General features: G+C 35.2%; 5 protein-coding genes, 1 long non-coding RNA gene and 1 other non-coding gene across 7 annotated transcripts; 2 read left to right on the top strand and 5 right to left on the bottom strand.

Moving 5' to 3' along the window:
- Positions 1-16,421: 16,421 nt before the first annotated feature.
- LOC113694436 (small nucleolar RNA R71) lies at positions 16,422-16,528 on the bottom strand. The gene has a single exon (XR_003449386.1). It is a non-coding gene; the product is annotated as a small nucleolar RNA R71 (small nucleolar RNA).
- Positions 16,529-25,541: 9,013 nt separating this feature from the next.
- LOC113693321 (actin-like) lies at positions 25,542-31,161 on the bottom strand. The gene is made up of 2 exons (XM_027211877.1): positions 30,653-31,161; positions 25,542-25,602 (listed from the first exon to the last, which is right to left on the bottom strand). The coding sequence occupies exons 1-2, from the start codon at positions 31,159-31,161 to the stop codon at positions 25,542-25,544; spliced, it is 570 nt and encodes a 189-aa protein (XP_027067678.1).
- Positions 31,162-44,540: 13,379 nt separating this feature from the next.
- On the top strand, positions 44,541-45,116 carry LOC140008818 (protein FAR1-RELATED SEQUENCE 5-like). The gene has a single exon (XM_072053707.1). The coding sequence runs from the start codon at positions 44,541-44,543 to the stop codon at positions 45,114-45,116; it is 576 nt and encodes a 191-aa protein (XP_071909808.1).
- A 12-nt stretch (positions 45,117-45,128) lies between these two features.
- Positions 45,129-48,046, top strand: LOC113693320 (protein FAR-RED IMPAIRED RESPONSE 1-like). Its single transcript, XM_027211876.1, has 3 exons — positions 45,129-46,796; positions 46,945-47,025; positions 47,990-48,046. Exons 1-3 carry the CDS (start codon positions 45,129-45,131, stop codon positions 48,044-48,046), a joined length of 1,806 nt encoding a protein of 601 aa, XP_027067677.1.
- A 323-nt stretch (positions 48,047-48,369) lies between these two features.
- On the bottom strand, positions 48,370-49,091 carry LOC140008129 (uncharacterized). Its single transcript, XR_011815531.1, has 2 exons — positions 49,007-49,091; positions 48,370-48,827 (listed from the first exon to the last, which is right to left on the bottom strand). It is a non-coding gene; the product is annotated as an uncharacterized lncRNA (long non-coding RNA).
- Positions 49,092-53,136: 4,045 nt separating this feature from the next.
- LOC140008816 (uncharacterized) lies at positions 53,137-56,436 on the bottom strand. Its single transcript, XM_072053706.1, has one exon. It carries the CDS (start codon positions 56,434-56,436, stop codon positions 53,137-53,139), a length of 3,300 nt encoding a protein of 1,099 aa, XP_071909807.1.
- A 38-nt stretch (positions 56,437-56,474) lies between these two features.
- On the bottom strand, positions 56,475-57,251 carry LOC113693319 (uncharacterized). The gene is made up of 2 exons (XM_027211874.1): positions 56,876-57,251; positions 56,475-56,812 (listed from the first exon to the last, which is right to left on the bottom strand). The coding sequence occupies exons 1-2, from the start codon at positions 57,249-57,251 to the stop codon at positions 56,475-56,477; spliced, it is 714 nt and encodes a 237-aa protein (XP_027067675.1).
- Positions 57,252-72,089: the final 14,838 nt, after the last annotated feature.

Raw genomic sequence — 72,089 nt, 5'->3', positions numbered from 1 at the left:
GCAATCAAGAAAGTAGACCTGGAGGAGGCATGCTTGAAAGGCTTTCGCATGCCTATCATCTAACTCTTTTTCTGAGGAAAATTTCAGGAGATTTGACCGATTTACGTTGAGAAAACTCGGCCTTCTCATCTCCTTGTCTCTTGAAGAAGCTTCCCAATTCTTCAAAGATACCAAAATTTGCAGTCACAAACTCAGCCATCCTTGCGAGGGCTTGTTCGTTTGTCTGTTGAAAAGTTCGCTGAGATTCATGGTTCTCTTGACTGCCCTCTTGATGGGCAGCAGAGCTTGGTTCAGCCCCAGTCGGGGGAACTCTCTTACTTCTAGAGCGCGTGGATTTCATATGGAAGAGTCTTATTGCTTCCCACAAACGGCGCCAATTGAAGATGTGATTTCGATCCAGTCGAACCAAGTCAACTTGAAGAGGTGACTTTCGGCTGAAATACTGGAGTCTAACGAATACACCTGTCAAATTTACAACGTACGGGACTTTGTCCACCAATCCTACTCCAGTGATCAAGTCTGTTCGGGTATTCAATCGTAAACTAAAAATGATTTAAGAACCTCAAGTGTGTGTGTACTTCTCTATATGCGTATCTTTCTCACGGATGGAAGGGTATTTTTAGGAGATAGGATCGTTAAAAAAATGATGAGTTCTATTTTTGATGGATATGACACTGACAAGGATAGTGTCAGGTTTAACGGATAGGACATAATAGTGATTATGTCATTCAATCACGTCAACGTTATGTCATTCCATATGCAGTGGTCAGTTTTTTCAGCGGGATGTTACGTGCCAGTGGGCAGAGATGGCTGGCGGAGCCAAAATGACACCACTATTGGAATATGGATCTAAACCACATAGACGAGGCAATGAGCCCAGGTAGAATAGGCTTAGAGAAGGCCTCCTCGGCCAATCATTAAACCGATTAGGTCCGAGATGACCGCTCTCAACTTGCTTCTAGTCTTGCTTTGTTCAGTGCTTCGACTACCCAACAAAAACAGAATAACAAGTTGTTTGCATTCCTAAAATGGTTCGTCCCTGAGCAAACAAAAATAAAAATAAAATGCAAAGGAACAGTAAAAGAATCAACTTTTCAAGACAATTACCTATTTGCGGTTGAGAAGTGAGGACGTTATCATGGAGAACAATAATTGTTTTCGTTGGAACAAGAACAGAAACTTCTTTTACCCTATCCATAGATTTGAGAATCCTCTCAGTCAAATTAACTTCTGTAGAATAACATATTCCCAACACCAACCAACCACTAATTGGTATTTACTTCTTTCTCATCGTGGCTTCCAACACCAGACCAGTTTGCTCTTTCATTAATTCCAAACTATTAAAGAAGAGCACCGCATGCAATGTCTTCCTTTTTCTCTCCAACCCCTTTGGTATGTCATCAGCAATCAAATGCATGCTCTCTTTCAAGAAGTTAAGTTTATCAGCTGTTTAACCTGTAAATTTCATTATGCCACCGAAATTTACTTCAAATGACTGGCTTAAAAGTTGATACGTCGACTCAAAATCACCAGCACCAACTCTACCATTTGAAATCTGTCTTGAAAGATCTAATGTTTGAAACTAAGCCTTGGAAATATCAGTATTCTTCCCAACTTTGTCAAATTTTTTCAAATTATTATAATACTTCATCTACAAGCGCCTCACCTTCTCATATACCCGACTTTTGAAATATCTAAATTAAAACACCTGTTCCACAAACTCATGAAAAGAAGCCGGATCAGCATCTGTATCAACCCGTTTCATAGTCTTAAACTCAATCATACACTGGAAAAATTTAATCACCTGCTCATCATTCCAAACCATGCATGTAGTAGCGGCTGAAACATATGAAAGTTTATCTTTATTCGATTCATCAGCAATAAATTTAGTCTCCTTTTCACTTCTCAAACCTTTTTTCGTCATTTTTATTGGCTGATGGGCATTTTGAGTTGGATTTTGAGTGTTTGAAAGTGGGAATCGTAGGACTATTTTTATGCTTGATTGTGCAGAATGATGCAGAAGGAGAATGTGGATAGTTTTCTGATTCGTCGTTCTCTTCTTCTTTCTCTTCATCCTATTTTTCTTCTTCTCCAGCATCTGAAAAGTATTTATGTGGAGGGACGATTGGTTTTTGAACATTGAACATTCTGTTGATTTGGAATTGCGGTTTAACATGAGGAACTTTTTGTTTCCTTTTTCCAACTTCAGATTCTTTGAAACCTTTTTCTTCGTCATGTGATTGTGGGGAAGGGGGAGGATGATCGGATATTAGGTTATAGGATGCCATAGTTTTGAGTTTTGAAAATAGGGAAACGGTAGATCAATGACCTTTTGTTGTTGGTTCAACAGTGGTTGTTTTAAACTAGTTCGAGAATAGTCTCTGATTAAAGCGAAGATGTTTCGGCATTTCCTGAAGATGTTGAGCATCTCACTCCGGAGAGTGGGGGATAAACTCGTGCCGATGCGGACAACCTGATTCGACCTCTGCAAATCTAGAACAACTTCCTCAACCTCATCCCCGATCTCAAGTTTTTCAGACTTTTCGGTCTGGCGATAATCTATGGAACATATAGACAAAATAGTTGGTCGTTTCCTCTCGATTCTTGGCTCGGTACTTGAGGCGGCTGCTGCCTGTAAGGTAGCGAGATAATATTCTCGAGTTGCATACACATCATTGCTCATCTCGGCTACATCAGCCGGGGTTGAAAACTTGAAAATTAGATTATAAGTTGAGCACACAACCCGTAAAACATTTAATGTTGGCCGATCTATCAGCAAATTGTAGGGAGAGTCGACTTTAACAATAGTGAAGTTAACGAGGACAATTTGGTAGTGCGGGTGGCGTTCGACAGTCATCAACATAATCATCCCTTTGGGGAAGACTGCGTGTCCCTTGAATCTTACTAAGGGGGTCTGTATTGGGACAAGTTGGTCACCTGTCAATTTCAAATTTTTTAGAGTCCAGTAATGCAAGACGTCCACCAAGATTTTTGGGTGGACATACACATTTTTTACGATATAATTGTTGATAAGGACCTCAATCACCAGGGTATCATGGTTGCTGGATGCATTCGAGACTGGATCATTCGGGCCATATGTGATGATCTCTATGAGACGAAAACTTGCCTTTGTATGATCTGGATTAACTTATATGTTCTCTTTCGAAAGTTTTGACTATCGCCCCCCATCAAACCACCAACAATGCTATCAATGATACTTACAATATTGGGCCCGTAATCAGGGGATCCATCTCGAGGAGCTGGAAGGGTCCCGGAGAACCCAACTATTGTTTCTTTGTTCTCGCCTATTCTCCCAATATTGAATCCAGCGATTATCCCGACAATCGTACCCTCCATCACCTCGAACGAATTGTTTCAAATGTCCTTACTTATTCAGATTTTTTATTTCTTTTTTTAAGTCGTTGTAGTTTTTGGTCTCATGGCCGATGTTCCGGTGGTATGCACAGCAGAGGTTAGCATTCCTTTTCTCTCTTTTTTCGTTCATCTTTGACGGAGATCTATCAAGGTAATGTTGTTCCATCACAGTAAAGATGTGTGATCGGTTTGTATTAAAGGAAGGTTAATTCAGAATCGAGAATGGGTCGTTTTCCCATGGTGATCCTGTCAAAGACGCTTCAACGGTCATAAGAGGAACTCTGTGCTTCTCAACCGTCTAGTTCTGATTCGCCTCGGCCATGATTCCTTCTTTTCCTAGGGTTTTGGCTAGTCCGAATCAACTGAGCTTCCTTCTTCATGCCATTAACATTCTCATTTTGGATGCCCTTATCGAGGTATTAGCCATACCTCCTGAAGCGTTTGGGGATACTCCCTATGTACTTCGGTACTAAATACTTCCGTCACTAATCCGTTTGTAAAGGCAGCGATGGTGACTTGTTCATTCACGTCAGGTATCTATACGTTTTCATCATGAAACTTTTTCACGTATTAGCGCAGAGATTCTCCACGGATTTCCTTTATATTCATCAAATATGTCAAGATTTTCGTCGTCAACGTAGATGAGACAAATCGATGGATAAATTTATCCATGAGATCGTTCAAAAAGAAAAAATGCTCCTAAGTTCCAAATTTCACAATCATTTTCGGGCAGTTTTTTCTTAGGAGCATTTTGGAACTTATCCTAAATTTATATGATTGTGAAACAAGGAGCTATAAACCAGAATATTGTTACAACTGTCATTTCAAGAACAATTGTTGTCTTAATAGCATGGAAGATGGAATAGCTATTTCTGTTTTCGTATTTAATTGACTCTTGATTGAACCTATATCTTCAATTTACACTGTATCTATCTTCTTCTTTTTTCCTTTTCCTGGATTACGTAGTTAAATTTATGATTTTTCAAATTGCTGTTGAAATGGCATCAAGCATATGAGCTAATTCATGTAACACATCAGCATTCTGCATATCACATTACCACTAAGAATGCTTTCTTACTGTGGAAATTTACCATATATTGGTTTATCCCTTAGATCATCTTTTATTACTGTTGAAATACATAACCGAAAGTATCTTTGAGGATCACTTCTTGTCACGTTATTTTATAGATTTTCTCTAATGAGTCCCCTCGGTAAATTACAAGTTTGCAACTAATAATTTACTCCCTCTGCCCCATTTTAAAAGTCTTAGTTTTTCTTTCATACAGTTTAAGAAAAAGTAGTTAACTTTGTTGGAAAAACAAATTAAGGTTGCTATTTTCATAAAATAACCTTACATTAATAGAGTACAACTTTATATTAATTATTCATGAAAAGTTGAATTGATGGTTTATGGGAACTTGAATTGACGGTCAAGAAAGAATCAATCCCCATTTTACATTATTTCACATTAAATCTAAATGTATTAAATGGGGTAGGTTAACAATCTATATTAAATAAGGTAATTTATACTAATAACAACCTACATTGAATTATGGTTTTCTAGAGAAATTAAAAGATAATTATATTTTTTAATTGGAAAGTGAACTATAATTTGGGATAGATGAAAAAGAAAAATAGGACTATCAAAATGTAACGGAGGGAGTAATACGTTTGAGGTATAGGTGTTTTCAGAAAAAGTTAAAAAAACTAATTTTAACAAAAAGGACCATGTTACCTTTATATGCCACAAAAACAAATTTTTGTGTAATTAAATAATTTTGATGTAATTAAATTTTTTTATGAAGATTAAATATTAGATGAGAAAAGAAGGGGCACATAGATGAATCTCTGAGTGGGATAAGAATTGAAAGAACATAAAAAGACCATAAAAAGTTATGTTGTTTAGTAATTATGTTGAAATTTGAAGGGTATTTTTGCCCATATGAAAAAAGAAAAAAAAAAAAAGAGAACCCAAAAGCACCTCAAGACCTGAAAATCTGATTTTCAACTTTTTGGGCCTAAAATCAGATTTTCAAAATTAGTTGAGAATACAATGAAATAGCTTTATGAAGATCAAAAGCTAAAATCAGGTTTTCAAAATCAATTGAAAACAAGGCCATTGTCCTCTACATTTAAATTTTTTTTCTCACATTAGTTTCAATCTTTCCAAAAATTAGCACATGCTAACATTTATTACTCCCTATATTTAGTTTTAATCTTGTAAAAAAAATTAACACTTTAATCAATTTTAAGAGTGTCAAAAAAATTGACACTTCAATCCTAAAACCCTTGTTCTATTATAGCGCCAATAGTATATGTTTCGAATTAGAGAATGTCAAAAAAGTCAAATTCTTAATTACTAAATGCCCTAGTATGAACAGACGTAGTAACATGGTTTCTACATATACGAAAAAGTGTATAGTGATTCATGAAAATTTTATGTCCTTAAATATGTTAACAGGTGATTCTATGTCCTTAACAAAATCATTAATGACCTATGTTCGAGCAGGAAACTGGCGGAGCAAAGCTGTCTTAGTCGAGTTTCTTGCCTGCAAACACAATGAAAAATAAAGGCACGGGTCGGGGCTTTATCCCGAGAATGATCCCGATACCTAAATAAAGCCCCGGGAATGATTCCGATACCTAAATTAGTGACTAGGAGTTCGAGAGTTTATCATTACTATATAAAAAGTATGAATGTTGGTATTGGGGAGTGCAAGTGTAAGCACTTTTTTATCTTAGTTTTTGTTATCCCTAAATTGCCCTCATGTCTTTTAATTAGAATTATTACATTTTAATGTGGCACTAATTAAAAGAAATAAAACACTCCAATTGATTACATTTTAATGGTATTGGTAATTATAATAAAAAATTTCTCATTAAAAACTATTTACCTACCCTTGGATTCCATCTCCAATTATTATACGTATCAAGATTTCTTAATTGAAGCATGAAATATTTCTCATTAGTTGTTAGTTAAGATTGTAAAAAAAAAAATAATCAATGTCAAAATACAGATACTCTCTAGAAAATGAAGAAACATACAAGACGAAGAGAACATTTATTCATCTGTATATTTTCATACAAATATCACGAGCAAATTTTACAATTATGCACTTTTACCAATATGAAGAATTTTTTATGTTACACCCAATGAAATTTCAATATACAAAAAATGATGACACCTTTATAACTGAAATAGCAATATTAAACTAGAAAAAAGAAATCTAAAATAGCACCATACAAACCACTATTATCATTAATAGTAACCGATCAAAACAAGAAAAACTAAAATAAAATTGAAAACTATTTATAAAATGACATAAAGTAAATAGCAAATGAATTAAAATGTTAGAATACAATTCAAGTAATACCAAAGACAACATCCAAATCACTGATATCCAGGGGAAGACAAACATTGTTATTGGCAATAATATAGTAATGCTTCATTTGTATTGGTTTGAGCAAACCAAATCCATCCATCAAGTCAGAAACCATCTCTAATGATAAAATAAGAATTATAATAAGAGTAAATATAAAATGAAGAATGATAAAATAAAAATGATATCCAAATTGTTTTTGGTGATATCCAAAATACTCTTATTTTTCTAATGATTACATATATTTATTATATTGCAATATTAGTCAATAATGGAAGCAGTTATGAAATGAAAAGCTTTAAAATTAAGTAAATTTCATTTATAGTGACAATTGTAATTAGACAGATTTAATGCATTCCAATAATTGATAATAATGATAGTGGTTATGGATTAAAAGTTGGCAATTAAAAACTAAATCACGGCAATATACAAAAAATTAATATTAAAATTATTAATTAGCCACAATTCTCTTTCCAATTTCATGATCATCAAAAAAACTAATATTAAAACAAAAAATATTGTGCTCATATGAAAAAAGTAGACTTGTTGTTGCTCTTGTTTCGCATTGGATTGTGCTAAAAACATGAATAAAGAAAAAGGAAATAGAAAAACTCCAACTATCTCTATCTATAAAATTTCAATTGTTAGAATGCACAAGCCAAAAAAACTTTACGTGGTGGATCATTTATACTCCATTATTGACAAAAATAGAATTAACATAATACAAAGAAATCAAATTACATTAATGTTTATTTTTTTAACTTAATTATATTCTTCGTTTATAAAAAATTGTGATGATTGTGGTTTATATGCAATAGAGTCATGAATATACAATAATTTTGGTAAAACATGATATTATCAATATTTGATATGTTGGAGTTCAAGCTATAAATCAAAAAGTATTTGGTTCATGATTTCAAATTCAATCCTAAGGGATATGTCAACTACATTTGAATGTTTTCTGCCTCTTTTCATTTCATAAAATTTTTAAAAGTAACTAGCTTAAAAAAATAAATAACATAAAAATACTATATCATGATGTTGAAGATCAAAATTTCATAAAAAAATTTTAGTATCTGAAAAATAATATATTTTAAGATATTATAATCACGTGCAAAGCACGTGAACTATTACTAGTGTGAGTAAAAAGGCAGATAAGCTGTGTTACCTTTGAGTGTTAGAATGGGAGGGTATTTATAATCCCAGATATTATTATGGATTTTGAGAAATCGGTGTGCATTAATAGCCATAGAGAATTTTTTTTTTGTCGTAACGATAACATTTGTATAATATACTCTAATTTAATTTAAGAAAAATGTGAGGTCTGACGAGAACCCCGTCGGAGAAGCCACTCGAAAGTGGCAGCCACAAGAAAATACTAGGTTGGCTTCTAAACGCATCCATTTGAATTGGGCTATTTTTCAAAAACAAGTTTTTTAAATACAATACTACAGTAACACACAAATAAAAACAATTCAAAAAACATTTTATCCATACAATATATCAAGTATTTCAAAAAAATTTATAATAAAAATTTTTCATATACACTATAAATAAAATATTTTAAAAACACTCCTAAAAGCAACTAATCCATACGGACATGTCACATCATGCGAAGTAATGCGTCAACTTGGTTGTACCGAGACCAATAACGATATGGGCTGACCACCTGGATATATATTCGTTAGTCGAGGCGGTGGCCAGGCCCCATACCCTAAACCCAACTAACTATTAGATTCTTAATTTGCGTCTATTATTGATCGACTATTTTTCTCTGAATTCCAAAGATGCACATTACATGCCTCCTTTTAGAGAAAGACATGGATTCATTTTACTTTACATCCTAAACCTAACTAACAGCAGAGTCTCCTCTGGAAAGGACAAGTGAAATTGTATTAGATTTAGAGGTAACTACTGGACAGTGCAGTCCCTTTTTTCTTTTCCTTTTTTTTCACTTTTGCATGGAATCCTAAGAAACCTAATGTAAAAATAACTAGGATATTGAGTATAACTACTTCAATGGGGCCTCACGTATTTTCGTGAGATTGGCCTATAAAATTTATAATGAACAAATATTTTTGGATGATACTATTTCAATACTTGCGTAATCATACTTTATCAGTGCTAGCTTCCATAGCATCGAAGCTTTAACAAAGAAGTAGGCATGATATTTGTTAGCTAACCATGCTATTAACATACATATTGGACTATGCTATTCAAAACTTGCATGTAAGATAAAAAGGGACAAAGTAGATATTGAAATGCTCATGATGATCTAGTTTCAATGAGCTGTAGGATGCTTTGAGTCCTTCCTACGGCTAGAAGAAAGATTTCTATTTGCTAGTATACTAAGTATTGTTGATAGTAGTAGGCTTTCTGCATCTGTATTTGGAAGTTGAACTGCTAGGCTCCTAGCAAAAGTTTCGAGTTTGACAAAAGCCTATTGCTTTCCCCAGTTAAGTCTGTTGGATCCTTAATCCAACATTAGACTTATATGTGAATAATTATGTATTGCAAGCTGTCAATTAAGGTTAAACCCAATTAAAGTGATCAAATATAGTTTGGGTTTAATGAATCTAATAGGGTGTGGACCTTTAATGTATAGAGACTTATGGGCTCCAATTTCTATGATGGGCTGAAATAGGGCTCCAAAAGGTAACAGGAATATTACCTATAAATAGGGTTATGGTCCCCAGGTCATAAGTATCATTCTAGTTGTTGTATTTCCTAATATCACAAAACAACTCTTCCCTGATATCCCATCGTCAGGAAAGATACCAGAGAGAAACTAAAGGTTTCTCTCAAAGGATCGGTAAATACGTGTTGACCTGGACGGCCACACCAATATCTTTGGAGATTCATATATCAATTTATTGATATGAATTCAGGTACGCTTCCACTATGTTTACTATTAATTTATTTTTTAATAATCGCCATATAGATTTTGGGTTTAATAGGTGATGGTTTTCACCAAAAGTTAATATGAATTGCCACCCTAACAAGTGGTATCAGAGCCCTTTATGGTTGATTATTAAGGAATAATTTGGACTTAATAATTTATGTTAATATATATATACACACACACATATATGTGCCTCTTGAATTCGGTTGTGGATATATGCTTATTTTTAATTTGTATTGAAACATGAATCGAAGCGGCACATAGATTCCAGTACTTTAGTTGTTTATGATGTCGGCAAAGTTTCTATTTGTTAATGTTTTATTTTTTAGTTCCGTGGGTCTGGCCAAGTCACAACATGATAGCATCCGTGATGAATTGTTTGTTTATAATTGATATGATACCTCTTATGACTTCGGGTCCCATGATAACTAAATCTTGGTTGTGTGGTATTATGTGGAGAATTTGACTTAGCATACTATCACCAGTTGGCACGTATTTCGGGATCTTAATTAATTGTGAAATAGTTGTCCTTTTCTTATCTCAAATAGAAAGCTGAAACAGAAAGCTGAAATATGCAAGAATATGACTTTGTAGTGGGCCATTGTCTTACTATGCTAAAAGCCGAAAGCCAAAATAGTTTCTTTTGCTTCTCTTTGGCTTTGGTCAAGTCCCACTAACCAAACTTTGGCTATTTGCAGTGATGTTTAGTTGACCAATTCGTTGTTTATTATCCAGATTGATATTCGATATGATCCCTTGTAACTATTTGTTTATAATTGGACTCTTTGGCCTGTTTCATTGTTTATAAATATGTTTGTATTTATGTTCAGGAAATTAGGATCCCTCTAATTTGAGTGAACCCTAATAAAGATAAATAACACATTTAAGCCCTACTAAAGTCCATATGTTTAGCCCACTAAATATATAGTTTTATAAGACATTATGGACTTCAAGAAAATTTTGGGCTTGTGTGATAAATTTGGGTCAAATTATGAATATGGACTTTTAGTCCAATAAGTCTTGATCCAATTGACTGGTTTGATCAGATTTGACTAGATTGACCAGGTTTGACCACGTTTTGATCAGAGTTGATCAAAGTTGACTTTGATCAAAATTTTTGGTTTAATTTGCATAATTTTAAATTTGAATATTGGTATGATTATATATATTTTAGAATAAATTAATTGAAATAATATGCCACCAAAGTGACATCTGTTATGGAAATTACTTTGTTCTAAAATATAACTAGTTGGGTACTTGCAATTTTATGAATATTGATCAGCCCAAAGGAAGGTCAATATTTAATAAAATTACATGTGCACTTGTAGTAATAAATACGTGATAATCATTTGGATTTTACATGTAATTTATAAATTGGCCCAAAGAAAAATTTATTTTTGATATGTTATTATTATCAGTAGTTATTACTGCACCAAGATATCACTTAGAAATTAATATTTTTGTCCAAAGACAAAATATTAATGGAACATATGTATCTTGAGATAGGGTTACGTTTATTTAAATTTATTATTATTTTGGTTTATGTAAGCATAGTCTTAATTATTTTATATTTTCTGTTCAGTTGCAAATGATCTTACAAATATTACTTCCAACATCAATAATATTCCTATGTTGAATGACACAAACTTCAAGTCCTGAAAAGAAAATCTCTTGATAGTACTTGGAGTAATGGATCTCGACCTTGCGTTAAAGATTGATTCTCCCCCTACCTCTTACAGATCAGAGTACCTTTGATGAAAAAAGAAATAATGAGAGGTAGGAGAGATCAAATCGCTTGTGTCTGATGATCATTAAAAAAGCCGTTACAGAAGCATTCAGGGGAACAATGTCAGAAAAGACTGTAACCGCTAAAGAGTTCCTTCAGAACATTAAAAAAAGATTTATCAAGAACGAAAAGGCTGAAGTTAGTATGCTCTTGACATGCCTAGTTTCAATGAAATATAGTGGTAAAGACAATATCAGAGAGTACATCATGGAAATGTCTCATCTTATTTCGAAATTAAATGCACTTAAGTTGAAACTCTCTGAAGAGTTACTGGTGCATTTGATTTTAATATCTATTCCTACACAATTTAGCCAGTTTAAGATGAGTTGCAACTATCAAAAGGAGACTTGGTCTCTAAATGAACTCATCTCACACTGTGTAGCGGAAGAGAAAAGGTTGAAGCAAGAGCAGACAGAAAGTGCCCATCTGGTGTCAACCACCAATAATAAAAGTAAGGGACTTAAAAGAAAGAAGAAAAAAGAAGCTACAGGTACAGCGCCACAAAAGAAACAACAAAAGAAATCAAATGATCAGGGAAAGAATAGTTATTTCTTCTGTGGAGCTGAAGGGCATCAAAAGAAGCATTGCACCAACTATCACGCTTGGCGTGCTAAGAAAGGTATGCTTATTAATTTGGTTTGTTATGAGGTTAATTTAACTTCGGTACCTAGACACACATGGTGATTAGATTCTGGTGCAACAACTCACATCAGTGTGTCTATGCAGGGTTGTCGGAATTGTTGAAAGCCTAATGATAATGAATGATATATCTACGTGGGCGATGGCAAAACAGTTCAAGTTGAGGCAATTGGAGTTTTTAGATTATTGTTAAAGATCAGATTTTATTTGGATCTCAATGACACATTTGTTGTACCGTCTTTTCGACGGAATTTAATTTCTATTTCTACTTTGGACAAATTTAGTTATTCTTGTTCATTTGGAAATGAAAAATTTGAATTGTTTCATGATTCAAAATTGGATGGTTCTGATTCTTTAATGCACTACAATAATCTATATTTAATTAATACAATTGGCTCATTTAATGAATCTCTGCATCTGAGTACTAGAGAAGTAAAGAGAAAATTAACCAATGAGAATTCAACCGCATTATGGCACAAGAGATTGGGACATATCTCCAAACGGAGAATGGAAAGACTTGTGTCAAATGAAATTCTCGACCCCTTAAATTTTACAGATTTTGATGATTGCATTAACTGTATAAAGGGGAAACAAATCAATAAAACGAGATTTGAAACCAATCGGTCTTCAGACGTCTTAGAACTTTAGAACTTATATATACGGATATTTGTGAACCATTTTTCACATCTGCTTGGAATGGTCAATAATATTTTATAACGTTCATAGACGATTTTTTAAGATATGGCTACATATATCTCATTTCTGAAAAGTCACAGTCACTGGACGTGTTCAAAAATTTTAAGGCTGAAGTTGAGAATCAACTCAACAAAAGAATTAAAAGCGTCAGATCTGACCGTGGTGGTGAGTACTATGGTAGATATGACGGTTCAGGTGAACAATGTCCAGGATCATTTGCTAAATATCTAGAGGAATGCGGTATCGTCCCACAGTACACTATGTCGGGTTCACCCACTATGAACAGTGTAGCTGAAAGACGAAATACAACGCTTAAAGACATGGTAAGGAGTATGATATGTCATTCTACCTTACTAGAGCCACTCTGGGGAGAAACACTTAAGACTGCAACATATATTCTTAACAGAATTCCAACTAAAGTAACTATCAAAACCCCTTATGAACTTTGGACTGGGAAAAAACCCAGTTTCTACATATTTAGGGATGTCCAGTGGAGGCAAGACCTTATAGGCCTAATGAAAAGAAACTGGACTCAAGAATGATTAGTTGTTATTTTATTGGATATTCTGAAAGATCCAGAGGTTACAAGTTTTATGATCCCACAGCTAATTCAATTTTTGAGATAGGAAATACTCGATTCTTTGAGGATGTCGAGTTTGGGGGAGAAAATACAGTAAGAGGCATTATTTTTAAAGAGAAATATATTAATATTCCCACAGGTGTCATTGCTCTTGTTCAGAACCCTATTTTTGAACTTAATCATAACATGACAAATCAAAACAATGTCAAAGAGCAAACTGTTACAGATGAACAAACTCTTCCTCTTCAAGAACCAATGCCATTAAGAAGATCCACTAGAGAAAGGAGAAGTGCAGTACCAGATGATTACATTGTTTTTCTTCAAGAACATGAGGATGACTCTGGATTGATGGAAGATGATCCAATCAACTTCCGTCAAGTCATGGAAAGTTCAAATTCTCAAGAGTGGATCGATGCCATGAATGAGGAGATTAAATTCATGAAGGACAATGATGTCTGGAATCTTGTCCCATTGCCAGAAGGTGCAAAACCCATTGGTTGTAAATGGATATTTAAAATCAAGAGGGATTCGAAAGGTAATGTGGAAAGATACAAAACTCATCTTGTCGCTAAGGGATTTACACAAAAAGAAGGTATCAACTATAAAGAAACCTTCTCTCCAGTCTCTTCAAATGACTCTTTTTAAATTATTATGGTATTAGTGGCACATTTCGATCTTGAGTTACATCAGATGGATGTAAAGACAGCGTTTTTCAATGGTAACATTGATGAGACAATTTATATAGTGCAACCAGAAAACTTTGTATCAGGAGATCCAAAAAATATGGTTTGCAAACTTAAAAAATCCATCTATGGACTCAAAGAAATGTCTCTACAATGGTATTTCAAATTTCATCAAGTGATTATCTCATTTGGTGATAGGGTGTTAATTGTTAGTAATTTTATTGTTAATTTTCCTTTTTATCCTTGCCAAATATTGCTTTAATTTGCTTTAATTGTCAATATATATTTATATTTGGTATTTGGATATAATTTCAGAAATTGGAGCAGAAACCTCTTGAGAAGATTATTGTGAAACTTTGCACAATTTTGGTGCAAACCAACGTAGAAGAATGGAATTGCATTTGGGAATTCAATTTGGCTAGACAACATGTCAAAGTTGGTGGGGACCGCAAATAAGTTGTATTGTCTAAAGTGTGCTTTTTTTGCACATTTGTGGTTTTGCTTTCTTGTTGGTGAACGTGTGCACTTGGTCAAAAAGAAAACCGACAATTGCTTTTGTTTTGAGTGGAATGGAAATGATTGTGTAGAGAAATGATGACCTCTTTGAAGGACGTGGGGTGATGTCTCCATTTTGGCTGGTTTTTTATATATGAAGAAATGGGACGAGCTTCAGAAGACATTAGACTAGTTTGAGTTTTCTCTCCAGAGAAGCTCCGGAGGAGAATAGAGGAGTTTTTAGTTTTCTCTCCGAGGGATGTTCCAGAGGAGAGAATAGGGAGTTGTTTTGGTTTGTTGAATTCTAGTGTGCAATTTTCTTATTCTCTTCCGAAAGCTTTATTATTCACTCTCTCAATTATCGAAGAAAGATGATGTCTTTAAATTCAATTGAATTGTGTGAAGATTTTCTTATGAGGCGTGGCTAATTTTCTCATCTAGTCAAGGATCAACGCGACGACGCAGTCCCATATATCTGTGAGATCTAATTAATTTTACGTGTTCCTTAATTTGTTAATATTTGCATGTTTTCTATTTTAATTTCCATGGGATTATTTTGTTAATTGGATATCAAGGGCCCGATGTGCAATTTGACTTATTAATCTCTTGTCAAATTAATCAATTAAATCCGTAATTATTTAGTTGGTTAATATTAGTGACAATTAGTATTTTCACATACTAGGGGAACATGCAATCTGATTTAAATAACCCTCGTAGCGTGTTATTAATTTGGGTTAGGCTTTTCTAGTTTTTAATGCAATTAGGAAATTAATTCCTACGGTCGTACCTAGGAGTATTTCCTTATTAGGGGTAATCAATGGTCGTACCTTGGTTATAAATAAATTAAGGAAAAACTGGTCGTTAGAGCTTATCGGCGACTATAACTAGCCTATTAATTAAATTAAGTGAACTTTCTTTGCATCAATGATCGGATGAATGGACTGTGTCTGCGTAGTTGTATCCTTGGCTAGAATTTATTTATCATTTATTTAATTGCTATTTACAATTGTATTAATTAATTATTTATTTTTTGGTTAATTATTTTTAGTTAAATTGTTTAATTATTTATTTTTAGTTTTATCTGATAAAAATCCCCCGTGTCTCGAATTTAAAAAGAATCAAATTTTTTCCAGTCCCTGTGGATTCGACCCTGATTACTACTATACACAGAAAATTTATTTTTCTTAAGCAGGTATTTATTATTGCACAGGCACGATACCTGTCAATTTTTGGTGCCGTTGCCCGGGACTGGCGTTAATTATTTGTTTCTTTTTAAGTTCATTTTTGTTCTAATTTTCTGGTATTTTTTTTCTAGTTTATGTCTCGCTCTTCTCGTACAGGCGAATTAATTTTCCACCCTGAAGTAGAGAAAACCGCGCGTAGAACGAGAAAAGAAACCAGGCGGCTCAGAGAAGAGCAATACGGTATTGCATCTCAGGGACTTGATCCAGAGGTTGAGCCGACAAATTTGTCTGGTGATAATTCGAGTGATTCAGACCAAGAGGAAGTCACTATGGCAAATACACGAACATTAAGGGAGTTGGCTGCTCCTGATTTAAATCAGCAGCCCTTGTGCATTACTTTTCCAAATTTAAATGATGACACTCCCTTTGAACTAAAATCTGGTTTAATTCATCTCTTGCCATCTTTCCATGGTCTACCAGGTGAGGAGCCCTACAAGCACTTGCAAGAGTTTGACGTCATTTGCAACAGTATGAAGCCTCCGGGAATTACAGAAGAGCAAATAAAGATGAGGGCTTTCCCCTTCTCTTTGAAGGACTCCGTGAAAGACTGGCTCTACTACCTACCGCCTGGTAGTATCACCACGTGGGACCAATTGAAGAAAAAATTTCTGGACAAGTACTTTCCGGCGTCTCGAGCTGCGAGCCTAAGGAAAGAGATATGTGGCATCAAACAACACCCAGGCGAGTCACTCTATGAGTACTGGGAGAGGTTTAAGAAACTATGCACCAAATGCCCTCAGCATCAGATAAGTGAGCAACTGCTCATTCAATATTTCTATGAGGGGTTGCTTTTCAGGGACAGAAGCATAATCGATGCTGCAAGTGGAGGGGCGTTGGTGAACAAAACTCCTCGAGGAGCATGGGAGTTGATTGAAGGGATGGCTGAGAACTCACAACAGTTTGTTTCAAGAGAGGACATCCCGACGCGCAGGGTGAATGAGGTGGAAACGTCCTCTATCCAACAGCAGATCTCCGAATTAACATCTTTTGTAAGACAATTAGCTGTGGGGAATGCTTCACAAGCCAAAGTGTGTGGGGTGTGCACTGCCGTGGGTCATCCTACGGAAATGTGTCCACTGGTTCAAGAAGAAACTGCAGAACAGGTGAACATGGCTGGCCACGCGCCCGCGCCAAGAAAGCAGTACGACCCGTACTCAAGCACCTACAATCCTGGTTGGAGGGATCACCCCAACCTTAGCTATGGAGGAAATAGGCAGTCTAACTTTGTGCCAAATAGACAATAAGGACACCAACAACAGTACCATCCTCGCCCACCACCACCACCACCCCCTTCAAACTCAAGTCCGTCCATGGAAGAGATGATGAAGCAATTACTTGCCAATCAACAAAAGACGGATTCAGACCTGCAAAGCATGAGAAATCAACTGGGACAGGTGCAATCATTGCAAAATCAAATGAATCAAATGGCTATAACAATCAACCGTCTGGAGTCCCAAGATCAAGGGAAGTTGCCATCTCAACCTGAGGCGAATCCAAAGAATGTAAGTGCAATGACCTTGAGGAGTGGCAAGGAAGTCCAAAGACCCGAACCGGTGATTCCTAAAGACAATGACGAGGAACGGATTGAGAAAGAATTGGAAGAGGAGGGCAGAGACAACAAAAATGTAAAGGTACCCTCGAACCCAATTCCTACAGCTAAAACTAATCCACCTCCCTTTCCTAGCAGGTTAGAGAAACCAAAGAAGCAAGACAAGGAAAAAGAGGTCTTGGAGATCTTTCGCAAGGTGGAAATCAACATACCCCTGCTAGATGCGATTAAACAAGTACCCAGGTACGCAAAATTTTTGAGGGACCTGTGTGCCAACCGCAAGCGGTTGAAGGGGGATGAACGAGTTATAGTTGGGGAGAATGTTTCAGCAATTCTACAAAGGAAACTTCCACAAAAATGCGGAGATCCAGGTATGTTTACTATTCCTTGTAGGATAGGTAATACTTTGATTGGCAAGGCCATGTTAGATCTAGGAGCATCGATTAATGTCATGCCGAAATCTATTTATGCTTCTTTGAACTTAGGCCCTTTGAAAGAAACTGGAATAATAATCCAACTAACTGACAGGACCAATGCATACCCTGACGGGTTGATTGAAGATGTTTTGGTAAAAATTAACGAATTGGTTTTTCCAGCTGATTTTTATGTGCTCGACATGGAGGATGAACACTCTCGTGATCCGTCACCTCTATTGTTAGGTAGACCCTTTTTGAGCACAGCCCGAACCAAAATTGATGTTAATAAGGGTACTTTGTCTATGGAATTTGATGGTGAGATTGTTCACTTTAACATCTTTGAGACCATGAAATATCCATCCGATTCAAATGTTGGCTCTGTTTTCTCGGTAAATGTTATTGACCCTGCTATACAGGAGGTTTTTGAAATTGAAGGCAGGGATGAGCTAGAGGTCGTTCTGACCAGGCACTTCGAGTCCGAAACGACCTCTGGAGTAGAGTTGAGTGAAGAGCTTAAATGCGTGATTGGATCGTTGCAAACGTTACCAACCATGAAGACAAGGTATGACCTCGCACCCATTTTTATACCTGAACCTCACAAAAGGCTACTTCCATCTGTGGTGCAGGCACCTGTCTTGGAACTAAAACCACTGCCGAAACACCTAAAGTATGTATACTTAGGTGAAGGGGAGACACTTCCAGTGATCATCTCCGCGGGTTTATCAAAGGTTCAAGAAGAGAAACTACTTCGAGTTCTTAGGGAACATAAGCAGGCGATAGGATGGACCATCGCCGATATCAAGGGAATTAGTCCCGCGGTGTGTATGCACCGAATTCGACTCGAGGAGAATGCTAAACCCGTACGGCAAGCTCAACGGAGATTAAATCCTCTCATGATGGAGGTCGTAAAGAAAGAGATTTTAAAACTGCTGGACGTTGGAATTATATTTGCAATATCAGATAACCCGTGGGTAAGTCCAGTACAGGTGGTCCCGAAGAAGGCAGGGGTGACAGTGGAATCAAACCAAGAGGGTGAGCTCGTACCAATTCGAAAGCCCACCGGATGGCGACAGTGTATCGATTACCGAAAGCTAAATGCCGTCACGAAAAAGGACCATTTCCCCCTCCCTTTCATTGACCAAATAGTGGAGCGATTAGCATGTCGAGCTTACTATTGTTTCTTGGATGGATTTTCAGGTTATTTTCAAATTGCCATCGCACCCGAGGACCAAGAAAAGACTACTTTCACCTGCCCGTTTGGAACATTTGCATACCGAAGGATGCCATTTGGATTGTTCAATGCACCTGCTACCTTCCAAAGATGCATGGTAAGTATCTTTTCAGAATATGTTGAGAAGATTATTGAGGTTTTCATGGACGATTTCAGTGTATATGGTGAAAGTTTTGAAAATTGTCTAGATAACCTGAAATTGATCTTAGTAAGGTGTATAGAAACTAATCTCGTGCTTAATTGGGAAAAATGTCATTTTATGGTTGAACACGGGATAGTTTTGGGTCATGTTGTATCATCTACAGGTATTGAGGTTGATAAGGCAAAAATAGATGTTATATCTACTTTACCTTACCCCGCGAGTGTGCGGGAAGTTCGTTCTTTCTTGGGTCACGCAGGTTTCTATAGAAGGTTCATCAAGGACTTCTCGAAAATTGGAGCACCCTTGTTCCAACTTTTGCAAAAAAATGTATCCTTCGAATTTGATGAAACATGTAAGGGGGCATTCAATAAGTTAAAGGAGTTATTGACCACCTCACCTATTATCCAACCCCCTGACTGGAACCTCCCATTCGAAATCATGTGTGACGCCAGCGACTATGCAGTAGGTGCGGTATTGGGTCAAAGAGTAGGAAAGACAGCTCATGCTATCTACTACGCATCTCGAGCCTTGAACGGAGCTCAATTGAACTATTCAACCACCGAAAAGGAGCTTTTAGCAGTTGTTTTTGCCTTAGAGAAATTTCGGTCTTATTTACTTGATGCTAAAGTTATTATTTTTTCTGATCATGCAGCTTTGCGGTATCTGTTGACCAAGAAAGAGGCAAAACCGCGATTGATACGGTGGATATTGTTGTTACAAGAGTTCAACCTGGAGATCCGAGATAAGAAAGGGACAGAGAACCTGGTAGCAGATCACTTGAGTCGAGTACAAGTCGTCGAAGAGGATCTCCCATTGAGAGAAGCATTCCCCGAGGAGCATTTATTTTCTATTAATTCATCTTTACCTTGGTATGCAGATATTGTTAATTTTCTAGTCACTGACAAATTTCCTACAGGATGGCCTAAGGCAAAGAGAGACAAGTTGAGGAGCGATGCAAAGTTCTACATTTGGGATGATCCTTACCTCTGGAAACGGGGTACCGATCAAATCATCCGTAGATGTGTAAGTGAAGTTGAATTTCAATCTATTCTAGCATATTGTCACTCTTTTGCATGTGGATGTCACTTTGGACCAAAGAGAACGGCTCGTAAGGTGCTAGAGAGTGGATTCTATTGGCCAACTCTATTCAAAGATGCCTACTCATTTTGTAAGTCATGTGATAAGTGTCAAAGAGTGGGTAATATCTCTCGTAGGGATCAAATGACTCAAACCCCAATGATTTTTGTTGAAATTTTTGACGTTTGGGGCATTGATTTTATGGGTCCTTTTCCTTCGTCCTTTGGTTTTTTGTATATATTGCTTGCTGTAGATTATGTTTCGAAGTGGGTAGAAGCAAAGGCCACCCGCACTAATGATTCCAAAGTGGTTGCAGAATTCGTTAAGTCTAATATTTTTGTTCGCTTTGGGATGCCGCGAGCAATTGTAAGTGATCGGGGTACTCATTTCTGCAACAAAACGATCGCTGCAATTTTTAGGAGATATGGTGTCTTGCACAAAGTCTCTACATCCTACCATCCTCAGACAAATGGTCAGGCGGAAGCATCGAACCGAGAGATCAAATCAATTCTAGAAAAGATGGTCCGACCCGATAGGAAGGATTGGAGTGTGAGACTAGAGGATGCACTATGGGCATATAGGACGGCATACAAGACACCTATTGGCATGTCCCCTTACCGATTGGTATTTGGAAAACCATGTCATCTCCCGGTAGAGTTTGAGCATAGAGCGTTTTGGGCGGTCAAGCAATGCAATATGGATATCGAGGAAGGCGGAATTCAAAGGAAGTTGCAATTACAAGAGTTGGAAGAAATCCGAAATGAAGCATACGAGAATGCAGTGATCTATAAAGAGAAGAATCGGATCTTTCATGACCAACAGATCTCTAGGAAGACATTCGTCTGCGGGCAAAAAGTTTTACTATACCACTCCAAATTGAAGTTATTTCTAGGTAAGTTACGTTCTCGTTGGATTGGTCCCTTTGTTGTAACTAATGTCTTTGATTATGGTGCAGTGGAGATCCAGAGTCTGAAGACGGAGAAGAAATTTGTGGTGAATGGTCATCGTCTCAAGCCTTATTATGATGAGGCTCCAGTTGAGCGAGTAGAGATGACGCATTTGGAGGACCCAATTTGCTTGGTTTAAGCAAATTATGGGCTATGTCTAGCCAAAGACATTAAAGAAAGGCGCTAGTTTGGGAGGCAACCCAAATATTAGTTTTGTTCTTTCTAGTTGGTTCTTTTGCATTGGGTCATTTACTCGTTGGGTAGTATCAGTACTCATATTTCCTTTACTGAAATCAGGAAGTGAAATCTTGGCGTGCCCCCGCGGTGTTGGTGTCTCCTGAGGTCAGGGGACGTTTCGTAATCTTGGCGTGCCCACGCGGTGTTTGACGACCTGAAAAAAAAAAAATTAGATTTCAGATCTACGTAAGCATTGTTTTTGACAAAAAAAAAAAAATTCCTTCTTTTTCTTCTTTTCTTTTTCTTTCTTCTTTCTTCCTTTCTTTCTTTCTTTCTTTCTTCTTTCCCTGTTTTTCCCTTTTCTCTGGTTCCTTCAACCAGAGCCGCCGCCGCCCCAGGTCTCCTTCCTTCCTCCTGCTCCACCGACGCCATCGCCGCTCCTCGCGCGCGCCACCTGGAGCCCGCCGCTCCCTCGCGCGCGCTACCCCAACCCGTCGCCCACCACCCGCAGTCGCTGAGCACCACCAGATCCAGCTGCCGCAAACTCTTCTCTCTCACAGCCACCACCTTCATCGCACCACTGGCTTCGTATGCACGCGCCTGCCTCAATCTCTTTCTATTATTTTTTTTTATTTTCTTATTTTATTATTGCAGTATGTTTTTATTATTTTTATTACAGTACGTTTTTGAAAATTTTGCGTGTTTGGACTACCTGACATTTCTATTCATCCTTAGTTGGATACTTCTGTGTTACTTTGCTTGTTTCTTTTTACTTTGTTTGATTTTTATTTATTTAGTACAATTTGGAAAGAATGGTGAAACCACGATCCCGACCCTTTGACCTCCGCTCCGCCTCCTCCAACTACAGGTGCTAATAGCTGGCACCAGCTTCAGGGGAGTTTCGTTGTCCTTCTTCTTATTTTTACTGTTTCATTATCACATTGAGGGCAATGTGTGATTTAAGTGTGGGGGGGATTTGGGTTTAATTTTGATTGGTGTTTCTTTAATTTACTGCCTTTCTTACTAGTGTTTTGATGAATAAATATGGCAATTCATTCGTTTATTGCTGGTTGTGATTTATCCTATGAATTTTGTTTAGATGGCAAGTAAACGCATGTTATCTTGGTGAATATCATGAGTTTAATGACTTGGTACAAATTGTGGTTAACTTGTTTAGGCAATTTAAATATTTTATTAGCAATTGTTATGTGGATTGGGCAATTGTTGATCTTAGTTCTCCATATTAGGAGATGACGTGGGCCATGATCTTTAATTATCTGGTATTCTGATACTTTAATTGTGATTAATAAATGACTCTACTCCGCTAGTGCCGTCACCCAGTAACCGGGAGTCTTCACCACAAGTGTCGACTTTCGCGTCAAAAAGTGGCGATATCAATGAGTAGTTAGTCCTGAAGCTGTGAAAAGTTGAGTAACTGAGCTCTTTCATCTAAAAATGTCAGAGTTCACGTCAAAAGACTTGAATAGCTTGGGACTGAGCATTTATGTAAAAAAAAAAAAAAAAGAGAATAAAATAATGTGTAAACTTATGATCATATTGGCCTGCCGATCCTTGTTCTTCAATGTTGAGATTTTGATTTTCAGTTGACCCAATTGCTAACCTTTGCTAGTTTAATATTTTAATTTCTTAGACGAGTTAGCCATGAATTGGACGAGTCTATGATTTCAGGAGCTAATCGGGAGAAATATGTCTTGACACTTAGCCACTAAAACTTGATTTTGGGATAAGCATAGCTTGGCAGTAAATGAAATGAGAGTTAGCCATTGTTGAATTTAGTTGTTCCCATGCTTGAGGACAAGCATGATTTAAGTGTGGGGGAATTGATAGGGTGTTAATTGTTAGTAATTTTATTGTTAATTTTCCTTTTTATCCTTGCCAAATATTGCTTTAATTTGCTTTAATTGTCAATATATATTTATATTTGGTATTTGGATATAATTTCAGAAATTGGAGCAGAAACCTCTTGAGAAGATTATTGTGAAACTTTGCACAATTTTGGTGCAAACCAACGTAGAAGAATGGAATTGCATTTGGGAATTCAATTTGGCTAGACAACATGTCAAAGTTGGTGGGGACCGCAAATAAGTTGTATTGTCTAAAGTGTGCTTTCTTTGCACATTTGTGGTTTTGCTTTCTTGTTGGTGAACGTGTGCACTTGGTCAAAAAGAAAACCGACAATTGCTTTTGTTTTGAGTGGAATGGAAATGATTGTGTAGAGAAATGATGACCTCTTTGAAGGACGTGGGGTGATGTCTCCATTTTGGCTGGTTTTTTATATATGAAGAAATGGGACGAGCTTCAGAAGACATTAGACTAGTTTGAGTTTTCTCTCCAGAGAAGCTCCGGAGGAGAATAGAGGAGTTTTTAGTTTTCTCTCCGAGGGATGTTCCAGAGGAGAGAATAGGGAGTTGTTTTGGTTTGTTGAATTCTAGTGTGCAATTTTCTTATTCTCTTCCGAAAGCTTTATTATTCACTCTCTCAATTATCGAAGAAAGATGATGTCTTTAAATTCAATTGAATTGTGTGAAGATTTTCTTATGAGGCGTGGCTAATTTTCTCATCTAGTCAAGGATCAACGCGACGACGCAGTCCCATATATCTGTGAGATCTAATTAATTTTACGTGTTCCTTAATTTGTTAATATTTGCATGTTTTCTATTTTAATTTCCATGGGATTATTTTGTTAATTGGATATCAAGGGCCCGATGTGCAATTTGACTTATTAATCTCTTGTCAAATTAATCAATTAAATCCGTAATTGTTTAGTTGGTTAATATTAGTGACAATTAGTATTTTCACATACTAGGGGAACATGCAATCTGATTTAAATAACCCTCGTAGCGTGTTATTAATTTGGGTTAGGCTTTTCTAGTTTTTAATGCAATTAGGAAATTAATTCCTACGGTCGTACCTAGGAGTATTTCCTGATTAGGGGTAATCAATGGTCGTACCTTGGTTATAAATAAATTAAGGAAAAGCTGGTCGTTAGAGCTTATCGGCGACTATAACTAGCCTATTAATTAAATTAAGTGAACTTTCTTTGCATCAATGATCGGATGAATGGACTGTGTCTGCGTAGTTGTATCCTTGGCTAGAATTTATTTATCATTTATTTAATTGCTATTTACAATTGTATTAATTAATTATTTATTTTTTGGTTAATTATTTTTAGTTAAATTGTTTAATTATTTATTTTTAGTTTTATCTGATAAAAATCCCCCGTGTCTCGAATTTAAAAAGAATCAAATTTTTTCCAGTCCCTGTGGATTCGACCCTGCTTACTACTATACACAGAAAATTTATTTTTCTTAAGCAGGTATTTATTATTGCACAGGCACGACACCTGTCATTTGGTTTTGAGATGAATTTAGTGAATGATTGTATATACCATAAGTTCTGTGGGAGCAAGTATATTTTTCTGGTATTGTATGTTGATGATATTTTGCTTGCCAGTAACGATATTAGTCTATTGCATGAAATCAAGAAATTTCTAACTAAGAATTTTGAGATGAAAGATCTTGGTGATGCATCTTTTGTATTAGGCATACAGATACGCCGTGATCGCTCTCGGGGTATTTTAAAACTATCACAAAAGTGTTATATCGAAAAGCTCCTTAAAAAGTATGGCATGCAAAATTGTAAATCAGGTGACACTCCTGTGGCTAAAGGAGACAAATTTAGTCTTGAGCAGTGTCCTAAGAATACTTTTGAGGAAAGAGAGATGCAAAAGATTTCTTATGCCTCAGTAGTAGGGAGTCTAATGTATGCTCAAGTATGTACGCATCCGGATATTGTGTACATTACTGGGATGTTGGGTTGATATCTGAGTAATCCTGAATTAGATCGTTGGAAAGCAACCAAACGGGTCTTACGATATGTACAGAAAACAAAAGACTACATGCTCACGTATCGGAAGTTAGATGAGTTAGATATCATTGACTATACTGATTCCGATTATGCTGGATGCCAAAATACTATGAAGTCAACGTCAGGCTATGTGTACTTGTTGGCTGGAGGTGCCATATCCTGGAAGAGTGCTAAATAATCCCTCATAGCATCTTCCACTATGGTTGTAGAGTTTATAGCTTGTTATGAGGCATCCAATTAATGAATTTGGCTGCGAAATTTCATCACAGAATTACGTGTGGTGGATAGTATTAAAAGACCACTCAAATTATTTTGTGAAAATAAATCAGCAGTCTTATATTCCAACAATAACAGGAGCTCGACGAAATCTAAACATATAGATATCAAGTTCCTGGCTGTTAAAGAAAGAGTACAGAGTGGACAGTTATCAATAGAGCATATCGGGACAAACTCCATGGTTGCGGATCCGCTTACTAAGGGATTGCCACCCAAAATGTTTCATGAGCACACTGCTCATATGGGTGTCGTATTAAATGGTGTATAGTTTTAGTGGGAGATTGTTGGACCCTTAATCCAACATTGGACTTATATATGAATAATTATGTATTGCAAGCTGTCAATTAAGGATAAACCCAATTAAAGTGATCAAATATAGTTTGGATTTAATGTATCTAATAGGGTGTGGGCCTTTAACGTGTAGAGAATTATGGGCTCCTATTTCTATGATGGGTTGAAATAGGGTTCCAAAAGATAACAGGAATATTACCTATAAATAGAGTTATGGTCCCCAGGTCACAAGTATCATTCTAGTTGTCGTATTCCTAATACCACGAAACAACTCTTCCTTGATATCCCATCGTCAGGAAAGATACCAGAGAGAAACTAAAGGGTTCTCTCAAAGGATCGGTAAATACGTGTGGACCTGGAAGACCACCCAAATATCTTTGGAGATTCATATATCAGTTTATCGATATGGATTCAGGTACGCTTCCGCTATGTTTACTATTAATTTATTTCTTAATAATTGTCATATAGATTTTGGGTTTAATAGGTGATGGTTTTCACCAAAAGTTAATATGAATTGCCACCCTAACAAAGTCGACTACCTTCTCACCTGAACAAAATTTATATCATAACAAGTATGGACTTTAAAGCCATGATAACATGAACAAAAGAATAAATTAATTGCAATAAAAAGAAAAGACTGCACATGCTGATACCTATATATATGATTCATTGTCTAGAGTAAATTTCCAGGAAAAATAAATCACTTAACCCCTTGGTTTTTCAAATGGTCACATGATCCCCTCAAGGTTTCGAGATGTCCACATAATCCCACGTGGTTTTATATAAAGTAGAAAACGGGCAGAAAGCAACAATAGCTACAGCTATGTTTGTTGAACCAAACACATTCTAAAATGTATGTGATCGAACCATAATATTCACTTAAGACTCCTATAATTCTTATTTGCATCTATTTTAACCACTATAATTTTTGCGTTTATCTACATAATTCTCCTATAATTTTATGGAAGGTGGTCCGACTGTTGTTCCAATTGGTGTTAGTATTTCAACTAATGACATTATGTGTGCTATTTTCTCTCAAGTTTTCACTTTACATGAAACTATAAAGGATGATGCATATTTTGAAATGTTAGCAGGCTTATATGATAATTTGTGAATCTATAAGGGCTATGTGTAATTTATCAGAAAAAAAAAATCTTTAACGGCAGAAAACAGTCTTGAAGAGTGTAGAGAGAGAGAGAGAGAGATGCAACAATTAACGGCTGCAAAGCATTCTATCCTGGGAAAGAATAATCAAACAATTTACTGCTGCAAAGCATTCTATCCAGAGAAAGAATAATCATACGTCTATTTTCAATGGTCCACATTAGTGTTTCTTGTGCACCTAATGGTTATTCCGGTAGAGCTCAAGATAATCAATATCCAAGATAATCTACCACGAGAAAAGAGAATTCAACAAGATTATATAGATTTAAAACCATTTCTTGAATTGGACAAGACTGAGGCTTGTATTCACAAGATTTTAACACTTAAGTTAGCATCTTTTGCAGGGCTAAAATCTAACTCTCTGCCTTGAATGAAATTATAAGTTGGTTCTGAAACGGCACATTTTGATTTTTATTACTTGCTTAGTCATGTAAGCCTATGAAGTTAATGACCTGAATTTAAAAGTTTAGCAATTTTAATAGTTTAGAATCCACTTACCACCATCTTGGTTAAAGTAGTTAACCAGGAATTTTGAAAATTTGTTAAATGGTAAACGCATAAATTCAATAATTGGCACGGCAAAAATGCCATGATGCATGACTAAGCTCGAATGAAAGCGTGATACTTGAGTTAGGATGGAGACGTGATATTCCAGGATGTCTAATTCCTAGAATACTTTATGATGCATTTTAGTTCTTTCTTGTTTTATTTTCAAAACAAAGAAAATTTTCTAGAAGCTTTCAAAAGTATTCGTTTGATACTTTGCAGAAAGGCTTGAAATTTTCGGGAAGCTTTAGAGTTTGTTGCTGTTGAAATCAATTTGGTCATGAGGCAGCTCATATTAACTTTTTATTTTTGCAATTTTGGATGGATTGATTTGTCATCAACAGTTGGCTTGTTAGTGGGATAAGGATAAATTCTGCAGCCAGTTTACCATACGTTTAATTCAAGGAATAGTTTTCGAATTTCCATTAACAAACTGTGCTAAAACTTGAATCCTAATTATGAATTATGGAACATCCCCTACTTATAAATTACAGAACTTCCCTTTGGCATCCTCCGAATTCTCCCCAAAAGGGTGTTTTTTTTTTTTTTTTGTATTGCATAGCTGCAGCTACTGAGAGTTGAGGAAGCAGGGGATTCAGGAAATTGTATAGGAAAAGAGACGAGTTTTTGTCACTATCTTCTATTAAGTTGATCGGAAAAATTTGCACCAAATTGAGATGAATCTGGTGAAGTAATTTGTTGCACTCATATTGTTAAGAAAAATATCTCAGCTTAAATCTTCGCGATGGGTGAGGTCTCAAGCATAAGTTGGTTTGCTTTAAATTTCTTTTCCAGATTGTTTAACCAATGACCAAATTTACTAACTAAATTTTATAACCAATATTGAAATTAGAAGCAACATCTTTATAAACTTTGGAAGTGTCTACATGGGAATTTTGGAGCAAAAGATTGCGAACTCAAAATACTTGTTTTTCAATTGGGCTCAATAGTAGGTTGTGCATAATTATCAAACCCAGTCTGACGGTTCAACCGGTCTACCTAATAAACCAAACTAGACGAGTCTGAATTAGTAATTATATTGATCAACAAAGAAACTAGTTGATTACTCATTCACCCCTTTGGTTTAGCCGATAAGATCTAGAAAACTGATCGATTCAACCATCTATACATTGATCATATTACTTTAAACAAAATATATATATCATTTTATTTTTAAATTAAATAAGAAACAGATCAACTGTTGCACCCACGATTGAATCGCTGAATCATTAAACTGATTGCCACATTGGGTTGGTCTCCGGCCGGGTTTAATTACTATGAGATTGTGATTGAAATCAGGAAATCGTTGAAGACCTGCCCAAGCTTGGTCAATAAGAGCCCGAATGCAGCATTATCCTAATGCTACCAGGCCCAGATCTAGCATTATTCTAGGGGAACTTGGGCCCATGAAAAGCTATACATCACTTAGATATGATCTCCAGTTTTTTTTTTTTTTTTTTTTTGAAGGAATGTGATCTCTTCAGTTCAATTACAAAACTGCTCCATGTGGAACTAAATTAAACAGAACCCTATTTTCTAAACGTTTAAAATTGGGAAACTTTTCAATATTTGTACAATGATAAATTTAATTATGTATTTATCAATTAATGGAATACTTTTTTTTAATTACTGTCCCACCCCTTCTTCCTATTCTTGACTATCACACACAAAATTTGAACCATAAATGTCATAGTGGAAAAGATTCTAAAAATCCTTCCTGATCACTAGATCGAACATGGATTACATTACACTTCAAAATGTAAACAAGACCTCTCATTGAGCTAGTTTGTGGTTCTACTAAAAGTTTGAATTTCAACTCTATGCCATTCTTCAACAGAAAGGAATAACAAAAAATACACTGCATATTTTATTTTATTGATGGAAGCAATAATTTACTTCAGCGATTATAAAGCTCATAAGTAGTTTTGGTGCACCACAGACGGTCTCCGTTCCGAGTATTCAGACCTTGAGATGCACATCTGGAAAATTCAGTAGAAATTAGCTTCTTAGTAATGGGCAATCAATCTTCTTTTATAACTTCTTAGTCTTCTTATCATTTTCCAAAAAGACATATATAATAGCAGCCTTGGACGTGGATTTGTTTGAAAGCCAATTTTTTTTGGACCCTTGTGTGGAGTTTATACAAATACAATTTCTTAAAAAGCATATTTAAGTAAAAACGTTCAAAAAACACATTAAAAGGATCTATGGAGAAAAAGGGTATAAAGTTCCGTTTGGCATATCGGAGATGGTGTATTATCCTATACAAAAATACCAAACGATTTCTAAAATCACCCTAAAGGCATCCCATGGAAAGATTTTCTAATAGAGTTTTTCTTTTATAAAAAAAACACCCTAAAATATATTTTGTCAAAATCACAGAGGTATTTTGTCAAAATCACATAGGTTTTACTTCTGTAAGCTTGCATATGCATACAAATGCTCGTTTGAGATTGCAATGACTTTCAAGGTTTGTTAGGAAGGATTGTCCACTTTATGTGAAGTATGATGCTGGGGTCTTAAAATTGTGCACGCTGCTCTAAGACATTGTTATTTCTTTGATCTTGATGAAAGTAACTTAATGACCAAAAAGTAAGCCTATATCACCACTTTGATTGTCAAATTGCTAAACCATTGGGAACGATTCATCAATTCAAATACAAATCCTTTTCTTGTTTATTACAACATGTTTTGGTGAAAGAGGAATAACACACCTTTCAATAAGCAGGAGTAATCAGTCTTATTGACCCAGAGACCAAATTTAGGAAGAAATTTTATTTCGGTTGGGATCAACTATTTAATAAATTTAATAATTGGTTTTAAAACAAAGATCCTCACGATCTTATGTAAATTTTATCTAGTGTGAAATTATCTCATTCAATAGGTTTTAGAAACTTTTGCTAATTCCTATATGCTGCAAGTTTGCTTTTGCAGTGCAAAAGATACTTTATATTCAAAAGTCTCAACCTTGATTATTATACCCTTTTTGATCAAACCCCTCTCCATTTAGACTAATGAATTGTATATTGGTGATTAGTATGTGTCATTATACAGAAAACTCTGACCTAAACCACGTCACCAATAATCAAGACCATGTTAACTGCTGATGAATTAGGTACCAGAAACTTGGCAAAAATTAACATAAAATTGAGTCTTAAAAGGACTTACCGTTCGAAAGTGTTGAGTAATGCTAGAGCTGAACCTCCAACACCTGCATTGTACATCCTATTGGGCGGTGCCACATTCCTGAACATCTTATTGGCAAATTTATGATTGATTTCTCTAGCGATTAGATCAGAAAATTTGAAAGCTAAAGTTGAGCTGCCAAGCTCCAAAATTTCTTTGGTAATACCCTCTACAAAACCAGGAAACAAAGTCGAGCCAACAGTAAGCATAATGTTCTTAAACAAATAATTCCTGATACCAATGTCACATTTCATGATGCTGTTGAAGATCATTTTATGCACACCTACGTTTTCCCTATCTTTAACGAATCTTGCCGAAGAAGGCTGGAAGAGAGCCTCGGGATTTCGAAATCTCTGTGAACGGAAATTCATGAAATGCCCGCAAGGCAACTCATATTCCTCATTAACTGGTGAAGGAATTTTCTTTGCTAACTCCAGTTCTTGCTGGATGTTCAGAGCAACGTAAGCTGCTTTATTCTGCACAAGTTTCATTATCTGTCTGCACAAAAACAAGAATCGTGAGGCGCCTCAGTTATTAGAGCTGTTAGATGATCCAAAAGATCGCGGCCACCAAAACTTGATCGAGAAATTGCACGAAGAAGTGCATTTCCCTCCGAAACTGGTACTGCTACGGTTGAATGCGCACCAGAATCAAGCAATATACTATAAAAAAAAATTCACATAACAATTAAGCCAATTAATCATTCACAATAAATGTAATGCCCGCACGCCCGCCGGGTTGGGCCAATACCTTTTTGAGTTGAAACTACGGGTTCAAAATGTTTAACCCAAAATTATTAGTAACCCGACAGATCGAACGTATATTTTTCCTTTTCTTTTCCAAGTTTTGACGTGGGATATCACACTTTCGCTACCTTAAGAATTTTGCGACCTCGCAAAGGCCATTGCGATCCAACTAACCACTTAGTTATGTGCGGATTCTAGAGGTAATTCGTATGGGCTCTAAAAGTGGCCCTGTCCAATTTTGCACTTAGTCTCACACGGCACTTAGTTTCTTGTAGTTTTTGCATAGTCGGAAACACACCACTTGGTCCTAGACTCACCCCATGCAGAGACCAAGCGAAATTCACTCTGATACCATTTATAACGGCCAGTGCCTATCAGGTTGACCTAATACTTTTTTGAGCTAAAACCACAGGTTCAAAATGATTCGTCCAAAGTTATTAGTAATTGAACGTTATATATATTTCCTTTCCTCTTCCGAGTTTTGATGTGGGATATTACACTCTCCCCACCTTTTAGAACTTTGCGACCTTGCAAAATTCATTGCAATCCAATGGACCTTAGTCTTGCGCGGATTCTAAAGATGGCTCGTATGGGTTCTAGAGATGACTTCCGTCCAACGTGACACTTAGTCTCGTGCAGCACTTAATTCTTTACACTTTCTTGTGTAGTCAAAACCACACCACTTGGCCCCGGGCTCACTTCGTGCAGAGATTATGTAAGGTTTGCTCTGATACCAATTGTAACACCCCATAGCCATTGAGTTGGCCCATTACCTTTTTAAACTGAAACAACGGGTTCAAAATAGTTAATCCAAAGTTATTAGTACGGATCGAACATTATATATTTTTCCTTTCCTCTTTCGAGTTCTGATGTTAAAATTTAAAACAACATTTTTTAATGGCTGCACTCGTTAGTACACTTAAATTACACCTTATTTACCATGTGAATACACATCATAATCACAATTATTATACTTTCTAAATGTTGATACTTTCTCAAATTAACTATACTTTTTCATTAAAAAAATTAACACTTGAGATCCGTCAAGCATCTCTTAGGTACTCGTGATAGACCTGCATTAGCCATATCGATTTATCAATAGCTCTTATTCAGGACTAACCCAACAGAAAAAAATAGAAAAGGAATACTATATAAACCTGCCAAAAAGGAAACCTCCGAGACAAATGGAAGTTTGAAAATGAATGAACAACAACAAAGAGTTTTTTATTTTGAGGAACGGGTGAAGTAAATAGGTAATTTCCTTATTTCCATTATGTTTCTGAAAAAATGTTCATTTATACCCAAAAACTCGAAAATTTGTGCTTCCAATAATCAAAACATCCACTAAGGAAATCAAAACATGTTATTTGTCAATCTGTTTTGGCTTAGTTGATTACACGTTTATGAAGTTCATCTTTTTTGCAAATATAGTATTTATGAAGTTCATCTTTTTTGCAAGTGTGGTATTTCTTCTAATTGGTCAACATTATTAGTAAATCCTCATCATTTTGGAGTATAGTCAATGGACCTTTAATTTGCAAGGCATTATCTAGAATTCAGATACTGGAAAGATGATACATAAACAACAAAATCATGGACTCAAGTTTTATTATATATCAAGAATAAAAGAAACAGATAGTGAATCCGAAGTTGAAAAATCCTATTGCTTAAGTACTTGACTACTAGTGACAGAAACTATCAAGTATAAATGACGTTCGAAAAAATTAAGACTAGTAATCAACCTACATAAAACTGCTTGGCAGATTTATAGAACTCTGCTAAATAATTGAATCAAAACATCATCTAAAATCTCATGACCACCCCAAAAATTTATAGAACTCTATGCTGGAATTGGCTTCCCACTGATCACGGTCTCCATAAATATCATCCCCATAACGCCAGCTACGGGTATTAGTATTCTCATCCCGCCTGTTACCCTCAGAATTATCGTTCTCATGTGCAGAATGGTATTCAGATTCAGTACTGTATTGCGACTCCTGCTCCACCTCAGGCTTCCAAGTTAAATACATCCCAGGCTCAGGCTCAGGCTCAGGCTCAGGCTCAGGCTCGGGCTCGGGCTCAGGGCTCTGCGAGGAACACGTCCCGGGCTCTTGAGAACAGTGATGATATTCATGATCATGGGTTTGGGAGTAGTCATGTGAGCTACAGCCGGAGTAATAGGTCTCTCGATTCACGTACGCATCGCGATCATAATAATTCACGGCATTTTGCACTCCCCTTGCAGCCTGCTTTTGCCTCTTTTTCTCTTGCTCCCGTTCGTGGTAGTCGCAAGGGCAATAATAGGTGCCCAACTCAGGATCAAACTTAGTTTTGTAATGTTTCCTCGCTGGATTCTTCACAAGCTTTCGTAAAAAAGACATTGGTGAAATCGGGTGATGGTGTTGTACCAAAATTTCTTCTGTAAAGAGATCTATGCTTTGTTGTAGTTGTTGGACTGCATGCATCCCTGTTTATATAGACATTTGGGGAAGAGATTCTAGTATTATATACAGAAGTTGCCATATTCGTTGGTTTCCCTATTTGAACGTAGTTGAAGGAAAGATATCGAATGGGGAATCTGCTGTTTTTTAGGTAGGTACGTTATATGGAAACTAAATATAGTCTTGCTTCCAAAAGTGCAGTTTCCATATTTCTTGATACCAAAAGTAACTAATGTAGTAACTAGTGATTCCATTGAAAGTTGAAAGGCTGAGATTTTGGAAGTAGCGATGCCTTAAACTTCATAAGCCCACCAAAAATTGGAGAAAAACTGCAACTGTGATCTTTTGTTTATTTATTTAGTATAAAATGGCTTATGACAACTAGAAATTTCTGGAGCTTCTGTAATTCCAAAAAACCTAGCGAGTGATCCCATATTTTCACCTCTAAAAATATGAGCCAGACCCTTAAAGCCTCTTAAAGACAACTAAATATGTACTTAGATCTCATGGATTAGAACTCTGTATTCAAATTTTTAAAATGTACAAACTAATGAAGTGATTTAATTGGTAGGGTGAACGTCATCTTATCACCAGTGACTTTTTTTTTTTATGTTGTGATACTTGGCATTACTAACTTGTATTTTTAATGAATATATGAACCTCAACCTTCTATTATAATTCAAATTTCACCAATCTGTAACACATTTTTATTTAGCTAATTTTAATGCCAATCCTATAATTGATTTTACATGATGGGATGGGATTCTCTCCATTGATCTCTCAATTTACTTCTATTTAAATTATTAAAATTTTATAAATCATCCAACTGTGCCATTGACTTTCTTTTGATCTCCAGATCAATATGCTAAAAAATGATTTTTTTTTAAAGAATATTTTGGCATTCAATTTTTTTTGAAACATTTGAATGAAAAATGAGTCAAAATTGTACACAAAATTAGTAATGATTAATCAAATGGTAAAACTTAGTCAATTTCATACAAAATTTTATGTATAACTAACAAAAGTGATGGATTATATTAAGAATGGTGTTGATTTTTAAAATAATTTTTAAATTAAATTTATTAAGGTGGTAGTTTCTCTCCACTACCATGTTAGTACTGGGTCAAACTCCTCTCCATTGCATGCGTTCAAATCCCCTTTCTTCCTCACCCTTACTTAAATCCACCTCTTCCCTACTAAAAAATTTAAGAAAAAAATAACAATTTCCTTTATGTTCCCTCCCTAGATTACTTAAGTGAAAAAAAAAGATTCAAGAATTCTTTCGGCTGTTATAAATTTAATATTTTATATGTGTATAAATCATAAGTTAATATTTCATTTTCATTTTCATCTTTTTAATTAGCATGGAAAGGATATGTATACGTTTTCTTCCTAGTCATTCAAAAAAAAATTGATAAAAGGCCAGTGTTATTGTCAAAACAAATGATATACAATGAGAGCAACTTTGGTTGAGTGACAAAAGTACCCTTAAAGTAAAAAACTATTTTAATCTTAAAAATTCACTATGACCACCAAACTTTTACATTCGAACTTCTGTTTTAAATGCTTTCTTTTTACTCTATCTTTTTGGCTCACTCCTTTGGGTTTTAACTAGAGTATTTTCTTTTTAGTCCATCTTTCTTTAGACATCTTCTAATCTCTCTGTGTTTTACTGCTGTGACTTTTTTTTTTAGCCGATTCTCCACAATTCCCTAAATTTATATTTTCAGAATACAAAGAGAAGTAATCACACCTCATTGAAAAACCAAAAAGAAAAGAATTTAACAAAAACATCCAAATTTGTAGCAATCTTGCAATTGAAATAATCTTCTCAAACAACAAATAAAAATAGGGTGCATAGTGCATTCGTCTAGTACCATAATAGTTCAGCGCCGTCGATTTTTCTGTAGGCCCAGTTAGATCTCTCCCTAGTCCCTAGATTAGATTGAAGTAGGAGTAGAAGTAGAGTAGATAAATGACAAATGATAAAAAAATTAAAAATATGGTAAAATACACTAAAACCCCTTGTCGTTTTGTCTAAAGTCACAAAACCTCCTTATTATTTAGAAACATCCAAATGACTCCCGATGGTTTGGACTAATCTGGAAGTCAAACGGAAACCATCCAAATTAACGAAAATATGTAAAATTCACCTACTAACCTTGTTTTCAAACTATACCAAAAATTGGTGAAGGACTCAATTAAAATTTTAAAAGCTTTCTTGAATCAATTAAGAAGAAAGTAAAATTTAGGCTCAACTAAGATTTAAAAAACTTGTTTATTTTTTCATTTGTTTTTCTGTTTTACATTTTTTTCTTCTTATTTCCTTTTCTTTTCGTCTTCCTTCATTTAATCCAGCCAACACCATGAAGGCTGGTACTTCCACCATCGTCATCTCGTCATCATTATCTTCATCATTGTATAGTCACCATCTATATCAGCCATCTCCACCACCGCCTCTCTAGGTCATCTTCATCATTTTTATCATCATTATCATGCATTTTTTGTGTTAAATTGATGCTATAAATTCGATCTATGGCTCCTAAGGATGATTTTATTATGAATTTTACTAAATTTAGTGGTGATTTGGTGGAAATAGAGGACTAGATCTATTTTGATTATACGCCTGTTGAACTACTTTCTAGCCATTTTTAGCCAAGTTGGATGCCATAATTCAAATCTACATGAAAAATAGAATTTGAATTGAAGATTTTGTGAAGTTTTGATCTAAAGTGATGGGATGGCGGCAGCAGGAGGCTGACAGCGACGGTAAGTGGCTGACGGCAGCAGCATCTCCATTGTTGTAGGAATTAGATTGGGAGGAGAATTGAAAATTAAGACTAAAAAGAGAAAAGAAGACAAAGGAAAAATGATGTTCTGGTTCGTGAGTTGGAGAAAGGAAAAAAAAAGACAAAAGAAAAAAAAAGGGAAAGGAAAAGAGAGAAGGAAGAGAAAGAAAGTAATAAAGGGAAGGAAGGGGTGGGGGAGAAAATGCATGTTTCTGACTTCCTATTTCAATTTAGGGGTGAGCAAACGGTACAAATTCGATAATTCATGAGTTAGCTGAATTCGGTTATTTGACTTATAAAAATTTAAACCGCTTTCAATTTCGAATTGGCTATTACTGAATTCATTTCGTAACCGATTTCGAATTTGGAAATGGTTAAACCGAATTCATTTATTAAAAAAAAAAAATTGGGGCTCCTAAATGATAAGTGATAACCTAATAACCCGACTTTTCCCAAATTCACCTCAACTGAAGGAAGTGATTGTGTAATTTTTAATTTACAAATTAGGGCTCCTAAATTATAATACATTCATTATGTTCCTCAATAATTTAAAAATTATTACTGATTTGATCCCCAAATTTATTCATAATTTAACACATTACTTATGTTCTAATCATTTTGTGATTTAATTGGCATTTATTTGATCACTTATACCTAGAATCCTTAGTCTATGATTTAAGGAACACATAAAAAGTGATTAATTTAAACTAGAATAAACCTTAGACTGTACAATGATTAGTGATGATTTATGAATTTATAATTTACAATGATTAATAATAAGTAATATTAGTTACAAACTTACAAATTACAATGATTAGTGATAAGTTATATTAGTTATAAACTTATAATTTATTTCAAATCAAAATAAAAATTATTTACTTACATATGTTATTGTGAAAGTCAATACACTAATACATTGATTTGCAATTCATATGCATTCACTTACACTGCTTAGTTGTCTTGTCTATACTTAAAGGCTTAAGATTAGTGAATAGAAAATATGAATTTTTATGTTAAATAGATAATGTAAATTTAGAGCACACTAATACTTATAAGTTACAGGTTACGCATTCAAATATTCAATAATTCAAACATGAATGATGTATCAAATTACCAATATCTAAATTCTAATTACTAATTATGTTTATTGTTTAATATTTAGTATTATACATATATGTATTAATTATTATCTAATTCTAGTCATATTACTCATGTATAAAATAATAAGTGTTGTACTTATGTTATATTGTTATGTATTACTATATATTTGTATTATTATAGTCATATAACAATTAACAAATATTAAAATAATATATTGTACATTATTAAATATTATTATTATTATAAGTACATGATAATACCATATACTAACTATTATTAATAGCATTTACCTATATAATATAATAATATATTAGTAGTATATACTAATACTAAATAGCATTTATCTATATATTATATAATTTTATAAACTAATTCGGTATTCAACTGCGGTAACGCGGTACCCTATTTCATTTTACCAAATTTGAATGCAAAATCGGTTGGTACCAAATTCATAATCTCATTACCTATTTCATACCATATTAGAATTTAGTGAATTCGGTACGTACCGAATTTGTACCAAATTACCAAATGTCCGATTTCAAATTACTAAATTGAATTTGAATTCGGTTATGAATTCGGTATGTACCAAATTTGCTCACCCCTATTTCAATTCAATGCAAGAGAGAAGGAAAGCAAAAGGAATAAAAAAAAAAAAAAGAAGGTATTTTGGAAGAAAAGTTCCAACTTTTAGGCAAAAAATCGCGATGGACAATCATATTCATGTATTAAGCGAGTGTGGTTAATTTGAACATTTTCCGTCCAAATCCCAATTTAATCCAAAGCATAGGAAGGTTCGATGGGTGTTTTCGAATATTAAGGAGATTTCTTGACCTGTATATAAACACGAGGAGATTTACTATATTCATCCTTCTCCTCCTTGTACTTCTTCAAGCCTAGGAGTAGATTTGATACCAATAGTACTGCGGTTTTCAAAAGAATCAAATTCATCCTCTGGAGAGACTTTTATAACCTCAACGGTCAATTTCTGCCCCAGTTCTTGTCCTGAAGCGATCTTAAAAGAACTTTGGAGGTGTTCTTTCAATGTTTCCATTAGCATGCGCAACAATGTCCTAGGAACCCCATAGTCTTTTTTATTCCCAGGTAAAAAGAACTCCAATACGTAAATGCAATTGCTCGAGCAAGAGCTCTGCAAACAAACTGCAAAACAGGCAGAGCACTTGTAGCTTCGTGCAGTGGGTACCAACGGGTACTCTGTTATGCTTAACTGTCTTACATCCCTACAAAAACATGCACTTTTGGAAGAGAATGGCTTAAAAGTATTAGCATGGAATGCATAGCTTAAAGCTTCAGCCAAGATTATGTAGTATAAAAGGAGAAAAAAAATATTTAAGGTACTCACATGAACTTATTTCCCCGAGTCTTGCACAAGTAGTTGTTAGATTCACCCTCTGCAGTGGATTTTGACAAACACATTATATATGCACCTTAAATAAAGTGTTAGTTACAAGTTTCAAAGTGTTTGCTTTGGCTTTTAAAAGATGTCTGACAACAACGAATTTGCACCCACCAAAAAAAAAAAAAAAACCAATAAGACAGGCTCTTTGTATGCTTACTCAACTAATTTTGGTATAGAAGTTCCAAAAGCCAAAAACTCCTTGAAATGCTATAATTTTTTAGCAACAACTTCTTTCTCTTAAAAAATAACTTAAAAAGAGAAAATTAATATTAGAGTGACAGACCGTAGTTTTCACAGTTATAAGCAGTTAAAAAATTGGTTATTGACACAATGCAAAAGAGACCTTTCATTAGATTAATTTATAAAAACACCTCTCCTACTACCACGCAACACCCCAGGTCCTTGTCAGCAATAGGAAAGAAGTAATTAAGCAACTTAAAAAGAGAAAAGTCGAACCTGAAGCTTCTCCAGAACCTGATATCGAAAAAAGTGCAAACCTAATGGTGATGCAATTTCGAGTACACCACTGGGGAGGTGCCGAGTAGGATGATAGATTGGCAACACCCAGTATCCTTGACACGTACGGTCGACCGCAAAATCACGCTGAAGATACTCTCTACTAGTGTAATCTCCCACATCACCTACATATTCTGGGAATCCACCGCAGAACACCCGACCAGGGGGACCAATCTCATCCTCATCATCATCCACGGGTATTAAGTAATCCAAACAGTGCTTCCTATATTCACATAGTTTCTGGACGTCTTGATCATTGAAGTACCTGAGAGCAAAAGGCTGGTCACAAGTTGTCAAATTCGTTTTGTCGCCAATCTTCACTAAACCCCAAAGCTGAACTAAACCCCAAAGCTGAACTAAACCCTTCCAATAACTTATTAGCATAAGAAGTTGTAGAAACCGTATGATCTGGTTCTTAATCACGGCACCGTCAGCAGCTGCAATAGGAAAATCAGTAAAAAAAAAAGAAAAATTAAAGGATGCCCTAGCCTTTGTATCTCTCTTAACATCCATGTAATCGTGTTTAATTTGTCATCAAACTAATAGTTACTAGAATTGTTTTCTCTTCTAAATTGTTCGAATCCAGGAGTTTTATCAGAGTCAGACTATATGTAGCTATGACAAATTTAATTGTGATAAATACTCCAACAAAAATATCCAAATACGTACATTGTAGGTTGGAACTTACTGGCGGCGGCGGCGACACGAGGCTTGCCGCAGTGTACTTGTCATAGCAAAATGCGCTCCAGAAAACCCACTGCTGATAATAAAGGATAGTTGAATGGAGTTGGGAGCATGATAGTTCACAAGGCCCCAAACCTGCCGTTATAAAAGGGGGAGAGGGAGAAGTTTGAGCTTCCATTATATTGCCATTAATCTTCTGGATCCATCCTGCTCTCCGATTCTGACAGTTTCTCACCACTCCATCGGTTTTATCTTCTGTTCTGTTTAGGTAACCTTGCATATATCATATATATACACTCGAAGACTTCAAAGCTTCATAGAGTCAATGGATGACAAGAGTAAAAGGACCGACAGAAACAAGTACAAGTGACATAACGAGGAAGCAAACAACCAATAAGAAATAGTCGTCCAAATTGTTCTTCACGCTGTTCCAACACTTCATGAAGAAGTTAGCTATCGTTTATACCTATGTTTTTCAGACTCAGACTGATATCGACTCGATCAAATTCAGGGGTTAGGGGTCAATGGATTCGATCAAATTAGATCAGGATTGAATCGGATGCTGTCATAAATACAAATTATTTAAAAATTAAAATATTATATGTAAAGTATCTAAGAGCATATTAATATTAATAAAGGTATATTCATATATATTTGATATTTTAAATATAATTAACAAGAAAATACAAAGAAATTAGAACATTCAAGTAGCAATTTATATTATTTAATTAATATTAACAATTTTAGAATTAAAATTATGGACTTAATTGAAAAATAACACCAAACTTTAAGAAATATTTGAGATATATTAATAATTTTTAATAACTTAGGAGTCAAAACATAATATTAAAAATACTTTGACCTTTTTCGAAAAAAAAAGAACCTTGACAACACTTATTCTTGGTTCTTCTGTTTTTTCCTGTCAAACCCGATCAACCCGGTTTTTCACCTGATTTGACCGAATTTTTATTTGTCCGATTTTTAGGACTAACTTGGACCGGACAATTGGCTAGTTCCGATTCAATCGATCGGATCGGCCGATCCGCCCGATCTTAAAAATAGAGATTTATACTTTATAGGTAAAGATTAATCTCTTGCACTTTTTCATTTTTTTATTTTTTTTTGGGGCGCAATCTCTTTCACCCAATCAGGGCCCCACATGAGATGCTTATATGGTGGGAAATCGAGGAACTTGCGAAGTTGATGTACATATTGGGGAAGAATTTCTCTGCGTTTTCATTTACTTTTACCAGGAAGACTACAACAAGAAGAACTGAAAGAAAGGCTATCATACATTTTCCATGGACATATTTTCAAGGTTTAATCTCTAATTCCATGCCCTTTTCAAATCTCACCCAATACCCACTAAAAAATAATATCTCCAAGATTTGATCACCTATTGCCCCTTGTAGATGAGTAGCAAATTATCCCCTGTAATCTCGAAGTGTACAAAGTGCCCTAGAATGACCAAAAGTCAAATATATATATACACACGAGTACGAAAAGACAATTATGCCCATATATCGGAAGATTGTCTCGTGACCCTTTGCCTTTTTCTTCTTCTTCCTTTATTTATTTAAATTCTCTTTTCCTCCTTTATTTGTGTTACAATATATAAGTCTCGATGAAAATGTGCTAGTCAATTTCTCTTTGTGATTAAACATTTATTGTTATTTTCTTATAAAATATTTAGTTATCCTAAACCATAGTGAGAAATCAAATAGCGATAATTCAAGCACTTGATACTTTTACTAACAATTACTCATTAATCATCAAAATTAGATATTATACATAGACCATAAATGATTTTATATTTATCTTTCTATTTTCTTCTCCATTTCTTCTTTATTCTTATTAATATTTTCTTTTGAGGTTCAAATATATATACTTTTATTTTTCCATATAATATATCTAATTATTATCAAATTTTGTAAACTAAAAAGTTTATGCTCGGTAAAAATATTTCTCATAATTTCTGTTTTTTAATAAAAATTGATGCATAAGAAGAAATTAATATCAATAGAAAATACTTGAAATTGTTAACACATGCTATTTATTATCTTGTTATAATTAATGATGGCCGAATATTTTTAGTAAGAAAGTTATTTGCCATAAAAGGAATTTTTTTAACAGATAATTGTTGAAGTTGATACAAAGAATTAGGATTGGAAGATGAGGAAAAGAGATGTAAAGATAATAAAGAAAAGGTGAAAAAGAAGAAAGAAAAATGAAAAAAGACAATACCCTTATAATGAGGGAATTATTATCTTTTTTCTTTCCTCATCAGAGAGCAATTCGGAAGCTTTGAGAAAAAGGACCGATAGAAAGAATAAGCGAAATAACATGGAAGCAAGCAACAACTAGAACTTAAATGGTAAAAGACTACAAGTACAAAAGCCTTCGCATGGTTCTAATGGTTGAAGCTGTCCCCCCGCATTTTTTTAAAAATAAAAAGATAAAAACTTAAGAATTTTGGTTAAAATGATTTTTGGGCTTTTGCAAAATAAAAATAAGAAAAATTAAAAAAGACCCACATTAGAACTTAACAAAGCCATAGAATTAGGCCCGCTAGAGTATAGAAAAAGGGTTTTTGAAAATTTTTGAATTGCCACTCAATATTGGATTTAGATATACCATGTCATTGAAAACTTTTGATCTTCAAAACACAAACTAATACCGCAACGGATCCTCTGTACCACAATCCTGTCTCACACCCTATCCCACCCCTCATAAACTTGCCAAGTGTCCTTTTATTAACCCAATCCTGAAACAACCCAACTCGAACCATGTTTAATTATTTAACCGATTAATCGGGGTGAGAAACTTAATCACACAAAACCAAAATCCATTAAACTAAAAACCCAAAAAACAAAATTAAAGATTAAACAAGGCACAAAAAAAAACCCCACAAGGCCACGATTCTGGTTTCCCATCAGATTTCACTCCTCCTCAAAAGCTTCATCACAAAATTCGGGCAGGACAACAAAGTGCAATTCAACGCAGCAGGCCACGATTCTGGTTTCCCATCAGATTGGTATCCTTCTCAAAACCTTCATCGCAACGCAGCAGGGCTGTCCGAGTTCATCATCTTCACCATTCAGCTTTGACGAAATATTCACGGAGCAAGGGACGTAGGTGAATTTTCCTAAACTGAAGCCTTTTCTCCTAAACTAAAGCTAGTCTTCAACGGAGCAAGGTACGTAGGTGAATTTTCCTTCAAATAAGTACTCTTCATATGCAACGAATTGCGTTATTTATGTGCCGCTTCTATCCAGGCTTTTAACTATTACAAAAACAATTAAGAGTTTGGTTAATAAGAAGAATAGTAAATTTAGAATCACCAAAGTGGTATGAAAAGCAACATGGTATTGATTCGGCAAAAGTTATATTCGGCGATTAATCCACAAGAAACGCCAGCGTCTGGCCTAGTATTGATTAAGTATGACTTTTTCTTTTTCTTTTTTGTTAAATCTTTTTGGTGGTCAGGATTCGACAGGGATCCTAATTTAGTATGACTTGACAATGTCAAAGGTTTCCTAAGGGCAATGTGCCGTAATAATATTTAAGAATTTCTAGTGCTAGCGATTTGCTTCCCTAAGAATTTCTACTCCAGCTTATAAACCTATAATTTTTCATTGACGAAGACATAATATTAAACAAAGTCTTCACATACTAATTACATGGCCATAGTAGTCTTTCCTGTTGAGAGGGAAAATGAGAACTTAATAACGAATTTCATTTTTTCTGTTTATTATTTATTTTTTAATATTCTAGTTTGGGTGTTTATACAGTAAGTTATCTGCTCTTTGTTTGATCATTCCCTATGAGGATATCTACTTTTCATTCATGGGTCGAGTACTTTTGCATGGGTTATTTTATTCTAGTGAAATTCTGTTGTGTGTGTGATATTTCTCCTGGTGACTTTGCAAATTGTGCCATTTCTTTGTGAATACTTTGATGCATTAGTTTTGGGCCTCTTCTCTTGTGTATGAATAGCTTGAATGCATACTCATTTTTCACATATTTTCCTCTGTGCTATTTGCTGAGTCATTCTTTTCTGTGGTTTAATAGGTGCATGATTTTCCCTACCATGTTGCTTTTCACCAAAAAGGGTAATAAATTATGTATTTGTATTCGGTAATTTGATACAGGTCATTTGTTGGGTTTTGGGGGAATATGGAGAATGATTTGCCAACTCATGAAGTCCAATCATGTCGTAAATTGGACTTTGAAGATGTTGACTTGCAGGAGATAAATGATAATGCCTTACCTCTTTGTATTACTGATGGCAATCAAGGAAATCAAATTTTTCTTCCTTTGGCTATACCTGATGACTTGGTCCCGAAACTTGACATGGAATTCGATACTGAAGTAGCAGCCAAAAATTTTTACCAAAAATATGCTAAAGCATCTGGTTTTGGAACTCGATTGAGTAAGGGACATAAAGACAAAAATAGTGATTTGATGTTGGACAGGGTTTTTTGCTGCTCCCGTGAAGGAAAAAAGCCAAAAGACAAACGCAATATGATTGTTAAGTGTCCTCGTCCAGAAACAAGATGTGATTGCAGTGCAAGGATGAAAATTAGCTGTAGAAAAGGTGGAAAATACCGTGTTGTGCAATTTGTTGCTGAACATAATCATGAGCTATCAACTCCAAGCAAAACTCATTTATTCAGATCTCATAGACATTTGACAATGGCACACGAAGCTGAAATAGATATGGCCCGAAGTTGCGGAATTACACCAAAATAATCGATTGAACTGATGTCGAAACAAGTTGGTGGACGAGAAAATCTTGGGTTCATTCGAGATGATTTAAAAAATTACTTACGATCCAAAAGATCCATACCAATGATGCAAGGTGACACAGGAGGAGTCTTAGAGTACTTACAAGGCATGCAATTAGAGGATCCAAATTTTTTTTACGCCATTCAAGTAGATGAAGATGACTTGATAACTAACATATTTTGGGCTGATGCAAAGATGAGAACGGATTTTGCTCATTTTGGTGATGTGGTTTGTTTTGATACAACTTATAGAAAGCACAAAGATGGGAGGCCAATTGCTTTATTCGTTGGTGTAAATCATCATAAACAAACTACTGTTTTTGGGGCTGCTTTATTATATGATGAGACAATTCTGACATTTGAATGGCTGTTTGACACATTTGCTAAGGCTATGATGGAAAAAATACCAAGAACTATTCTTACAGACCAGGACGGAAGAATGGCAACGGCTTTGGCTTCTCAATGGCCAACAACGTATCACCGCTTATGTATATGGCATATCTATCAAAATGCAGCAATGCATCTAGCTGATGTCTTTAAAGATTTTCAAAATTTTGCGGCAGATTTTAGTCACTGCATATATGACTATGAAAATGAGGATGATTTTTTTGAGGGATGGAGTGAAATGCTAAAAACGTATGGTCTGGAAGACAACAAGTGGTTGAAGAAAATGTTTGATATAAAAGAGAAATGGGCTTTAGTGTATGGGAGAGAAACCTTCTGTGCTGATATGACCACAACCCAACGAAGTGAGTCCATGAACAGTGTGATAAAGAAGTATGTAAGTTATAAACATGGCTTACTTGAATTTTTTGAACACTTCCAAAGGCTATTAGATGATCGTCGCTATGATGAATCCGTAGCAGATTTTAAAGGCAATCAAAGTACACCGGCAATGACATTTCCTTGTAGGATTTTACAGCATGCAGCAAGTGTATATACACATGAAGTGTATGAAAAATTTAAGGAGGAGCTATGCAAAGGGATTGATTGTAAGTGGGAAGTTGATGGTGAATTAGGAAATCAAATGATTTACAGAGTTACACCACATGGTAAGACTTCCCACCATCTTGTAACTTATGATTCATCCACGAATTCAATTTGTTGTAGTTGTAAGAAATTTGAATTTGCTGGATTTTTGTGTTCACATGCACTAAAAATATTGATGACTCTGAATATTGTAACAATTCCGGATGCATATATATTGAAGAGATGGACAAAAGCAGCCAAAACAGGAAATGTGCATGTTTCCAGTGAAAGTAGCCCGGAAATGGAGTTAAAGGCAAAATTAAATTTTCGTTACAAAGAGTTATCCTATCTATATATGCAGCTGATGACAAAAGCTTCTGAATGTGATGAAGCTTATCAAATTGCTAAAGATGGATTTTGGAAAATGTCAGAACAAATGGATGCATGTTGTCAAGGGAAAAAGAAAATGAAAGAAGTGCGTATTGAAGAAAATTGTAGTGCGTATCAAGATGTTGACACTAATCCATCTGAAGTTGCCTATAATAAAATAAAAGGCATCAAAGTGAAAGAAAAAGTCACCTACAAGTCGAGCAAGAGGCCAAGAAGTGCACTGGAAATGGCTACTAAGAAACGCAAGTACAAGGTGAAAGAGAAGTCTTCATCGAAAAAATTACAGGTTAGACAATTTATTTAGTTTATGTGAACAATGGTTTTTGATTGTTTGACTATTACTTTTTTTTTGGGTTCCTTAGTTGTCTGATGAATGATGAGTATAGAAATAGTATTAGGATCTTTATTTATAATTTGGATAAAAATGATTGTAGGAATTTGGAAATAATGTTGTTCATTCAAGTATGGATTCTGCTACAATTCAAGGTTTTGTTCGAGAATTACCACCCGAGCAAGTATAGTTATTCGTCATTTTTGTCTTGTATAGCATAGTAGATATGTAATTTATTTTAAATTTTTATTTGAATAATTTATTCTTTAGATGACTAAACTACATTAACGATATATTTTTTCAATGAAAATTTTAATTTGTGGTCGTCTCTCTTTAATTATATCAGGAATTTGGAATTCCAATAGAAGACATTTACAATAGGCGAAATCCTAAAAACATGACACAATTATTGCAAGTAAGCAAATATTATGCTTTTAATTTGTGTTGTTTCTTATTTATATTAATTTTTTATAGTATTATACTTTTACAAGTATATAGCTATTTTTATAATGAAGGGTGGTCTTCTATTTCTTATTTTTTGGGCAGACGTTGGACCCTAACTTCTACCAAGGCTATGACTTGCTGTCTTCAAGTTCAATAGCACACCAGCAGCGTCAATGAGTTTTGTCCAAGTAAGAAAAAATCTTGATTAATTACTTAATCTTATTAATCACTATCACTCCCTTGCTATCAAACTATGATTAAAATGAAATGTAGAGGTGTTTTTATATTTTACATGTAGAAAAGTCAAGTGGAGTGAACAATTCTGTAAAAGATGACTTTGATAATCTGGTGCAAGTTGATCTACCGAACGAAAAAACTGTTGACAATAACCTTTTTCTGTGCATACGGTATATCTATATGGGATCAGGAATAATGCACTTTTTGCACGTTGAAGCTCAATGAAGGATGAGTTTTTTTGTGATAGTGAACTCAATGATAGTGATATTTTAATCACAGCTGACAATAACCTTTTCCTGCTTTTCATAATCAGATCATCCAAATTTGATGTATTTAGGGTTGGTATATGTATATGGGATCAGGACTAATGCACTGTATGCACTGTGAAGAGTTTTCTGCATATATTAGTTTGATAAGTTACACTTATAATTCAATACATTTGCTAACTTAGCATTTGTTTTTTGTAGGCACAAGAACTGGGAAATAATGATGATAGTGATCAACAAGTTGCTAAACATGAATGATCAGGGCAAAAATCTTGGATGGTGTGAAGTTATACATTTATACACCTCGGAATCTATCCACTCTTTTCTTTCTGTTCCCTTGTAGAAGAGGGATCATAGATTTTTATACACATTCCATTTTTTGTTTTCCTCTTTCTGAGGTTTGAGCACAATGAAATTGATGATTATGCTGCCAAAATTCAAATAATGCTAAAAGTCGTAGAGAAAATGAACTAGAATGAAAAAATTGCTATACAAAATTTATATTGACGTGCAGGACATAATGAACTAGAATTGCGGAATCAAACCACAACGTTATGTTTTAAAGCCACAAAAGCAATCCATGGAGACCAAAGCCAATAATTTTCAACTTTGACATGAAATAACATCTTAGCTGCACTTAATCAGACAAGGGGAATATCCACAACACCTTCCCAGATATTTGGGATTTCACTTATCATCTTACAATCAAAGCAAAAGGCTAACGATCTCACACACAATTAACTTGAGTCTGCATAGCTCTAGTCTCTCTCAAAGATACTGCAACAATATATGCTTAAAACACGCGAACATTGAAGGGAAGCATGCCAACCCCTTATTCAGTAATAGTAGTGGATCGAAATAACATGAACCCCTAGAATGCAATCTCTGAAGCAGAATTTACTTCGGAAGTCTCTAGAATGCAAAAGCAAGACATTGTAAATCAAACCAATCGTAACAAGCTCTAGAATGCAATCTCTGAAGCAGAAACAGAAGGAGAGGCTTTGTGGTCAGACACTGCAATACAGCATTGGCATAACAACTGCACAGTAAAATGAAAGAAATCTTGAATATACTTGACAAATAATAAAAAATCCTATGAAATTTGTTTCAGTACATTATTGCATTAAGAGTCTGTACATTTCCTATATCTATAAAATTTTTCTAGAGCTATTGATATGTAAAAGCACAAGAAAAGCAGGAAAAATTTTGAAGAAATACCTGTTTCCACAATTTATAAGACCTCTTGGAGACATGTTGAAAACTTCATAGTGAAAGGACTTCACAAAATCTTCATACCGAAATAGCATCTGTAAAATAAAAGAAAAAAATTTATCCATAAACTTTCATGAATGACTAGGCCCAGAATACACCATTTAGATTCATCAATCAAGCAGCTTAAGAACTGGCAAACAAAATCTTTGCTGAAATGTTTCAAACAGATGCATTACTCCTATTTAATATTTTTGCTCTATCTGTTTAAATGATAATAGAATTGCTCCTATAATTCAGACCTTAACTTTCTTCAGCTGCCTGTTGAGTAAGCAAACTAACCCTCTCTTTTTTTTTCGTTGACTCGCTCCATTTTCCTAGCAAGATATATGTAACCAGGGGAAGCACAACAAAGACCAGAAACAAAGCTGGTATATCAGTTTCCCTTGGCTAAAGCATGTCCTCACCAAAACAATCATGTCCCGTTTTCCTCTAAAACCTCTTTGGCATAGCAGATCGCACTTAACTACATGTAAGAATTATAGAAACAACACAGAGATCAGCTAAGTAGACCACATCATCAACTTCATCATTCAACTCAATTCACTAATCTGCTGCACATCATTATATAAGTGAATATCAACCAACCATCAGAGTTAAAGGCTATGACAGCTATAATTTGAGAACAGATTTCAGAAAGGAGTCACAATAAATCCGAATGACAGAATAATGGGCAAAGAAAACTGCGGGAAAACAAAGGCAAGAAAAACCTACGAAAAAAATGATTCATGACGCCTAGGCATTTGATCGAACAGGTGGGGAGCTTCGTCCAATTGCCCATTGATCACTCATAACCTGAAGAAAGGGCTCCGGAGAATGACCACGAAATTGGGGTTCCCAATGTTTCTCCACGCTATTAGAGATGCGCTAACCTTGGGATGCTTTACTCCTAACCCCACAAGGTTCCGAGATGGAGCACAACCTGAGTCTCGGTCAAGAACGGTGATTTTTGTGCTTTCACACGGCGCACGATTCCACCATCAGATTTCCTTCGACTTCGTGACGAAGGACATAGCATATGATCATCAGCCGAAATCATGCCACCAGGCATTTGAATTGTGAGTGATCTCTGATGAGCTGATGAGTGATATCTGACGGAAGCTTTTGAGGAGGAGTGAAATCTGATGGGAAACCAGAATCGTGGCCTTGTGGGGTTTTTTTTTGTGCCTTGTTTAATCTTTAATTTTGTTTTTTGGGTTTTTAGTTTAATGGATTTTGGTTTTGTGTGATTAAGTTTCTCACCCCGATTAATCGGTTAAATAATTAAACATGGTTCGAGTTGGGTTGTTTCAGGATTGGGTTAATAAAAGGACACTTGGCAAGTTTATGAGGGGTGGGATAGGGTGTCAGACAGGGTTGTGGTACAGAGGATCCGTTGCGAACTAATACCCTTTAATTAGAAAACTCCGGATTTTTTGAAATTAAAGAAATAAGTTCGAAAGCTGCATTTGCAAGGAAAGGGAAAGGGATAAGGTTGAAGTTTTATTCTCAAGCAACCCCCCACACCTGACAAAACAGATTGCGAATTTAATTTTATTCCTTCAATTCTAAGACAAAAATGAGTCAATCTATTGCCAAGCACATAACATGTACTTAATTAACACAAAATACCCAAACAAGTAAAAACAATATGCACAACATGTAAAGAGTGAAATAAAATAAAATGCTTAATTTCAAAGCTTCCGTTGGAAAAGCCACGAAACAACACACTCTCCACCTACTCAATCACACGCGACAAAATAAAAAGTAATTAAGGAAAAATAGAAAAGAAAAAGAGAAAGAAAATTACAAAATTCAATTGCTCCTATGCCCCATATGGGTTACATCACTTCCAAAAAGAGAAAATAAACTAATTACAAATGTTAATTGACAAATAGAAAGACTGATGAAACAAAAGTTGACTAACCTAGTCTTAGGACCTAATTAAAACTACCTAAAACAAGTTCAGTAGTAAATCCGAAAGATTGTAAAATTTGGGGTGAAATCACAAATGTGTCATCTTCTCCATTGACACAACTTGTCCCTGCTGCTGCGTATCCTAGAAATCATCATCTCCGGCGAGTCCAACTTCGCACTCTCTCTCCCACGCACGAACACACAATACACACACCAAATTCCATTGAAAACCCAAAAATAGAACAAAAGGAAAATGTAAAAGAGAATCCAAACAAAAAATCTCTGGGTCTTTGATGGCTTTCTGGCGAACTCACGGGCTCCGATCAGCGTTGGACTGATCGGAGCTCCTCCCCACGCGCACAGATACAAGAGATTTGTCTCTTTACTGCAAGTACTCGTTTAGGCATTTCTTCAAACAGTAGATGGGCATACGACAATTCTAAAGATCTCTTACAATTTCACCAAGAGAAAGACCCAAAATTTGTAATCAAAATACGATTTCAGTCCAACAAAAGCCAAAGAGTATACTCAGCAATGGAAATTGCAAATAAGTCCAGATTAAAAAAATTCAAGAAGAAACTAGCAAAAGATGGTGTCAGAAAATATCAAATTGAAGTTAAAGTTGGAAAGGAAAGAATAGCTCACAGGGCGTTTTAAATGAAGACTTGATAACCGTGGTAGTATTGGCAAACTTCGACGACCCAGCGGTGGCAGTGGCTCCTCCTCTGTTTCCCGTCGGTTTATTTTTATTTTTTTTTGGCCGAGAGTAATAGGATAGTGGCTGATGGATTGAAAAAGGGGATTCTTTTTTGAAAGATGGAACTGATGATTATGGATTGATGAAAGAAAAAGGAAATCTAGCTCAAGGCGGATGAATTGGGATTAATGGTGATGAATGCAGGTAGTAGTGGTACAAGTTCTCAGCTTTTAACATGTGTCCAGGTTTTCAAAATGCAACTTGATTATTCATCTAAACAAGTTGATGCTGCAAATGGTTCTATGAATGGTATCCATGAACAGCAGAATGAAAGTGTTGGATCTACACCTAGGCTTGCAAAAGCACAAGGAGGAGAAGGAATGATGCAAGTTGACACTGCAAATGCTTATATAAATGGTGTCCATGCACAGCAGAGTGGGATTGTTGGATCTCCACCTAGACCAGAGCATGTGCAGAGCTTTGTCAACATATCATATCAAGAATTAAATCTTGCAGGAGTTGATGTTGCCCACAATTCTACGAATGGTATTTATGAACAGCAAAATGGAATTGTTAGATCTTCAACTGGACAGGAGCTCGCGCAAAACATGGTCAGCATAGCACATGATGAACCAATTGTGGAAGATACTCAAAGAGAAGGTGCTAGTATAGAACAAAGGGACAATGAAGTGACTAATTTAAAAATGCAAAAGCCCAGTTGTACTCTAAAAAGCGACCTTGGAATTACTCGTGAGGTTCTTGAACAAAATTCTAGGAGGAAACTTGAAGATGCTGCAAATAATATTGGAGAATTGAAATCAAATGTTGGTTAATGCATCGTGATTTGATCGGGATGTATTTGGAAAGATCTAGTTTACATGTTGTAAAGGCTTTTTCCTTAACTGAAGCTTTCTTTTTTGAAATCTGCAGTTAGTCGATCTACATTGAAGCGTATATGTAGGGAGTACAGAAAACTGTACAGAAAGGTTAGTCAAGCATTTGCTGTACAGAAAACTGTTCAACCTTCTACTGAAGATACTCATGAACACCACCAGTTGGATGCAATAAGGTTAGAAGATGATAATGGCATGTGGGTGAAGGCAGAATATCAAGGGTGCATGATAAAGTTCAGACTTCCATTTTCTGCCCGTAAAATCGATTTGGAGGAGAAGGTAAAACAGCGACTGAATCTAGCTGTGGGAAGTTTTAAAATTGAGTATCAGGATGAAGATAACGATTGGATATGGATAACCTGTGATGAAGATCTGAGAACATCTATGAGCACATTAAACTCACTAGGTAGGACTACAATCAAAATGTTGGTCAAATTGATCAAAAATTTATGAAACTTTGCATAATAAATTTGTTTTTGAGTATCACATTTTCTTTTTTTTTTTGGTCGAAACGATAAGATGATTTCATTGTTTTAAAGGTAAAAAATTTACAAGTACGAGCAACGGCTCGATCGAACTGTACACACTAGTGTTCAAAGACACTGAGGAAGCTGTCGCTCCTCATCCACAATAATGCTTAAAGCATCAACACTCATTTTTTTACTGACTATCATTTCTTCTTCCCTATTCAAACCAAAAGAGCACATGCGAAACAATCTCTGTAACTGAGAGATGTCTTCAAGTACTGTTGCCATTCTGCTGTCCGCTGGACTCTGGTGTTTCAATTGTCTCCACAGTTCTTTGTTACCAACTCTCAGCTTAAGATTGCTCCACTTACGATGCACTGCTTTACACAGCACTAGTTTCAGCGCCAGAGCTTCATCTAGGAGTTTGTTTCCAGAACTGATGTCTTTCATTACCCACCCTATCATCGTATTGCTTGCAAAAAACTTAACTGTGACTCCAATTCCCATGAATAGCTGCCCTTGTTTCATGGTTGTAGACACCTCCATTAGCACTTCTCCTTCCTTTACATAACTCTGATCCTGAGTTTCTTGCCTAGGGGCTGTTTCTTCTGTGCTCTCTCCTTCCCTCTTGTACTCTAGCTGCTGCTGCTCTAGCCAATCAGAATGTGCTTTCCTTATATATTTGAAGGGAGGATCAACGGTAGTGTTCTCGAATTCTCTTTTGTTTCTTTCTTTCCACACCTGCCACAGGATGTTCGCAGTTAAGCCAATGTGTTCCATCCCTTCTGTCCTGTGCCTTGCTTCTGAGATTCTTAGCCACCACCTTTTGAAATCTCCCTGCTGCTCCTTTGCTCCATCCCACTGAATGGGAGAAGCCTTCCATATGTTTTCTGTGTGGGGGCAAGTCAGCAGAAGATGTTCAACTGTTTCCTGTGCTGTTCCACACATCTTACATATCGGATCCCCTACCCCCGTTCGTCTATACACTGCTGCTTTCACAGGCAGAGCACCTTGAATACATTTCCATATGAAAAACTTGATTTTATGTTTGATGTTTAACCTCCAAAGTGTATTCCACATCTGAGCTAAATGCGAATCACTTACTGTATAGCTAGAGCTAGCTCCTCCCTGCCTGCACCTATCTCTCTTTCTGTGTTGCTTCATCAGAAACTTATATCCAGAATTGACAGTGTATACCCCTCCCTCCTTTGGTTGCCAGTAGAAGCTATCCTCCCTATCAGCCAGGCTCAGAGGAATAGCTAGAATTTTTTGAGCATCACTTCTATTGAAATATCTGAATATAATATTTCTGTTCCACCTATGCTGACTAATAAGCTCCTCTACCTTTTCCAGCTCACAATGATTCCCTCGACTGGTAGTTGGTTTCCCTGTTTCAGTGTCTGGGATCCATTTGTGTCTCCAAATATTTGTACTCCTTCCATTTCCTATCCTTCTAATCATTCCAGCAGTGATTAAACTTCTTGCCCCCATGAGTCCTTGCCAAATCCAGGATGCATTTTTGGAGATGTTGCACTGCAGAATGGATTCCTGTGGAGAATATCTGGATTTCAACACCTTACTAACCAACAGATTTGGTTTAGTAAGTATCCTCCAAACTTGTTTTCCTAGCAGCGCTTGATTGAAAGCTTCAATATCCTTAAATCCTATACCTCCTGCACTTTTGGCCATTGCCAATCTTTCCCAAGACAACCAGTGCATTTTATTCTTGCCATTAGCTTCACCCCACCAAAAGTTGGCCATCAAAGCACGGATATCTTTGCACAACCTTCTGGACAGCTTAAAACAAGACATCACGTATGTAGGCATTGCCATTACAACTGCATTCAGTAGCACTTCCTTACCTGCTGGACTCAGAAGTTTGTTTTTCCAATTCTGGCATCTTTTCCTAATATTGTCCCTCACAAAGCCAAAGATCTGCTCTTTAGACCTTGAAACTACCATTGGAAGTCCCAGGTATTTGCCTTGTTTAGCCTCTACCATTCCTCCTAAGGTCAGGCATACCTCCTTCTTCTGCTCATCATCCATATTTTTGCTAAAAAAAACTACTGATTTGTCCAGATTGACCAATTGCCCCGAGGCCTTTTCATATGTTTTCAACACCTTCATGATTTCCGCCGCCTCATTCTTATTAGCCTTACAAAATATGATAGAATCATCCGCGAAAAACAGATGTGTTAACATAGGACCATGTCTGCTGATTTTTAGTCCCTGGATTCTTTTGCTTTCCTCAGCTCTTTTTAGCAGATTTGAGAAGCCCTCTGAACAGATTAGAAACAGGTATGGAGACAAGGGATCTCCCTGTCTTATCCCTCTTTCTGGTGTCACAAAGCCTTTGATCTCACCGTTACAGTTGAAAGAGTAACTCACTGTCTTCAAACAGCTGTGGATCCAGTTAATCCATTTTGAGCAGAAACCCATCTTTTCCATCATATCCATCAAGCATTGCCACTCCACCCTATCATAAGCCTTTGCCATGTCCAGTTTGATAGCCATGTAGCCCTCTTTCCCTTGTCTTTTATTTTTAAGAAAATGCATGTACTCATGAGCAATGATCACATTGTCTAAAATCTGTCTTTTTGGGATGAAAGCAGATTGAGTTTTGCTGATACACAAGTCCAGAACAGATTTCAGTCTATTAGCCAAAATTTTTGATATGATTTTATAGAGCACACTACAAAGACTGATAGGCCTGAAATTTTTCAGATTGGTTAGGTGCAGAATTTTGGGAATAAGGGATATCACAGTATGATTAACTGATTTGAGCATGTGACCTGAGTGAAAAAACGCTTTAACAGCAGGAATGATGTCACTTTTAATAGAGTTCCAAAATTTCTGAAAAAACAAAGGTGTCATTCCATCTTGTCCAGGAGCTTTTTCTGGATTCATAGAGAACAAAGCCTCGTGGATTTCATCCTCCATTACTTCTTTGGTTAGCTTATCATTCATCTCCTGTGTGATATAGTGTGGAATTCCCTCTAAAATTTCTGTCATTTCCCCCTTCCCTCCACTCATAAAAAGGTCCTTAAAGTACTCAGAAATTTCAGTCACGACCTCCTCTTCATTAGCTGTCCAAGATCCGTCTTCTCTTTGTAACCTGTTCAACCTATTACTGACTCGCCTCCCCTTGACTGAAGAGTGAAAAAATCTAGTATTTTTATCCCCATCTCTCAGCCAGCTGATTCTGGACTTCTGACTCCAGAAAGCTTCTTCCTCCTTGTAGGCATTAGCCAATTTACTTTTGAGATCCTGAAGTTCCTCTTTTTTGTTTGCAACAACAGCATTTCTAGCCTTCTCCAGATCCTGCTTAAGGCCATCAATTTTACTCCTAGAGTTAGCTTGGACAGTAATTTTCCATTTTAAGAGTTCAATTCTGCAGTTTCTAACCTTTCTAGTAACTTTGAACATTTTAGATCCCTGTTCCTCTCTATTCCAGGCTTGATCCACTACCTGCTGAATCCCCTCTTTTTGGAGCCATCTCTTGTCAAAGTAGAACCTCTTTTTTTTTTTTTCCCTATCCCAGGGTTGGTGTCTAATAAAAGCATAGAATGGTCAGAAGCAAGAGTCTCAATGTGCTGACACTTAGCACTCTCAAAATCATGAAACCAATCCATACTACCCAAAGCTCTATCTAGTCTTTGACGAACTTCCCCTTCATTGTCCCAGTGATTACTCCATGTCCAAGGGTGGCCTTCAAAACCAATATCCACTAGTCTGTTCATCTCAATGAAATGCCTAAAATCCCTCAAACTTCTCTCCTCCCTAAACACGCCCCCCCACTTTTCTTCATTGGACAAAATGTCATTAAAATCTCCAGAGATCAGGTATCTTGATCCCTACAACCTACTTCTATCAGTTAGCACCCTCCATTGTTCCTTCCTGATCCTTTGTTCACAACTAGCATACACTCCAATGAACCACCAAGCCCCCTGAGAATCATTACCTTCGATCTTGGCTTCTATAGTAAAGGCAGTAGTAGTCACCTCTACAATCTGTGTATCCTTAGTCCAAAGTAAGGCCATCCCCCCTGCTCTATTCATAGCTTCCACAGTCACATTATTGTCTAACCGTAACCTTCTAGCAATTCTATCTATGACTGACTTCCTATTCTTAGTCTCACTAAGGAAAAAGATACTTGGAGAGGAGAGGTTATTCACCTCCCTCAGCTGGGGAACTGTCAAGGGACTCCCCACCCCTTGGCAGTTCCACACCACAATTCTCATTGACACCTGGAGGTCCCTTTTAGGAAGGACCTCTCCTCCTTTTCCGTAGCTCCCTCAGGATACAGCTCCACCAGATGCTTGGTTTTTTTCCACTGACACATATCCTGGCATGCTTCCTCCATCACTTCATCACTAACCTGGATCTTCCTCTTCCCCGCATTCACCTGAATATTATCATTACCTTGTATCTTCTGCAAAGGCCTTCTGTTTCTAACTGGAGTCTTTAACTTTCGAAAAGATCTCCTTGACTGTCTGTCCAGTAACCCCATCATCTTATTTTCACCAAGAGTTTCCTGGCTAAACACTACAAGCTCTGCGTTTTCCTCTAGTACCCTAGCCTCCTGTATGTGATTGTGCACTACTTCCACTACATCTTCCTCCATCTCTTCCTCTACGTGAGGAAGCTGGAGGTCTTCCCCTACTCTATTAACCTGAGGGAAAGCTACTTCCTCCTTTTCATCTATCACCTGATCCTCCTTCCTACTATGAAAGACTACCTTGAGAGACTCCTCATTAGTAGAAGATCCCCCCAACCCCTCCATTCTATCTTCCTCACCTGCTTTGTCACATTCCTGGTTGCTACATCCCCCACTACCAGAGGCCTTGAGGACCTCCAGCAAACTCTGACTTCTAGACATATTATTTTTCTTCTGTTCGACCAGCTCCCCCTTCCTAAAGACCCAGTAACGTCTATCACTATGCTCGGAGGCCCTAGCATTTTTTTTCTGAGGAGAGATCCTAAAATTTCCTGCTCTCATCCAGGGACCGTACTGATTCTCATCAGTGCTCCCTCCTAGCAATCTCCTTACATTGCAAGACCTTTCACTATGCCCCACAATTCCGCAATTATAACAGAAATCAGGACACCTTTCATATTTGAAAGCTATCCATTTGCCAGTTCCTGCTATTCTGACCACAGTACCTCTAAGCAGAGGTTTTGATAGGTCGACCATGACAAGGACCTTCATATGCCTACCCTCTTTTCCCCCCGCCTGAGGGATAACGACCTCTCTAACTTCCTTAAACACACCTCCTATCTTTCTTCCAATCTCCCTAGACAGCCAATGGACAGGCAGATTCCAGAGCTGCACCCAAAGAGGTGCCGTCACAAAGGCTTTATAGTCATCTTCAATGCCTTCAACCCATCTTCTTAGGACTAGCATCTGATTATCTATAACCCAAGGCCCTCCCTCCACTATTCTATCTTTATCTTCAGAGTTGTGTAAGTTAAACTGAAACACATTTGGTCCCAGTTCCACCACTGACAGATTCCTGGGATACCCCCAGGCAACAGCCACAAAGTTTTAAATTCCAGTGAAGTTAATCACTTTTTCTCCTAAGACTCTCCCAATGATACTGTTTTCACAAGCTCTCACACCAGTTTGAAAGTCTTCCCCCTCCAGCGTGAGTCCTACCAACTCATTCCCTTCTAGGGAAAACTTCTGTAATATATCTGACAGTTCTCCCTCCATGGAAAGACGCAGCAAATATCAGATGGAATAAAACACTCTAACCACAGGAGATGAAAAACAGAACCAAGGCGTAACAAAAGATAGAGGAACAAAAAAGAAAGACAAACGAAAACACTAAGAAAAGAAACGCGACTGAAAACAAAAACTTGCTGAAAGATACTGACCACCACAGTTAGAGCATCGATGCTCACTTGTACTCTTAACAGACAAGGAAAACAGAGTATTGACTATCAATGTCCAGGCGGTAGCTTATCATAGTTGAAGATAGCGACGCTTGAACTCCCTTTCTTCATGCACTGACTTGCTTAAACAAAGAGTAGCTGCCATTAACCTTCCATTAAAGATCACTCGTACAAGTACTGATGATCTAGCATGATCCGGTAGAGCGGGAGAAGGACGGTTTTGAAAAAGTTTGAACAAAGCTAGCTTCCCACCAACGAGGTGGGAGAGCTCTTATCCCAAGAGAGAGAACAGCCACTTTAGAGAGAGAAAGCCTCTACTTTAGAGAGAGGAGTTTTTGAGTATCACATTTTCATTCAATACTTTTTCCGTGAAGATTAAACTTTGCATAATAAACTCTGCCGCAAAGCATGCCAAAATACAGGCCTAGTCCCATGTAGCTTCGATGCGTGTAGCAGCACGTTTTAGTTCCATTGACTGGAAAAATATGCTAGATGATGAAGATGATTTTATCTACCACACTTCAATGACCTCAGTGCATTGTTTCCACCATCTAGGGCTTCTGTAACTTACTATACTACAACAATTTGACTAAAAATGCTTCAAATGAAAAAATGAACTAACGTTAAATGCCTCAATAAATAAGGAAACCCTTTCCAAGGTGTAGTAACTGAATCATTATTGCACTTGCCTCTGCTGAGTTAAAATATATTTATTCCTTGGCCATTAGTCAGTGAAACCTTCAATTTTAGATGGTAGTTTCCACTTGTTCTCAAATGACTTAAATATCAATTTTTGTGTTGTAAGATTAGGTGCAATGAATTTCTTACGTTCTGTTGTAATGATTTCGAAAAACTAAGCAAATGATTTCTAGACTTGATAATGAATGTCAATAGCCTCTCTGCCTCAAATTCACCACAAACACTGCAAAATCAGCTGACTTTCTTTTTCTTTTTGATTTCACTGGAAATGCCAAACAAGTTGAATGTTGATAACCCATGGATATATAATAACTAAAAAGTCTAGCAGGAGAGGAATGGAGAGTTAGGATCTCGGGAGGGTCCAATATTGATATCAATATTAAACTTTTTTCGTATCCATATTAGTTATTACTGCACTGCATGGCCAAAGTTAATTGCTTTTAACATAGAGTATGCTGAACTTTGGATATATAACCAAGTTAATATGATTTACAACATTAGCTCAATATTTTAAATACAATATATTATTTTATTTTAAAATGATAATAACGTTTTCAAATTGGGATATTTCAATTCGGCGGCTAAATCAAGAATTCTTAAGAGTTTCAGCCTCCAAGTTTAAGACTTCTACTTTCCTTATCAAAAACAAAGAAGGACTTCTACTTCCCTTATGATGGCAAGTTTTGGGCTTTATGTCAAAGTTTGGGGTCAGGTGTGTATTATATATTGCAGTTCTTTATGCCATTGTTTTCCAACACCAAAAAATAAAATAAAATAAAATAAAAAGAGCCGAGGTTGGAGTATCCAAAAAACATACACTCAAATTGTGAATTTTACATTTAAGTTTTCAGAACCCTTTTTAACTTTTTAGTTTGTCTAAAAGGAGCCCAATTCTGCTCCTTAAGATTGCCTCCAAATATGAAGATTTTGGAAAAGCGAAGACAAATAGGTAAAGTGTAAAAGTAGTAGGAAGGATAATTGCGAGCATTTATAAGTTTAATCAGATTTGCTTAGCCATTGGCATTTGGCTTTGTAAAAATCCTTTTTCATATAAAACTATTAGAATTTTAAATTTTGATTGCAAAACAAGTTTGAAAACTAGAATAATTGACTTAATAGGTCCGATTTGCATCCTTACACACTTAACACTTGTGGAGTACATCATATTTACCAAGATTTTGGCCATTTTGCAGCCCAAATATGGAAAAAAATGCCATTACCTAAGTACTAATTATCTTATTAAATGGCTTATATCAAGGTAAGGTTATATAAGACAATAACCTGTAGTTGGCATAAAAGGGGATGAAGAATAACATAATAAAAGCAGACTACAAGTTAAAGAAGGGGGGGTGGGGGGGGGAATGGTTATCTGTTAATTATCTCCACAGCCTTTCTTTGATTTTCATTCATATCACAAGTTTTGCAAGTTATAGATCGTAGAAGGCCATGCTTGTACGCCATTGATAGTATATATACTATTACAATTGGATTGCACAACACATATGCAAAATTTAAATTATATGCCATGCATATAATGGAGAAAGTATATACACTGTCAGTATATAGAAGATTAATCCTATTTGATATTGTACATATTTGTGCTCAAACTTAAAATTATATTTTTCAATTGGTTGGTGAATTTTGATCTATAATATTAAATTAAGTTATTATGTTTTTATCTATAATCGGCTGTGGATGAATTTCTTAAAAGAAAACCTATAGAAGATCAAGTTGATGATAGTTCGCAAAATATTTATAAACAAAATCAAGAGCTCCAGTTACTTACATTGAAAAGGATGTATTTAACAAAATTGTTAATAAATTGATTTTGCTCTTCCGCAAAATATTTCAAAACAAAATCAAGAGCTCCAGTATAGAAATGTGCTCTGCCGCAAAGCATGCCAAAAAGCAAGCCTAGTCCCATGTTTTAATTTTCATTGAATAGATAAATATGGTACATGATGAAGGTACTACTGGTCTTAAGCTAGGAGGAAGCAAGTCCATGCGAGTACAATGTGAACTGAAGCTTTAAGCTGTGCCTTCCAAACTAACACTTTCTAGCCAAACATCTTCAGGTCGAAAAAGAGAAAACTCTGAAATTCACAGAGCAATAAGTGCGGTGTATAAAAGACATGGACTGCTGAAAGCTCAACCTTGGACTACTTCCGGAGAAATATTAAGCTATTATGATTCCAAATTTGTTCGGAAGGGACAAGGGATAGTTGGAAAAGCATTTTCGTCCAAAAGTGCTTGTTATTGTAGGGATACAAGACATTTAGGCATAACAGAGTACCCCTTGCACGATTCCAAGAGTATTCTGGCTGTTTTGCGGTTTGTTTGCAAAGCTCTTGCCCAAACAACTGCATTTACGTATTGGAGTTCCTTTTATCCAGGAAGAAAAAGTACTCTGGGAGTTGGAGAACATTGTTGCCCATGCTAATGAAAACGTTGAAGACATTCCGCCGGAGTGTCTAGTACAGTAATGAGATTTGAAATATACAAATGGATTATGGATAAACAAAATAAAGTGATGAACTGTGATTTGGTGCCAGATCTTGGCTTGACCCGATCCTGATCCATGGTTAGATCACGTCCAGAGTGGTCCAAGTCTTTCCAGTTCTACATTCAGATTTGGATTTAGTCTGGATCACATAGGTCTCAGGTATTCTTAGTGAATCAGATCTGGTTCTGTAATAGTCAGAAAGTGGTTATTTGGAACCAAATGGTGCGCAAAACCAATGCGGCTGCGTCTGGTCATCATGTGGTCATAAAAAACACTTTTCCTATAAAAATAATTAAGTCTCAATGAATTAAACTGACTTTTGCATTTGATTAATTCTAAGTGAGAACAATTAGATTATGCTATCTACTTTTTCCTTTTTGTTCTATTCTAGGGGTAAATGGCCACTACTCCTAAGCAAACAACTAAGTAGTATGGGCAATTAAAACTTTAAGAACAGTAGTGTTTTCATGCCTTATTAGTTTATCATTTCTTCTCCTTTTACCATGTGAAACAGTCTTCAATGTTATATACATACATACATACATATATATATATATATATATATATATATACAGATACATATATACATATATATTATACATACATACATATATATTATAGACAGACACATATATATACACACATATATATTATACATACATACATATATATAGATTTATATATACGTATGTATGTATATATTTTATGCTTATAATATAGGGTTAATTTCACATACCTCTCCTAAGGTTTTTAACAATTGCAAAAAACTCCCCTCAATTTCTAAAAATTACACTTACCTCCCCTATTTTCACTATTAAGTAACATTCTAAACCCAAAAGGCTATTCTTTTTTCCAAAATTTCTATAATGCCCTTGAGTTATAATTCACAACAAAAAATGTAAAGGAAAAAAAATGGTTTACAATCTCTATTTCATTTATATTTATTTTCTACCAGTATTACCTACTTATCAACACACAACCACTAAATAAACACTTATCTTTGTTCTAATATTCCTCTTTTACCTAAAAATTTATGATGCAGACCATTGTATCAACTATAAATGCTACATCATATACCCAAAAACTTATCTACAATTTCATAACAATATCAGATTTTACTTAATGTACTACAATATTCACCAATATCCCAAAATTTCAATTCCATGGCTGCCACCTTTTTAATACAAAATAATCCAAACCATCACTACTAATATCAATATCCAATATATTCCATTGGCATAGAGTTCAAAATCGACCAAATTCTCTCTATAGGAATAATATTAATAATTGTAAATAAAAAATAGAAACATAATGCAGTTATAAATATATACCAAGAATGCTTTTTTTCATGATAACCAAAATAGTATAACCTATATTTAGTTCCTATTCCACTTCTTATCCTTAATTTTTATTTTTTTATCATTGTCACTATCTTCATCACCATCTAATTTGATAATGAAATGAACACTCAATTTGTCATTTGATAATTTCAATTTGCTAATACCTACCAAAAATTGAAAATAAAAATGGGCGTAAGAAAACTATTTACTAATAATGGAAAATCGAGGATTGGGAATAGATACCAAGATATATAAGTAGTGGTGGTTTAATTTGTATGGCGATTTTATTAATAGCGAGAATACACATTTGGTTGATAATAATAAATAATTGAGTTTAAAAGAAAAATAGATATATAAGGAAGAGAATAGATAGTTAAATTAAAAAAACTATGGTTCAAATTATTGGTTAATAATAGTTGAGAGAGTTTTAATATTTGATCGAGTTTTTCAATGAGTTGACAATTAATAAAGCTCATTATTATCTTTTTATCACAACAAGGGAGGTCTTTGTAATTATGTAAATCTCAAGGGAGCCGAGTGAAATTGTCGAAAACCTCAGGGGAGGTTTCTGAAATTATCCCTAAAATTAAAAGGATATTTGGAGTTATAAAAAGTGATTTGAACCAACTAAAAATCTATCTGTTAATATTCTCATGGTTTTCTTATCTGCTGATGAGGTCAAACTTCAAGAATGGTAGTAGTTAGTTATATACGAAAGCGTATCTCCTACTTCCACTCTTCCAAGATTTGCGCAGATAATTTGCCATTATCCTTAGAGTTATCCTTATCTGATCTTCAAATTTGTAGTTCGAATACCATATCAGTTCAAGAACATTAGAATTAAGGGTTAATTTCACATATCTCCCTTGAGGTTTTTAACAATTGTAGAAAACTTCCCTCAATTTCTAAAAATTATACTTACTTCCCCTATTTTCACTATTAAGTAACATTCTAGACCCAAAAGGCTATACTTTTTTTCAAAATTTCTATAATGCCCTTGAGTTATAATTCACAACAAAAATGTAAAGGAAAAAAAATGGTTTACGGTCTCTATTTCATTTATGTTTATTTTTTACCACTATTACCTACTTATCAACATCCAACCATTAAATAAACACTTATCTTTATTCTAATGTTCCTCTTTTACCTAAAAATTTCTGATGCAGACCATTGTATCAACTATAAATGCTACATCATATACCCAAAAACTTATCTACAATTTCATAACAATATTAGATTTTACTTAATATACTACAATATTCAATAATATCCCTAAATTCCAATTCCACGGCTGCCACCTTTTTAATATTCCCTCCGTCCCACTTTGATAGTCCTATTTTCTTTTTTAGTCTGTCTCAAATTATAGTCCACTTTCCAATTGAAAAATGTAGTTATTTTTTTAATTTATCTAAAATACCTTTATTCAATGTAGGTTGTTATTAGTATGAACTCCCTTATTTAATATAGATTGTTAACCTACCTCATTTAATATATTTAGATTTAATGTGAAATAATATAAAATGAGAATTGATTCTTTCTTGACCATCAATTCAAGTTTCCATGAATAATTAATATAAAGTTGTACTCTATTAATGTAAGGGTATTTTAGAAAAATAGTAATCTAAATTTGTTTTTCCGACAAAGTTAACTACTTTTTCTTAAACTGTGTTAAAAAAACTAGAACTATCAAAATGGGACAGAGGGAGTACAAAATAATCCAATTGATAGGATGTTAATTGTTAGTAATTTTATTGTTAATTTTCCTTTTTATCCTTGCCAAATATTGCTTTAATTTGCTTTAATTGTCAATATATATTTATATTTGGTATTTGGATATAATTTCAGAAATTGGAGCAGAAACCTCTTGAGAAGATTATTGTGAAGCTTTACACAATTCTGGTGCAAACCAACGAAGAAAATGGAATTGCATTTGGGAATTCAATTTGGCTAGACAACATATCAAAGTTGGTGGGGACCGCAAATAAGTTGTATTGTCTAAAGTGTGCTTTCTTTGCACATTTGTGGTTTTGCTTTCTTGTTGGTGAACGTGTGCACTTGGTCAAAAAGAGAACCGACAATTGCTTTTGTTTGAGTAGAGTGGAATTGATTGTGTAGAGAAATGATGACCTCTTTGGTGGACGTGGGGTGATGTCTCCATTTGGCTGGTTTTTTATGTATGAAGACAGGAGACGTAAAAGAGAGCTATTAGGCTAGTTTTTAGTTTTCTCTCCAGAGAAGCTCCGTAGGAGGATAGAGGTAGTTTTTGGTTTTCAGAGGAGGAGTTCTTCCTTCTCTTGTTGTGTGGTGTGCAACTTTTCTTAAAAGAGTCTACCGAGACTCAAGTTTCTTCCTAAATTCTTAGTTAGTTATTTATGTCTATGAATTCAATTGAATTGCGTGGGAATTTTCTTATGAGGCGCGGCTAATTTTCTCCTCTAGTCAAGGATCAATGCGAAGGCGCAGTCCCAAATATCTGTGAGATCTAATTAATTTTACGTGTTCCTTAATTTATTAATATTTGCATGTTTTCTATTTTAATTTCCATGGGATTATTTTGTTAATTGGATATCAAGGGCCCGATGTGCAATTTGACTTATTAATCTCTTGTCAAATTAATCAATTAAATCCGTAATTGTTTAATTGGTTAATATTAGTGACAACTAGTATTTTCACATACTAGGGGGACGTGCAATCTGATTTAAATAACCCTCGTAGCGTGTTATTAATTTGGGTTAGACTTTTCTAGTTTTTAATGCAATTAGGAAATTAATTCCTGTGGTCGTACCTAGGAGTATTTCTTGGTTAGGGGTAATCAACGGTCGTACCTTGGTTATCAATAAATTAAGGAAAAACTGGTCGTTAGAGCTTATCGGCGACTATAACTAACCTGTTAATAAAATTAAGTGAACCTTCTTTGCATCAATGATCGGATGAATGGACTGTGTCTACGTAGTTGTATCCTTGGCTAGAATTTATTTATTATTTATTTAATTGCCATTTACATTCGTATTAATTATTTATTTATTTTTGGTTAAATTGTTTAATTGTTTTTAGTTAAATTGTTTAATTATTTATTTTTAGTTTTATATGATAAAAATCCCCCGTGTCTCGAATTTAAAAAGAATCGAATTTTTCCCAGTCCCTGTGGATTCGACCCTGCTTACTACTATACACAGAAAATTTATTTTTCTTAAGCAGATATTTATTATTGCACAGGCACGACACCTGTCACCAATCCATCACTCCTAATATTAATATCCAATATATTCCATTGGCACAAAGTTCAAAATCGACCAAATTCTCTCTATAGGAATAATATTAATAATTGTAAATAAAAAATAGAAACATAATGCAGTTATAAATATATACCAAGAATGTTTTTTTTTATGATAACCAAAACAGTATAACCTATATTTAGTTCCTATTCCACTTCTTATCCTTAATTTTTATTTTTTATCATTGTTACTATCTTCATCACCATCTAATTTGATAATGAAATTAACACTCAATTTGTCATTTGACAATTTCAATTTGCTAATACCTATCAAAAATTGAAAATAAAAATGGGCGTAAGAAAACTATTTACTAATAATGGAAAATCGAGGATTGGGAATAGATACCAAGATATATAAGTACTGGTGGTTTAATTTGTATGGCGATTTTATTAATAGCGAGAGTACACATTTGGTTGATAATAATAAATAAATGAGTTTAAAAGAAAAATAGATATATAAGGAAGAGAATAGATAGTTAAATTAAAAAAACTGTGGTTTGAATTATTGGTTAATAATAGATGAGAGAGTTTTAATATTTGATTGAGTTTTTCAATGAGTTGACAATTAATAAAGGACATTATTATCTTTTTATCATAACAAGGGAGGTCTTTGTAATTATATAAACCTCAAGGGAGTCAAGTGAAATTATCGAAAACCTCAAGGGAGGTTTCTGAAATTATCCCTATAATATAAGAAAGATTTATTGAATATTTTGAAAAGAAACATGAGGAAGAGGTTTTGAACCAAGGTTTTGAACCAAGTAGAATCTAAAAAACATACTAGCAACCACTATATTCAAAGAGTAAATGGCTATTACTTAAGAGAAGGTAAAAATATTGGTCAGATCCATTTCAGGTTCATAAATTCTCTTCTTTAAACAAAAACAAAAAGAAAATAAAAACCAAGAAAATTTTCCCTTGGCTATAAAATAAATATGACATATCTCATGCATATTCTTATAAAGCCAAGCAAAAACATTAGAAAAAAACTTATTGTTAATAGGCAAAACTGATAAAGAAAATGTTTGATTTATCTAAGAAGTGCCAAGGGACATTCATTGAGAGGGATTTTCAGAAAAAAGTGAAATAAATATTAAAAAGTATTTCCTTTTAAAAAAGGTAACAATAAATGCAAATATGTGTACATAATAGAAGCCAATAATAACACAAGATAACACGAAATATGTATTTTACATGTAAGAACCGACGATAAAAAATGCATTGAAAATATGTCCACAAAAATACGTATCTATGATGCCTTTTCTTACGGTTCTTCCAGTTCCAGTCTTCATGGTAAAAGTAAATGAAAGCATCGAGAAATTCCTTATCGGTCATGTACATAAACTTTGCAAGTAACTAAACCTGGCAAATAAACTTAAAACCCAACAACTCATCCAATCCACCCATTAATTTTAAAGGTTCAGTTGAATTAGACGGTAATGAGTTTTGATTGGTTGGGCTCAAATTATTTATTAGATGGGTTGGGTGTCTTTCCTTAAGTACTCATCATCAAAGGTCCACAGCTGGTGATTCTAATTCAGACTTTATTTCAAGCCATCCATTATGGAGTAGACTTAAAATCCACCTACATCATCTTGATGCAAAGTTGAAAGTACAGACTTAGGAACATAGGCACTGATGAATTCGTAGGAGATTGATATGAAGAACCCAACACAGGAGATTGAATAATCTCTTTCACTTATATAAATCCTAATTGGTGTACAATTTCACGACCCTTTCGGCTCTTGCTTTTGATTTGCTTCCACGTTGTTTCGCTTGCAAAATTCTTGGCTTCAGTCCTATTTCTCTAGTCATCCATTGACTGAAAAATATGTACAGATAACCCATGTAGAACCTTTTTTGGCCGATTGTACAATTGGGACCACTTTCATATTTGTTGCACATGTACCATCTTGGTTCTAGCTTTTGCCTTTTGCTTGCTTCCATGTTATTTCGCTTTTTTTAATTCTTCTAGCCGATCCTTTTCTCAAAACCTATAAATTGCTCTCTAAAGCCAAGTTTATGCGCAAAACAAAAAGATAATAATGCCCTCATTATAAGGATAGTGTCTAATAATCTTTTTTTTTTTCATTATTGTTCTTTCTTCTTCTTCTCCTTTTTCCTTACTATTTTTACATCCTTTTTCCTCGTCTTCTAATCCAAAAATTGTGCATGGAGCAAAGAAAGGAAAAAGGGTAATATATTAAAGCATCTGCTGCACATTCTTGTCTCAAGGGAAATTAAAAAAAAAACAAATGGAATTTAATCAAGAAATTGGTTGTTTTGGGTCCCAAAGCCCCAAAACTCGTGGTTATAACTTATGACTGGTTGCTGTGTATGGATCCAGATTTAGATGCCTTCAATTCGGAGATTTTTTTCCCCATTCATTGATCATTGGTTAGCAATCACAAGTCACTTTTTCACATACCTGCTCAATTACAAGAACGAAAAGGACAATACATTCTTTTATGCGTACATGTTCGAGGAGCTATGCTAACTATATTTGTGTATGATGTGCTGATACTTTTTGTGGCAGAAAATTTCAAAATTTCGTTAGCATTTTTGTCAAAGGATGTAAACTCCAAATGTTAAAGATTCATAATTGTCTTAAACAAGCATTTTTGTCATGATTCAAGAATTGATGTGCTTAGAATTGGAGCTTTTCAGAAAAGAAATTATACAATTCATAGCGTACTGTTTTTTAATTATTGGAACACATAGGATTTCAAAACGGAGTGATACTTTCTTTTGTCATTGAGAAAACAGTTTTAAAACAGCCATTAAAAGAGACATAATAACTAAATGATAATGGAAAATACTAGAGAAAATGCATTACCGGAAAACAAACAATATAAAAAATCGATCTCTTCTGGTAATTTTTTGTTAGATTTTTTACCGGACAAAAGGTATACAAGAAAATTGGTAAAATTGTTCCTTGTGTGTTTTTATCCCACCTTGTGTACTTCATTGTTTAGAAAAAAAAAATGAAAACAAAGATAAAAGAAGGGAGAGAAACACAATGCTGAAACTGCCAAAAAAATTTTGTTCTTCAAGTTCTTAATTTAGTCCTCAAATTTAGAAGGGCGCATTTTGTTCCATGTCATGATATGGATATATGCCAAATTAGTCCTTATGCCTGTATCTCACCAGGCAGGCCAGGGGAATCACACCCGTCTCAAGTCTCAACTCACAAATCGCTAGAAACGGTTAATGGCACAAATGAACCAACCTCCTCTAGAGAAGTTGGCTACCATATTTTGTAAGGTAGAACGTTAAGAGTTCAAATCTTACCTTCCATCAAAAAGTTGTCATTTAATGTGGCTTCTCTAAAATCCATATGATTGCTTAATGCACCCGTATGATTCGATGATGGTTCAATTCCCGTCGATTCCCCATGACCCTATTGGGTCATGTCCCTAGTATATGTTCGATTAGGACTAGGAGTAGAAATAGATGTAGATGGTGACAATAGACCAAAAAAAAAATGTTAATGGCACAAATGGATCGAATTGATGTAATTTAGACCTTTTGTTTTTTGCTTGAGGATTTTACCTTATTAACCCATGGTGGACCAAAATAACATGGTTTGATCTATACGGAATCGGACAGGTATGGTTGAGTTAGATACAATTAGGTACAATTGTTATATTTCATTCACAACTTAGTGTACACTTCAAGATACGATTGTATTTATTTATTGAATTAGTGTATAAGAATAAATTTTGTGAGAACAATAAAATTATATAAGAGAACCTATATTATGCAAAAAATACAACAACTGGACAATTGCATTAAAATTCTAATCGCACTTATCCCTGATCCCTATGTATATCATGAACAACTAACGATGGTTACAAAAGCCTCATCCATTTCAATTCTCATTTGCGGTCTTTCTGTTATGATTTCAGTTCCTCAAAAACTTGAACTCTTTTTTTCCTTCTTCATTTTTTTAAGTGCAAGTGCAGGTCTCAAATTTGAGATCTCTTACTTATACTCTCTTCTATATCATCTAATTCATTTCTCCCCTGAACTCTCATTTTCAATCATTGTGTTTTTTCAATCCCTTGAAAATTTTGTGTGATCTTTTAAGATAGAAAGATGAGTGAGTGCATGACCTTTTAAGATAGAAATATGAGTCTGTATCTTTTAAGAACCAAACATTTTTATAGATTTGAGTGACCGAATTAATACTGTTTACTTATATATGTAAAGGATTATTATAGCAATTCTCCAAAAAAAAAAAGAGAGGTTATAATCTAGTCAAATTAGTCTTACTGAGTCCCTGTTTATTTACAAATCGATGGAGAAATAATCATGCATGCTTTTGGTTGCTTTTGGCCGAGTAAAAGTATGGACTCCAGTAAAATCTTTTGAAGAAGGCAAATATTAATACTGTGATTTACAATGCAGGACCATTTTTAGTGATTCCTCTGTAACAATTTTTATCATGTATTGGTTTATTTTCCCTTAAAAAATGAAGCAAAATGATGGCCTTTCTTTTTCCAAATAAATGTACATCTAGTGCCATCTATTCACCCGAAAATATGGCTTTTAGTTTTAAAGGAAAATTGCCAATAAAGTTTCTTCTTTTTTCTCTTTTTTTTTTTTGACTTTGTTTTTGTTAAATCTGAATTTAGTTATAAGTGTCAATTTTAGCATACTTCATCTCTACTGCCTAGGTCAATTATAATTGAGCCCATCATGGTTGAACTTTTATATTTGCTTCTTTCAATTTATGTGGCTTTCTAATCACATTAATATTGAATAATATTAGGAACATTTTTTTTTTGTCAGCAACGATACAAATCCAACTAAACTAAGAAAGTGTTATGACTAGGGATGTAATCGAGCCAAGTCAAGCTTGAGTATTGCTATACTCGAGCTCGACTCGACTCATATATACCTAGGAGCTCGAGCTCGACCGAGTACAAAAAATCGATACTCGAAACTTGAATCGAGAAACTCGCTTTAAGCTCGAGACTCGACTCGATAAGGTTCGACCTTTAGGCAAGCCTTATCAAGTCGAATCTAATTAAGTTTTTTGACTCGACTCAAATGTAAATTCCGTAAAACTTATACCCATAATGGTCATTTTATAATTATAATACATATATATTATTTAAATTATAAATATATTATTTAAATACCCCGGCTCGACGAGTAGCTCGACAAGTCTCGAACCTCAAAATATTGGCTAGAAACTCAACTCGAATGACAATTGAGTAGCTCGAGACTCGGTTCGAACTCAGTTAACCCGAGTTCAATCCAAGCCGTTGACCGAGCTACTCGATTACGACTCGGCTCACGTACATCCCTAGTTATTAAATAACCCTTAAATTTTTTTCGCTACAAATAATATTTGGACCCT

This window comes from Coffea arabica, chromosome 6c (assembly GCF_036785885.1).
Source record: "Coffea arabica cultivar ET-39 chromosome 6c, Coffea Arabica ET-39 HiFi, whole genome shotgun sequence".
NCBI lineage: Eukaryota > Viridiplantae > Streptophyta > Magnoliopsida > Gentianales > Rubiaceae > Coffea > Coffea arabica.
The sequence above is the reverse complement of the archived record's forward strand: the minus strand, read 5'-3'. Positions and strand labels throughout refer to the sequence as shown.

Bases quoted from the DNA above. Each gene is read 5' to 3' on its own strand.
- LOC113693321 (XM_027211877.1), bottom strand. From the start codon at position 31,161: ATGAAACTTGTGCAGAATAAAGCAGCTTACGTTGCTCTGAACATCCAG. The intron at 25,603-30,652 runs GTAAGTCCTTTT...TTTCTTTAACAG, and splicing joins TTACTCAACACTTTCGAACG to CCAGGAACTTGATATCTATA.
- LOC113693320 (XM_027211876.1), top strand. From the start codon at position 45,129: ATGTCGAAACAAGTTGGTGGACGAGAAAATCTTGGGTTCATTCGAGAT. The intron at 46,797-46,944 runs GTTAGACAATTT...AAATGATTGTAG, and splicing joins CTTCATCGAAAAAATTACAG to GAATTTGGAAATAATGTTGT. The intron at 47,026-47,989 runs GTATAGTTATTC...TGTTTTTTGTAG, and splicing joins GAGAATTACCACCCGAGCAA to GCACAAGAACTGGGAAATAA.
- LOC140008818 (XM_072053707.1), top strand. From the start codon at position 44,541: ATGGAGAATGATTTGCCAACTCATGAAGTCCAATCATGTCGTAAATTG.
- LOC113693319 (XM_027211874.1), bottom strand. From the start codon at position 57,251: ATGAGAATTGTGGTGTGGAACTGCCAAGGGGTGGGGAGTCCCTTGACA. The intron at 56,813-56,875 runs GTAGGTTGTAGG...TGTCCAATGAAG, and splicing joins GAGGGTGCTAACTGATAGAA to AAAAGTGGGGGGGCGTGTTT.
- LOC140008816 (XM_072053706.1), bottom strand. From the start codon at position 56,436: ATGTTCAAAGTTACTAGAAAGGTTAGAAACTGCAGAATTGAACTCTTA.